Genomic DNA, 60948 nt, shown 5'->3' with positions numbered 1-60948 from the left:
TTCTAATACAGTTTAAAAATAAAATCATTCAAACAAATTTTGTTAGCTCCACAAATGTAAAAATAAAAATCAAAATTTTAGATTATAAAAGTAAAAATTTGTAACTCATTTATCGTGGGTATATTGTAATACTTGTACTGTTTTAGGCTTTTAACTCTTTTTAATGCCAACTTTTCTTTTCATTAATAAAAATTAGTGATAAGTTTCATTTCTCTTTGTTCATAACATGTCCAATCGAATTTTTATCAAAAATATAATAATAACAATAATAGAATTTTCAATCAATTAAAGGGTTTCATTACCCTGTTTTGATTTCCTTCTTTTTCCCTTCACATTTAGTGCACTAAACAAAGCGTTAATTTGAGCTGTATACAAGAATCACTTTCTGTTTTTCAACCTTGGCGGGGGTTTTCAATAATTGGACGCTCAAAACCCGACAATTTCCCATTTTTCAGATTAGAGTTTTACACAGAGACAGTCACACTCAAACTGGCTCATTCTAATGCAATTCATAAAGTTTTACCCTCTTCTTTTCATACCCAATAAAAAACCCTAACCACCATTGCTCCTTTCATTTCCGTTCCCGCCAATTCCACTCCACCGCCCTTCGTTTCTTGGCTGGAGGCTCCGCGGATCCCGCCACAGTAAAGTTAGTGGTACTGAGGTTACAGAAAATATGGTGAGGTCTTGGTTACCGCAGAAGGTTAGCGAGACGCAACCATTGAGGTTGAAAGATGTTAATCAGAGGATGAATCAGTTGAGTTGGAGGATTCCTTTGCAAGTAATTTCTATGTTTTTGTTCAATTAGAAAAATTGAGAATGCTCGAATATATGTGTCATGTGATAAACATTTTCTTAATATGCTTTCTTTTCTTGGAAATTATGATCATATGTATTAATAATTTAATAAATAATTTGTTGGCTGTAGGATTTTGTTCTAGTTAATGAGAATAAGAGGGCCAGTAAATTGGATTGGCAATTCGGAATATCATCTATTTTGAGCAGAATGTGTGCTATAGCTGAGATAGCATCTTATCACTGCCTAGGAGTTTCCCATGATTAGTTTCTTGGGATTTACCAGACAATCTTGCCACTAAATCCCTTTTTTTATTGAGAACTCTTTCGTCTAATTTCATCCATGCATTTAGAAATTATTGCCAGATCATTATATGCTTTGTGGGCCTACATCCATATTTCTTAAGTCTGACAGTAACACTAAGGTGTTTGCCAATAAATGCAGTTTGCTCGTTCATCTCAGCAACTTATTACACAATTTATAGCTGGTCCTATATAGTTGAATTAGAATCCATTGCATGCTTTATTTAGAAGAATATGAATAGATGTTTTGTGTCATGTCATATAAGTTTGTGGATTGTGTTCAGACCTGGACTGTTTGGAAGTGAAGTTGCAAGGGTGCTTGGTGGCGGCGTCGTTCCAGGTTTGTGCAGATTCACTTTTTGATGTTTCTACATGATTCCTGCTTTAAGATATTCCCTTATGGAATGACTTCTTTAGTTTTCTGATTCTTAATCAGCTTGAAATTTTTAGGAATAGTGCATTATAATATTGAAATAGGAACTCTAGGTTTTAGTTTATGCTAATTCATTTTTTTTCTTGTTATATTAACAATCTGAAATTATCTCGTTAACATATGAATGGAGGTTCGCAGCTATGCAAGAAGCAAAATAATTCCACACCTGAAAGTTACAATTCTAGGACAAAAATTTTAGTCTTCATTTTACTAAGCGTGCATTTATTTTATTAAATCTGTACTTTTATTAATTTTAGTAATACAGTAAAACCTCTCTATAATAATACTCTAAATAGGAATAATCTCTACATGGTTATAGAAAACTTTGGTCCCAATTATAGTTTCTTAAGCACTTAGCGTTTGAATAAAAACTACCTTTTTTTATTGATGTTTAGAAAATCTTCTCTAAAAACTAAACACAAAGCTAATGCTTTTTCTTGAGGGATACCACAACTCGGCATCTCCTTATATAGCAAATTCTCATTGAACAAACTCCTATTTCTATACGTAATGGAAAACTACTTTTTTTCTTTTCTTAATAGAAATAGCTATGTTCCTTATTTAGCCTATCGTATCCTTTAACCGACTTGTTACGGATGTCTTGAGCTCGACGTTATTGAAGCTTATCCAACATTCTCCCTCTTAAGCTTCAACTTGGTCTTGGAAATGTCTTGAACTCCTATCAAGCTTCTCATCTCACTAAACTTTATTCGTGCCAAAGCTTTAGTTAAGATATCCGCCTTTTGTTCAACTCCTAGAACATGCTCCACATCTACAAGTTCTCTCTCGATGCACTCCCGTATGAAATGGTAGCGTTTATGAATGTGTTTACTTTTACCATGAAATACGGGGTTCTTAGTGAGTGCTATTGCAGACTTGTTATCAATCTTGATGATGACTTTCTCGGTCTTCCATCCTGTGATCTCACTTAATAAGTCTTGAAGCCAAATGGCTTGTCTTGCTCCCTCTGTTGCTGCTATGAACTCGGCTTCACAAGACGATAGAGCAACTGTGTTTTGTTTTTGAGAACACCAAGTAATTGGTGAAGATCCAAAATAGAATATATGACCTGTGGTGCTTCTTCCATCATCTTGATCAATGTTGTGACTACTATCACTAAACCCAATGATTTTCTTTGATCCTCCACGATCAAACTTCAGCCCGAATGCAACTGTTCCCTTTAGGTACCGTAGGATATGCTTAAGTATATCACCATGTGACTTACGAGGATTTTGCATATATCTGCTAGCAACTCCAACGGAAAATGCCAAGTCTGGTCGTGAGTGTAAGAGATACCTTAAGCATCCTACGTTCCTTCGATACCACGTAGAGTCTATCTCTTCTTCATCTTGTGCCTTTGAAACCTTCAGTCCGAACTCCATGGGAACTTGAGTTGGATTGCATGTTTCTAAGCCAGCTTCTCTCAAGATCTTTCTTGCATAACCTTCTTGTTTTATTTCGATCCCATCTTTGGTTTGCATCACTTCTATTCCGAGATAGTAAGTGAGTTTCCCGAGATCCGACATTTCAAACTTTGTTGACATCCCAATCTTGAATTCTCTTATGACCTTGAGTGTATTGCCGGTCACAAATAGGTCATCTACGTAGATTGCAATTATGAGAAGATTTCCTCCTTCTTCCTTGCGGTACACGGATGTTTCTTTTGGGCATTTGATGAATCCCATTCCCTTTAGGATTTGATCTAACTTTGTGTTCCAAGCTCGAGGAGCTTGTCTCAAGCCGTACAATGCTTTTGTAAGTTTGTACACCTTGTGTTCTTCACCTTTTACTTCAAATCCTTCAGGTTGCTCAACATACACATCTTCTCTTAATTCTCTATGTAGGAACGCTGTTTTCACATCTAAGTGATGAGTTTCCCATCCATGTGATGCTGCTAACCCAACCAACAATCGTATGGTCTCTAAACGTGCAACTGGTGCGAATACTTCATCAAAATCTATGCCGGATTCTTGTACATATCCCTTTGCTACAAGTCGAGCCTTGTACTTGTTGATAGTACCATCTGCATTTTTCTTGATCTTGAAAATCCACTTGAGTCCAATCACTTTTACCCCACTCGGTTTATCAGTTAGATTCCATGTCTTGTTTTTGTTGATTGAACTAATCTCTTCTACGCATGCTTGTCTCCACTTTAATAAATTCTTTGCTTCTTTGTAACACCTTGGCTCATCATTTATTGACAGTAGAAGTTTCTCACATTCTACTGCTGCTTGAAGGACATAATCATTAAGATAACCAGGTTGAGTGACTTGACGCGTTGATCTTCTTAGTGGTTGCTCCTCATTCTCTTGTTGATCATCCATATTGTTGTCACCTCCTTGTTCATGATGATTTTCGTCATCATTGGACTCATTACTTTCGGTTTCATCATGATCTTGATGTTGATTGTTTCCGATTACAGTAGGTCCGTCTCCTGCATCAACAACTTCACCCCATCTGACATAAAACATCCCCGGATCCCTGCTTGGTCCATCTTTTGTTTCATTCCAATTCCAACTAGTCTTCTCATCAAACACCACATTGCGACTTACTATAACCTTTCGTGTTGTTGGATTATAGAGTCTATATGCCTTGGATCCCCGGCTCAATCCCAAGATGCACCAATGGTTTTGATCCTGTCATCTAACTTCTTGAGATTTGCGGGTTCAACCTTTGAGTGAGCTAGACACCCGAAAACTCTTAAATGTGCTAGGTTCGGTTTCTTCTCTCGCGAAGCATTCAAATGCGGGGTCATGTTCTCAAGTGCTCTTGTTGGTACTCATTGATTACGTATGTAGAATGGCGTATTGCTTCTCCCCATAAGTAGTTTGGTACCTTCATTGCCTTGAGAATGCTCCTTGTCATCTCTAACAAGGTCCTATTTCTTCTCTCCACCACACTGTTTTGCTGCGGTGTGTATGATGCTGTGAGATGTCTTCTGATCCCACTTTCTTCACAAAACTCATTGAACTCTCTTGAAGTGAACTCACCTCCTCTATCAGTTCTAAGAGTTATGATTGATTTACCAAGATCTTTCTCTACTAAACCTTTAAACGCCTTGAACCTACCAAATGCTTCACTCTTCTCTTTCATCAAGATAGTCCACATGTATCTTGAAAAATCATCTATGATAACAAATATGTATTTGTTATGCGCACTGGTTGGTGGTGTTATAGGTCCGCACAAGTCTGCGTGGAGTAGTTCTAAAGGTTCAGATGCTCGGAACATGGTTGTCTTGGGAAAAGGTTGACGACTTTGTTTTCCAACCAAACACGACTCGCACAGCCTTTTTTCTTCTCTAATTTTCGGCAGGCCATGAACCATCTCTTGTTTGGACATAGCATTGATTGTTTTAAAGCTTATATGTCCTAACCTTGCATGCCACCTCCATGTATCATCTCCTATTCTCGTGTGTAAGCATATTGGTTCTCCGATCTTCAGACTTGTCTTGTAGAGACGATTTGGTGCTCTTTTAACTTTTACCAGCAGTCTCCCTCTTGAATCATGAAGCGTTAAGTAATCTTCTTTCATCCTTACATCACACCCGACTTCCGTAGCTTGTCCTAAACTTAGGATGTTGCTCTTGAGTGCGGGAATGTAATAGATGTCTGTAACAAGTTTTTGCTCATCGGTTTTGCTTTGAAACAGGATTGATCCCTTCCCTCCTATTTCAACGCACGATCCATCTCCGAACTTTACCTTGCCCTTTATGTTCTCGTTGAGCTCCGAAAAGAACGTCTTGTTACCAGTCATGTGGTTACTAGCTCCATTATCAAGATACCAAACTCCTTCTTCCTTCTTGTTGGTATCGTAGTTCGTTGGTATTATTCTCTCTTCATTCAAAAACACAATTTCATGCATATAAAGTGCTATCTCAGCTTCTTCTGTCTCCACTTTATTTGCTTCTTGCGTCCTTTGTGTCCTCTCCGGACATACGGAGGCGAAGTGGCCAGACTTGTCACAACGATAACAAATTATTTTTGATCTATCCTTCTTTTCTTTCCCTCGGCTTTGATCATTGTGATTTGTTTCTCGTTCTTGTGTGTTGGTCCTTCCTCTGCCTCGTCCCTTGTTTCCTCTTCCTCCTCTTCCACGTCCTCTTCCTCGTGACGACATAGAACTGTGATCTTCGGAGTTTGAGTATAACAGTTTGTTTTGCGTTTCTCCATGGTTCTCCTCATCAACAATACGTTCTTCATAGGCCTTTAGTCTTCCAACAATATCTTCAAATTCCGTAGATTTTAAATCTAGAATCTGTTCGAGGGCTGCTATGATATGAATGTACTTGCTTCTTGGTAGACCATTGAGAAATTTCTTCACAAGTTTGGTTTTCTCAATCGTTTGTCCAAGCGAGGCTGATTTAGATGCAATCTCGGATAACTTTCCCGCAAAGTTATCTATTGTATCCGTGTCGTTCATCTTAACTCTCTCAAACTCTGATATTAGGGTTTGGAGCCTTGCTTCCTTGACACGATCAGCACCTAGATGACGAGATTTAATTGCATCCCATATCTCCTTTGAGGTCTCTCTCTCACCGACTTGTAAGACAAGAGACTCCGGGATTGCTTGAAACAATAATCCAATGGCGATATTATTTTTATCTGCATCTGCCGTTCCAGGTTCGATTGTGTCCCAAACTTTATATATCTTCATCAACACCTTCATTCTCATGGCCCATACCGTATAATTTGTGGCGTTTAGTATAGGACATTGAATTGACGAAGGCGTGAATTCTTTTGGCCGTGTTGCGACGTCGTCTCCCATAGTTCGGTTACGACGAGAATACGTTCGTATGATCTTCGTATTGGTGTTTAACAAGAGGCTGTTAGGATCGACTTATCCTGCAGCTCTGATACCAAATATAGTTTCTTAAGCAATTAGCGTTTGAATAAAAACTACCTTTTTTTATTGATGTTTAGAAAATCTTCTCTAAAAACTAAACACAAAGCTAATGCTTTTTCTTGAGGGATACCACAACTCGGCATCTCCTTATATAGCAAATTCTCATTGAACAAACTCCTATTTCTATACGTAATGGAAAACTACTTTTTTTCTTTTCTTAATAGAAATAGCTATGTTCCTTATTTAGCCTATCGTATCCTTTAACCGACTTGTTACGGATGTCTTGAGCTCGACGTTATTGAAGCTTATCCAACACCAATTTGGGCCAGTATAATAATAAGTTATAAATTTTTTAAGCCTCATCTTAAGAAAAAGTTCTTCTATATAGTAATATTTGTATATATATTCTTAAAAAATATATGTTTTGCTATGTTTTGTTTTATTATATTATGGTTTTGTTGTTTCAATCTTATTTGTATAATATGACAAGATATTAATATATCTTACCTCTGGTTGTTATCATTTTACTAACAAAATTAAGTATAAATCAAAAGAAAAATATTAGTGCTTAAACCTCCATTAAATTATAACCTCCTCATATTTGGTCCCAAGCGTATGACCATAAAGAGGTTTTATTGTATAGATTATGTGGGATGTGAACGATTCTTGTTGAATTGATGATTGATGTTATTTTCAGTTAATGATAAAGCTTTTTTGCAGTTTCATTAAAAAACACCAAAACACCAACTGTTATATTTATTGGAACCTTTACATGTTAAAACTCATAAGAAGTCCTTCTTGTGTTATCTATAAGGACAATAAGATACTCTTATAGATCAAATTAACTTTAATCAATTGGGACAAAAGAAAGCTTGATGCCATTTAAATAGCACATGTTTGCTTGATTTCAAATGAATTAAATTTTATAAGACCGTAAATGACACTTAAGGCTCCATTTGGTCACTAGGAAACAAAGACCAAGAAGGTGTATTAGTGCTTCAGTTCCAATTTTTTGGAGATCCTGTTACACTACAATGAATGTCATTATTTATGATACAAGAGACCAAAAATGAACCGAAGTTTTTATCTGAGAGACTCAGAGTGATATAAAAGACGATTCCATTCCCATTGCCCATCATAACAAGAATGAGGTTAGTCTTTAATGTCTTATTTTTTCCACATGGATATGTAATCTGGATATCAAACCCATTTTCTATCTTGAATGTTAGGTTTTGGTTGATTATATTGTCTTTGCCCCATTTATTTTATCTGGCAAGTGCTTTATTTTTATGTTTTGATCTACACTTGTTTTATAAGAAATGGATGACTTTACCTCATCATATTTTCATATCTTTCTGCATTTTGAAGGTTCTCTAATTTTAATTGGTAGTGATCCTGGAGTTGGCAAGAGTACACTGTTATTGCAGGTATGAATTGCTTTTGATACATCTGGTCTATTGTGCTTTCATTTTGTGGAATATTTTGACTTTATTCCTTTGACATGATTTGCCTCCACACTTAGGTTTGATTTGTAATTGTCTTTTTCTTCACTCTCCTATTCCTCTGTAAATGTTGGGTTCTCATAACTCCTTAACACTTGAAGGTTGCTGCAATAATAGCTGAAGGACAGGATGTTGGTAAACGAGATCCAGTTGTGTATGTCTCCGGCGAAGAGGTTAGCTTTTCTTATTTTCTGATTTTGATATGCCATTTTCTTTCTATTGCTCATCCTTCCTTCCATTCCCATCAAGATCATGAAGAAAAAGGAAATCTTTCATTTACTTTCTTGATTAATCTACATTGTGCTTAATGTCATTACAACCAGGGTTTTAAATAACTCTATCATGAGACATATTGGTATCGGAAATGATGTAACAATATTGGTCTGAATCCGATGGTATCAGACCCAAATGACTGTCGTTACTGTGAATTTTTTAAAAATAATTCCCACTCAAATGGGTATATTGGCTAAAAACTATTTTGCGAAGAGTCTCTTTAGATTTAGGAAGCTAAAAAGAAGGGATGGATTTAGAAAATGTAGGCAGAGTTTGAAAATCAAAAGGAGATTGAGTTGTTCCCGAATCCTTTGTAGCGTATCGCTAAATAACATATCGGGAGGCCAAATTCCTGTTATAAAACATGCGATATTTAATGTACCATTCTTATCTAAAACCATGATTGCAACTTCTCGTGATTTTACTATGACTCTTCTTCTTCTTTTTATATTTTTAATCTTGCCTGGAATGAGGAAATTTTTTAAAATAGTATGAGTTCAACTTCACAATTCTGGGATAAAATGTAGGAAGGATTTTAAATTAGTACTGTGGTTGCATGTGTGACTTTGAGAAGCTATAATTTACTTACTAGCAATCAATGTTGGGCATTATCTCCATCTCTTTCTTCATTGTGGCAGAGTGTTGAGCAAATTGTGAATAGGGCTGACCGTCTAAGTATTGGTGTGGAGGAACTTTTCTTGTATTCAAGTACTGATATTGAGGTAATAGTCTGGAACCATCCTAACTTTTCTTGTTCTTTCCATATCATTTATTCTATGTGTTTGTGAATTCATTATACTACATTTCTATTTTGATATATATCATGCCATTGGCTTAGTTATCATCTGCGCCATGCACCAAATCTATCTTCAGGCCAACATGAATCAATAGAAGGGTATTCTTTGCAGACATCTTGATCTGAAAGGCTTTTGTACAAAACTTAATAACTTATAGTAATAGCTATAATTTACTCTCTTTTAGGACATATTAGCAAAGATTCAGCCTCTATCCCCTTGTGCTCTAATTATTGATTCGATTTAGATAGCTTATATACAAGGAGCTAGTGGAAGTGCTGGAGGAATATCTCAAGTTTGAATGATTAGGCACCATATCCAACCAATAGTTCAACTCACTTGGCACGTGCTTTACTCTTCTCTCTTTTACCATTTTGTATGGAAATATCTGTTACCCATAATAGCATTTTGTTTTTCGAAGTAAATATTGCATGTAACCATCAACCTCTCAGATGAAGCTATGGTTAGACCATAAAGATCAGTATGCGTTGCTGAAATATAATAGTAGTGTCTGGATGTGTGTGTAACAGGTTAATGAATGCACATCAGCTTTGCTGCGTTTTGCCAAGAAGACAAATATACCAGTTCTTTTGGTGAGCTTAAATTGTTTCAAATGCGTTAACTATATCTCCATATTTATTAATGTCTTAGAAATTGGAAGTAGGAATGTAAGAAAAATGATTATCTTTAGTTGAAGTGGTTCAATGTGGCTCCAGACTGATATATTGGAGTAGAGATCAAATTTCTATTCATATCAATTTCTTGCTTAGATTCTGGTATTTTAATACATGTATATACAATGCTCCCTCATAGATTGTAGGTCAAATGAATGTAAATTAATGCATTATTTTATATTCTTGTATTTGGTGCTTTGGACTTTAATCTCTTTAGTGGAGAAAGTTAGAAAATGACTACTGATTAAATATGATTACACCAAGCATCATCACGCCTTTTAGGTTTTAAACAACGGTTGTTACAAGTTTTTATTTTGGATCATTGCTATGTTAGAGCCTATTTTGCCATAGATATTTGAGAATCGTACATGAAATTGTCTGTTACAACTTTGACACCCTGTAATGGCCATACACTTTATGCACCCCTTTCTTTTCAAACTTATTTTTAATTAAGTGCTCCGTAGAAATATCTTCAAGATTCTCATATTCCACGTGGTTCCAATAATCATATTCGAAACTTCATGTGCGATTTCTTCTTTTAGTTAGATATGTCACTCTTACGTATCACCTTTATTTATGAGGAGTCTATAGATCATTTGCTTTGTCATCTTTAGTTTATTTTACCTTTTTTCTTTGCTTTTTCACGATACTTTCTTGCTTATTCATAGCTGGTATTATCATGATAACTATTGTTGAATATTGTCCAGTGTTTAACTTACATGGAAAATATTTAATGCTTATGTGATCTTTTGATTATTTTGTTCCCAATATTTCAAAGGTTGGACATGTGACCAAGTCTGGTGATATAGCAGGGCCTCGGGTTTTGGAGCACATTGTTGATGTTGTTTTATATTTGGAAGTTGGTACCTTCTCACATTTTCTTTTACTGGATTGTTGGTTAAGCTAACATTTGGTTGCATTGGGTTTCTTTTTAGGGATAACTACAAAAATGGTGTTTGAACTTGTTAAGATTTGACAATTAAATGTTTAAACTTTTAAAAATAACAATTTAGTGTATGAACCCAATAAATATTTACGATTGAGTGTATATAGCAGGTCAATAACATGTTACAGGTTATCCATATATAATTATATAATGGTGTGCCAACTTATTCAAATTTAATAATCAAGTGTTGACACTTTTAAAAGTAATAATTTAATGGGTTAAATTAAAAATTATTAAAATCTGGGTATGTAAAACCAATCATTATATATATAAAGAAAAATATAAAGTAGACAGATCAAACTATTATATTTTCATAATGAAAGATAATATTTATATGGAGGGAAAATCTTTAATGTAAATAATAAAAATTAAAAAAATAGATAAAAATATATAAATAAAATACTACACATTTCATAAGGAGATATATTAATAATTAACATTATAGTCAAGATTATCATCCTCAATAATAACCAATTTTGTTTTAGATGTTTGTAATGATAGGTTGAATAAAACAATGTGTTGCTCAAAATTAGATAGAGATTTCTTTAAAAAAATTGATGAAAATATAATAGTGTAATGATGGTGATAATGAGAGTGATATATTAATATATAAAGAATAGATACCTTTTAAAGATTTTCTCGTCATATTATTTATTGTTAATCTACTTAAGCTCATAATATGTATTTTAAGGTTATAAGTCTGTAATTGCTATGACTTGCTAAATATACTTAATTGTAAGAATTTTACTAAGTTCACGTACCAAATTGTAACTTTTTGAGTTTAAATATTTAATTTTCAATTTTTAATAAGTTCAAATACCATTTTTGTAATTATCCAATTTCTTCTATATAGGTTACTGGTTCTATACACTTAAATGTTAATTATTTCCAGTTTTACGCACTAAATTATAACCTTTAAAAGTTTAAACACTTAATTGTCAAATTTTAACAAATTTACACATTATTTTTGTACTTATTCCTTTCTTTTTACTCTTTTCCAATTAGGCACATTTGTTGTTGGTTGTTGACCATTTCTTTTCGTCTGAAGATGTATGTTACTTTATGATTTGCTTCGACCAATTTCACCAGGTTTCTTGAATACCTTTTATAGCATCAAAACTGTTTAATGTTGGTATTTCTATTTATTTTAGTGGGGTTTCAAAGGTTTTTCTTTTTACTTTTATTTTGATTTAAATATTTATGCTGGTTTCTGAAGCTCACTGATCATAGCTATGTTACTGTCTATCAGGGAGAGAAGCACTCAACTCATCGATTACTTTGTCCTGTGAAGAATCGGTTTGGATGCACAGATGAGGTGGGCATAATAATGGTGCTATAGCTTGTTTTTATTTGTAGTTTGTAGTCAGTCACATGAGTATCTCCCGGCTCACTTGGGAGCTTTTTGATTAGCTTCCTCATGTTAGTTATCTAACCTTGCACTTCTAATTTCTTGCTGCAACCTATGCATAATAGGCATGGTCTCATTCCTTTACCAGCTTAGGCAATGTTTGCATGAGAAACATTGTCATTTGGTGACATTTGAATATTATTGCACTTGTTCTTAACCTGAAAACTTGCTTTTAAAGTCTTTCTTTTTGATAAGCCAATCTATTCAAGATACTCTATAACACATTGAGAGCATGGTTACTGAAATTTTACTTTTTTTTTGTACGATCTGTGCAATCCAAATTGGTGCTAAGCCTTTTTCCTATGCTTCATGCTAAGTTTCTTCTCTGGGTTGAGAAAATCTTCTTGCTCCTTCGTTCAAGCAGTTATTCATGTTGATCACTACCTCATATTGATTTAGAACTGAGGTTAATCTTTGTGAAGAGAATTCATTGCAAAAATAATGGACTGGATGAACGATTATGTGATATTATTATTTGCAGTTTGTGTAGGCCTTGATAGATGTAATGATTTAGATAAGTGTTTCTCTTGGGCTCCATAACGATTTAGATCAATGTTTCTCTTGGGCTGCATAATTATTTAGATCAGTGTTTCTGTTGGGCTCCAATGATAATGTTCCTGATTTCAGCTTGGAGTATTTAAAATGTCCCAATCTGGTCTGCAATCTGTTTCAAATCCAAGTGAGATATTTCTAAGTGAGCAGTACTTAGGTTCAGAGGTTTTAGTCGGACTGGCTATTGCCGTAATCATGGATGGATCTCAAAGTTTCCTTATTGAAATTCAGGTTATCTTCTTTATATCATGTCTTCTCTTTACTTTTTTTTCCAGTTTTGCAACCTGATTTGATTATCATGCGGATAACATTGATGATGATTGTACTTTTTCTTATTCCCCTTGTCACGACCCCACCCGTGGGCCCGTGACCGACATATTTATTTACAAAAATACCAAACTCACAAATTTTCATTAAAACCCCATAAAAATAACATTATACTTTCAATCCTTATTCCAAAATAAATTTCCAATTTAGTCCTAACACACAATTAAATTAAATAATCAATTTCCAGCTTAAAATTTAATACTACTAATCAATTATAATACCAATTTTCCCAAAATTCTTTTATAAACATCCTTTACAATTCTACCATAATTTTCCAATATATAATTTTACTTATATAAATATGCATTTGGAAAAAAATTTGAATAACCAAAATATAATCATTTCTCAAATAGTTTACTTAATTACTCCTTAAAAATCAAACTAATTGGGTATAGAAAATAACTCATTTATTTATCTAACATGAACATTCAAAATTTGTATTTAAATCGTTCCAATTAAACCGAATAAAAATAAAGCTAAAATTTACTTAAATAAAAACTCATTATTAAATATATAAAAAAATTCGGGGTATTACACCCCTATTCTGTCCATCTGAATGATCCTTTAATTACATTATTACTTCCTGAATTTTACTAGGCATTGTGTGCCACTGGTTCATCAGTTTCAAGGCATGTTAATGGGATTCAAGCGAGCAGAGCTGACATGATTATTTCAGTAAGTGATTTAAGGTTTAGAAAGATTTAGGTGCATGCCATGCCATCTCTGCCATGTGGTTTATTGCTGTTCTTTTTTGGATTACAAAATTTCTTGGTCATGGTATTAAAATTGTATTTACAAATGATAATCTCTTTATGTGCGTGTCTATGTGTACACACGCGTTCATGCATGGAAGTTGACTTTTATCATTTGAAACAGTACTACTTATTGTCTTGTTTGTTTATTTGTAATAATTATTGTTGAAGATGTAGGGATTCAAGATTGTGGTTAAGATGTACTTCATGTTAGATGTAGTTATTGCCAATTTAATTTTGATATCACATCTTCATATGCAGGTCCTTAAGAAGCAAGCTGGTCTAATGCTCCAAGATAATGTAAGTTGACATTTACATTTTCATGTTCATTTGATTTTTTCTTTCATCCGCTTTTCCATTTCTTCTTTTCAAAGCTTGTCTTGGCTTCCGTTTTTTCAGTTTTCGTCAAACTTTAGAGATTCCAAATAGTGAGGGCTAATCAGAGAAATATATAACAGTATTGAATACATTGTGCTAGTTATATAAAATGGCTTTGTTTTTATTAACTTTTCAAACTTATGCTGCTGAGATCAAAGAATTTGACACATGTTGAGGAGGCATAAGTCGAGGAATGTGAATAATAACAATAGAGATTGTACAGTCATTTTAAAGTTTAGGCTCAAACATGCTTAGCATAGAATTCTGTATAATGAGATAACTTAAAACGAAGGTTTTCATGAAATCCTACAACATTTACCTTATCTTTATTTATCTTCTCAAGAAAAAGAAAATCTTTGTTTCTTATGCATGTTAGAAAATTGGTTTTGGATGAAGTATGTTGGGATCTTTGCAATTTTATGCTTTAGGAGCATTAAATTTTTAGCAATATTTGAAAATAGGGAAAATAACAAAAAGAAATCCTAAAATTTGTTGGCATTTTAGTTTCTTATATCCTCTTAGTTTCATCAATTGTGGTTGTAAATTGCAATGTTTGTGGCAACATTTTCTGGGAGTATGGTAATGCACAAATGAAGCTTATGTAGAAGCTCAGATCGCAAGGAGGAACTTTTAATTTATTTTTTCTTTTGCAATGTAAATGATAGAAAAATTAGTTTTTAAAAATTTTAATCCAAAAAGGTATGTATGTTTAGTTTTCAAAAGAATTAAACCAAAATCATATCCTGTATTACCAATAATGCAAAGAAGTTAAAATTATGTTCTTTCACCAGTTTTATTTTGCCATATAGGCTCACCTGTACATTGTCATTGTCAGCTACCACAATCCATCATTAGATTACCTACATCTATTATCATATTAAAATTAAAGTTTAATTACTATTTAGCTCTTGAGGTTAGGCCTATTACACTAATCAAGATGTGTATTTGCTTTATATATGGAAACCCCTTAGAGTTTTTATGTTACTTGCTGCTATCCCCCTCCATCTAAAATCAATGCAACCAAAGGACTAACTTGGTAAAAGAATTGCAATGTGATCCTTCAACTTATTATGAAGTATCAAGCTCGTCTGAAATTTATTTTTTGAAATGTTATTCTTAGTACAAGTTAATTTTAGTATTTAGAAAAAATATTTAATTACTTGCTCTAATTTTTTTAGCACAAGTTAATCCTATCAAGATTTAAACATTTTAAAAACACTTAGTTCTAGAGCAACATTATTAATTTGCTATATGATTTAATTTTTAAATTATTAAAATAAATAAGTACTTCTACATGGAGTTTTTTTAATTTTTATTTTTGTCAAATACTAGGATTAAAGTTTCAAAAAAGAAAAGATACCAGAGTGCTAAAAGTGAAAATCTTACTCTAATAAAAAAATTGGACGAGTTTGATACTTGATAATAAATTAAAGAATCAAATTGCAATTCTGTTATCAATTTAGTCCAAAGGCCGGCAAAGGGACGGTATAATAATCTAAAAACTGAAGGGGAATTTAATCTAATAAAAAAGTTGAGATAGCCAGTGCAATAGGCATAATCTCAAGGGGTAAATAGTAACTAATTCTAGAACTTTATAACCACAATGGATAGAATTAAATGATTGGAAAAAAATGCCTAATTAAATGATTGGAAAAGAGTGCCTAAAGGTCATGATGGTTTTGGGCATTTGACCTTGGAAATATCATATACAATATTTGCAATTTAATTGTTTTGCAAGTATTGTTACTCGAGGACCATTGGGATTGACTCTTTTTGTTTTCCCTTTGAATCAGGATATCTTTTTGAATGTTGTTAGCGGGGTGACACTAACTGAGACTGCTGGGGATCTTGCAATAGCAGCTGCAATTTGCAGTAGGCAAGTCTTTTCTTATCAGTTCTTTTCATTCTCTTTTTGTCTTTGTGAGGCTCGTTATGATTAAACTTTAAATTGAAGATGACTTCTTTGTTTTTTCCAATGCAATGACTAAAGAGGGAATTAAGGCTTCAGGATTAGAACTTCTTATTTGAGGAGCCTTTCTAAGTTATAGTAGTTTCTCCCAAGTTTAGAAACTTTTATTCCTTATAATTGTAAAATTGTGTCAGACCACTTAAAGATTCTTGCTGGATGTTCAGAAAAAGTAAGCCAGCCTCTTGCAAGTTTATTAACAAGACGTAATGAAGCTAAATATTTTAAGATATTAATTCACTTACTATAGAAACCCAGAGAACATAGTTGATAAAACACACAAGTATCCTACTTTAAGAGAAACTACCCGTTAATTAAAGAGGTTATTGAAATGAATTTGGAGTTCTAGTCCTCAAATTTTTTACTCTCTTCTTGTATCAAAATTTATATGTTAATTTATATATTTTAAGTAACATAAAACAAACATTTATTTAATAACGTGAATAATGCTTTAGCAGCTGTAAGAAATATTATCTGCATTTTTCCATCCTTTCTGTCTCTGTTCCCTCGCATTTGTACTTGCTGCTTGTAAATGTTGAATGGTTGATGTTTGTTGTTCTTTGACACCTCAGTTTCTTGGAGTTTCCTATTCCCAATAATGTGGCATTCATTGGAGAAATTGGCCTTGGTGGGGAACTTTGCACGTTAATTATCTGTGTTATTTTAATACACAATACTTAAAAAACACTATTGAACATAATGAATTGCCTCTTTTGTGAGATTTTATCTTTTTCTACTTCTAAAAACTCATGTTTATGTCATTGATACCATTTCTGTATTTTCAAACCAATTGCATATGAAGAGCATTCTCTTTCTAAGATTCTCTGAATTTTTTCTTCTCACATCCAACTTAAAAGATACATTTTGAAATGGAACAAAGACATGCTGAGAAATTCTAATACTGCCGATTCTCCTTAGTTAGCTAAATGGAAATAATGTTACTAGAGCCATTTTTATCTATATCTATCATGATAGAAATTCCAATACTCCTGATTCTCCTTAGTTAGCTAAATGGAAATAATGTTACTGGAGCCATTTTTACCTATATCTATCATGATACGACAATTATTATTATTATTTTGATTATAAAATCAAGTTGATAGATACATTTTAATAAAAATTTCAATATTCAACATTAATTTATAAAATTTTAAAAATAATAGCAAACTAATTATTTTTAAATTAAAAATATAATTTACGCGGCTATCTCATTTCTAACTCTTTCAATATTTCTATTTCCATCTTCTCAAAAAGCTTTTTTATTTTTCTTTTTTCACGTTAGCTAAACACTATACTCTCATCCTTTTTCTTCCATTTACCTATTAATATTACTTTCTATAATGACTTTAAAATGAAAGTCAATCATTAAATGGAAAATAATCAGATCTGAAATTTCTTTTTTCATTGAAATATAGATTGAGTAACAACAATCTCAGTTTTTTTAGATAGATCTTTGATTGTTTTGGTTGAAATTGAGTTTTAATTGATAAATTAATGTCATTTTAGGATGTTGGTGGTAGTTAAAGGGTTTTGAGTTGAATTTTGAAGATTATACCTAAACATTTAAAACGAAATTGAAGATTATACTATTTTATGCATTTTTGCAGAAAACAATACCATTTTATCATATTTCTTTTTAAAACGAAATTGACTTATATATAAAATATAATCTAAATTATATTCTTAATAAATTCAAGCATACTATATGTATTTCCATAAAAAAAAACATATGTTAAGTAATTTTTAATTAAAATTTCAATTTATTTAACATATTTTCATTTCGAAATATTTTTCTTTCAGTAGGAATAGATATAATATCAATGTTCATTCAATGTGATGGAACACTTTTAATTTATGTTAATATATGTTTCTTATATACAGTACATTTACTATGTTTATATCTTTACAAAAACATAAGTAAAAGTTACATTAAATAGTATACATCTCATAGATTGTGGTATATATTTCATATATATTTGGTATACGAATAATCTATAAATGGTATCTAAAACTATTATTTCGTTTATGTTTTATATCTGTGGTATCTATACAATTATAAGTTGGACCACTATTTAAAAGTTTAGCCAATTTTTTAGAATATATATATTATCAAACATCATCAGTGTATAACAGAATTATATTTAATCCAATTTATTGGCAAACTCAAACGGTCATTTCATTGCTTGTCCATACATGGACAACACAATTACAAGGAAAAACAAAAGCAAATTAAACTAAATAACTAGCCAACATGTTTTGAATTAATGTCTCATGTCATCTCATTTCTTTGCTAGTTGTATTATGATCTACTTACTCTTTCTTTGATTATTCTATAAATTTATTCTTTTCCCGCTCATTTTTCACTATGTATTTCTAAACATAGGAAAAAAAGAGATAATAATGTATGCACAATATATATAAAAGTTTCTAGCATATCAAAATAGTATTTTTATATATTTTTGTATTTATTCATATATATATATATAGAGAGAGAGTATATGTATACTATTGAGTATAATATCAAATCCATGAGCATCACAACCATTAAAACCATCACTAAGAGCAAAATAAAATTCATTCAGAAGATTCATCAAACATCTTAGGTGCATGTTCAAAATATCAGTTCTAATCATCTTTTTTTTTTTTCTTTTTTACTACAAATCAGCAAATCAGAAACTCACAATTTTTTTTTTTAAATCAATATATGTAACAAAGATTTATTCAAATAAACTTAGTTTCTCAAATACTCATAAATAAGAGATTCATATCACTCGCTATTTTCTTGAAAGATAATAAAGAAAATCTATAGCCAACTATAAGAAAGCAAAAATTTTGATAAAAAAATCGTAAAAGAATATTTTTTTAGTTCTTCTAAAAAGATACATAGGCTACAAAAACAGCCCATAATTTATGTTAATCTATATATGCATTTTTAACTTCTAAAAAAATTGTTTCAAAAAAATATTTTAACATCTTCCATATGTGGAGCTTTTACTATAAATTAGATTAACAACATACATTTTTTTATTATTTTATAGTTGATAATTCATGATTGAGATTTTTTCTAGCTTGATCTTGCAAGACAATAATCGATGAGATGGGAGCGTCAACGGAAAGATCAACGACCCACTCTAACTATCAAGTCAGATAGAGAAAGAGAAAGAGAAATAATAAGATTAGAGTTAAAATGAGTAACTTCATATTCTACCTTATCCATCATGGTCTTTATATATAAGACAATCAGAGTTTTAAGGTCTCTTTTACCCTATTGGTCTATTCATTTCCTTTACTCTTATTGTTTGCTTCCTTCTTGTGTTGTAGCTTTTCTATTGGCCGGCAATATTATTATCTTTAGATGATGCCACCTATCATGTGCCTACTTCTTTTCTCCATTAGATCTCTTAAGTCAGGTCTATCTTAATGGCTCTTTCTAAGTAATGCAATGGTGGCAACATATGCAACATAGGGCTTTTGTATTAAAGAATTTCATCCTATTAATTGTAGGATATTAATTTTAGGTACATAAATAATAAAAGTCAATTTTCAATGTGATTAGGTCTTTCAAGACGGTTAGATAATTGTGAAAAAACCAAAAAAGAAAATTTATCTCATATTTTCTTATTAATGAATATTTTTTATATATTTCTTATTTTATAATGTAGCATTAACAGAACATGTGTAACTTTATCATTTCTGATGCTCTATATATACTTTAAAATGAGCAGGAAGAGTAATACATAATTTAATTAATATATACACTTAAGTTTTAGTCTAAATCAAAAAATATTTGTTTGTAATTTAATTAATACTTATTAGTTCTTAAGGAACAAAATAAAGCTTGTAGACATTTATATAAATGAGGAAATACTCTTTTACACATAAAGAAAATTAAAAATAAAGCTACTTTTGACTTTTATGATATGTATAGATTTTCTCTACATTATATTTAGACACTAAATTTTGAATAAATTATTTCGTTGATATTAAATTTTTATCTAATTGATATTAATATTTTAATTTTTTATACTAGTATTTCTATTTTTATTTTAATTTTAAAATATTTACATATTTATAACTTGTACGATCTATTTAATTATTAGAAATGAAATATTCTTAATTAATTCCGTACAATGGCAATGCTAATCTACTAATAACTTTTATCCTAGTAAGATCCACTTTCGATAGTCATACCAATAAAAATAGACCAAAAGATAATAGATACTCTATTGATTCAAAAATAAAAATATTAAAATATAAGCACAAACCGATGGACAATTTTTTCCAAACCTCTTAGCCCGAAAATTATTTTGATACAACTTTTCTAAGTAGGGATTCTGATTCTCTTTCTTTTTCTTTTTCTTTTTTGCAATTTCTAAAAATTGATTTTATAAAACTTTTAAGAAATAAAAATAAAGTCATAAGAAAATTAAAAGAAAAATCAAAAAATGGATTGGGAAGATATATATTGCAACCACTTCACTATGCTACCTGATCAGCATAAAAAATATATGTTGCAATTGTAGTCTAAGATGATGGTGAGCCTCTAAATGCAGAGTCAAAAGGATGATCAAGAGCTACAAGAAATTTTCCTTTTTTTCTCTTGGAAAACAAAAAATGATAATTCAGCACACCAAACCCAAATACAACCAGGCGCAAAGTGATTAGAAAGAAGCATGCTCATCCAAAAACAAAAGAAACAAAAGCAACTCAAACCATTAATTGTATAAACAATTTATAGCAAATGCTGATTGATACAAAAAAAAAGGGAAGTCATATCTATTGGCTATTATTAGAAAAAGGTTCCCCTAATCAGTCAACAAGAATGAGAGGAGCCATCAACTGAAAGACAGATTCACCCCTTAAAAGTCTTTTAAACAGATTATCATAAATACACCCCAACGATGATAAAAGTGATTAGAGAGAAGCTTCTTGCTAAGTTCTAAGAAAGAGTAGCTAAAGAAAGGAATAACATACTGTACAACTGTACAAGAAGAGATTTCTTTGATACTTAAATGCCCAGAAACACGCAGAGGTCTTTTGAGACTTTCAAAACAAACAATTTTATGCAGTCCCAAGACCTTCAAAAATATATTGCTGGCCCAGGAAAGACATTTGGCCTGCAAATAGTCTTTTGACAGCAACAACTTCCAACTACTATTCATCATCCAATTCAACAAGTTGTGCTCGCCTTTCAGTTGCTTTGTTCCTGATAAAGAACCCCAATCTCATTGCCGCCTTGATCTTCAGCCAACCAACAACAGCTTTATTAGGACGCACGCCGTTCTCGTCATAGTTTGGCATTGGTGACGCTGCCATGTAAGGTGGGAATGAGAATCCATCTTCATGTATATTTACAGCGCCATGCCCCACCATGCTAAAGAGTCGAAGCAACTGTTGCATATCTTCATTCTCAAGCATCTCATGACTTCATATGCGAATCTCTTCCTCAGTAAAGTATTCATCAACTCCTTTGTCTCGGTTGTTGGTCCAGTCATCAAAAGGATTGAGACTAGATGGCTGCATGGAAGAGCCAAGAGCTTGAAACCCTGAGCTAGACCAACACTGTTATCATTTCTCATCCCTTGAGCATGGTGAGAGTTGCTGATCAAAGGTTCATGTACTCTGAATGAGGTACTGTCAAACCGGGTACTTGAATTTGGATTCACAAGCTGGGATTGAGCCGAGAATCCTGCTCCCATACTATCATTATACCCTGACACAAGATAAGAAAACCCAAATAAGATGAGAATATTAAAACTAATGTACCCCTATTAACTACTTACTGAATATCTATAAGGACTTACCTCCAACTTGGAGGCCTGAATACACAGAAGCCTACTCAGTAGTAACTGAAGCTGGAAGCCTCGACAATTGCATTTGGTGGTCTGAAGCACTAGGGTAACCTATTTGGCCTATCTGTAGTTCATCTTGGTAAGTGTTTGACCTCTTACTTTGCTTAAAGTTCAGAAGAGACTTGCCGTCATACTCTATAACCTCATTCCAATTGTCATATGCTTTCTTTTCACCAATGTATCCATATATACCTACAAAACAAATTTTAATGAGTAAAGTCATGTCCAAGAAAAGAAAATTAAGCAGGACCAACCAAGTTTGTTAGTTAAAAATTAAGTAAGCTCCTTTGGACAAAGATTTAGTTTTAAAAACCATGCAAAATGAGTACATTGCATCAGATATAGTCTCATCATTGAGATCGTAGACTCATTTGATTTTATATGTACTCAAAGCAATGCCCAGCACAAGCAATAGTTTATGTTTCTGCAACATGTTGTAACATGAGTAATTAAAATAAATCTAAAAAAAAACCCATGGATATCACTGCTGTTGCTGATATCACTGAGAGGACACAGCTCTGGAAGGTCTTTAAAACTCACTTTTATAACAAATTGCCGTTGGATATCCATAAATTCAGGAAACTAATATATAAGACTCTCAAACTATATAATATTTTTTCCAACATGTAGTTATACATGTAAAATGCTTCTATATGTTTCGTGATATTTAAAAAATCCATAAAAACTCTCAATACTGGAACTACAAGTGTACATTTTATCTAATTATCATACTTCAATAGGGAATAAGATATATAATTAGTACATCAAGATTCACACATCAGTCTATACTCACCATAAAGAAAACAATAAATAACTACCATAAAGACATTGACACATTCATTCTTGCAATATACAAGTAGTGTTACAGATAATAGTTTAAGATCACTTAAGTTTATAATTTGACATTTAGAGTTGAGCTTGAAAAAGGGGAAGAAAAGAAAGGAAAATAAAAATCAGAGAAATAGTGTCAAATTAAACAAGCAGCAAACATTTGTATGCATAGAAAAATGATGGCGCATATTGCAAAAAACTCAAACAGACCAATCAGATCGTTCTATGATTTAACAGATGAAACACAAATTCAGCACAATTTTACTCACTCTCAAGTTTGTATATGATTCAAATTGTTCACGGTAAAACCATGCAAAACAGAAACCATAGAGTGCTGAGACATTAAAACCCCTAAGAAGGATAAAATAATGAAAGAATATTCAAAATATACATATATAGAAGAATGCAAGACCAACCTTTTGATCATCAGAAAGAGAACTAGCTGAATAATATTGTTCCTCAGAGATAAGGCCATTTAGTTCATAGATATTATTACAAACGACACCAACGGGAATCTTCAGGATAATAAACATAAAGCTTTCCACTGAGGCCAGAAGTCTTTGCATGCTCTACAAGAGCATACCACATTTTGTTAATGCCAGACCCTAGTATCTACATCCAAATAAAGGCAAATCAGAATATATGAATACAGCAGGAACTGAATCAAAAATCCAAACCTCCACTTACATTTCGTAATCTTTGAGCATCCCAGACCAGAAGTCTTTAGAAGTCTTCAATTGTGAATATTTCTTGATTATTTAGCTTCTTATGAAAGGATCCATCCTTGCCAATTTTCTCCAATCTCCATACATCGTCATTTAATGCAGGTGGGTAGTGTTTCTTGTATATTGTCAATGGAATAGAAAATTAATTTCACATATTCCATAGGAAATATAAACAAAAAAAATAAAAGGCAAGGAATGAACTTACGCTCTCCTCTGTGATCTTTAACAGTAAAAGCTTTTGTCTTCACCTCGCGAATGCATATGGCCTCACAGCATCTAGAGGCAACCTTCAAGCCCAGCCTAAACTGCTAAGAAATCACTGCCAATAAAAACAGGCACTACTGATATTTGTGTTATGTAATTCTACTCCTAATAAACAGCATAATCACAAGGCCTTAGCTTGTATAATTACTCAATGACAAAATGCATACTAGAATACAAGTAGGTGCGGCCAAATGGGCTATCTATGGCCGTCAGAGTACCAGAGAATTAGATATTCCAATAAAACCATGATTCTATAATCAAACAACAGTAACGTTCTTCCTGGAAATACCTCGGTTATTGCTTTCCCACTCACCCTCCTAGAAAGGTAAAAATTTATCAACCAAATTCTTTTAAGTAAGCCAAAATTATACTATATGTCATCATTATAAGCACTGGTATCAATTGTCTTAATAGCATTTCTTCTAATATCTAGTACTTAGTATAACACAAAATAAATTACTCAGTATTCCAATCAAGCACTTATCTAAATAGTGTGTAACGACCTATGGAAATCTTCTTTAATCCCTTCTAATACTTTTGGTTATTTTGGAAGTCTCCTGTTGTAAATGGCTAGCTTAAAATTCCTCACATTCGGTAATGCTTTTACAGGTAATTTAAATATCCTACCCTGTAAATAATTATAGTTTTGTAGATTGCACCACTTTAGTGAACTTCCATTTTTTTCAGTTCATTGGGCATAGGCCACAAGCAAGGGAGTAGCGTATCACCTTTCCTAGTCCCTACCACATCTGAATTCAACTACAACTATCCTTATCCATAAAGAAACCAGAGGCCTAAGGTACAATCCATAAGGATATCCTCAACCTAGAAAAATACGCATAGGAATTGCTGTCTTGCGATAATAAGGATATCCTTAATCATAAATGTCTTTTTTTTTTTTATGGGAAAAATAAAGCTTCTTTTGACTTTCATGATTTGTATGGATTTTCTCTACATTAGATTTAGACACCAAATTTTGAATAAATTATTTCGTTGATATTAAAATTTTGAAATTCTTATCTAATTTTTTTTATACCAGTATTTCTATTTCTATTTTTAATTTAAAATATTTACATATCTATAACTTGTACAATCTATTTAATTATCAGAAATGAAATATTCTTAATTAATTCCGTACAACGGCAATGTCAATCTACTAATAACTTTTATCCTAGGAAGATCCATTTTCAAAAGTCATACTAATAAAAATAGACCAAAAAATAATAGATACTCTACATTAATTCAAAAATAAAAATATTAAAATATAAGCACAAACCGATGGATAATTTCCCCCAAACCTCTTACCCCGAAAACTGTTTTAATATAACTTTTCTAAGTAGGGATTCTGATTCTCTTTCTTTTTCTTTTTCTTTTTTGCAATTTCTAAAACTTGATTTTAAAAAACTTTTAAGAAATAAAAACAAAGTCATAAGAAAATTAAAAGAAAAATCAGAAGATGGATTGGAAAGATATATATTGCACCCACTTCACTGGTGCTACCTGATCAGCACAAAAAATATATGTTACAATTGTAGTCTAAGATGATGGTGAGCCTCTAAATGCAGAGTCAAAAGGATGATCAAGAGCTGCAAGAAATTTCCCCTTTTTTCTCCTGGAAAACAAAAAATGATAATTCAGCACACCAATCCCAAATGCAGCCAGGGGCAAAATGATCAATAAGAAGCATGCTCATCCAAAAACCAAAGAAACAAAAGCAACTCAAACCATTAATGGTACAAACAACTTATAGCAAATGCTAATTGATACAAAACCCACTTAGTTCTTCTAACTCTGAAACTCAACACCAACCTTACTGGTATGAACTATCCAAAATTCAATGTGAGGTTCCATGAACTATTCAAGCTAACAATTCAAGATTGAAAGACTTTCCTCGCATATTCACAATAATTATTAACTAGTGAACATTGAGACTTCACACATACATTATATCAAACTAGGAAAAGAAATAATGAGGGAAAATTACAGTAAAGGTAATTGCAAGTAAATGAACATGTATCAACAATTTCTAGTGCAATGGTTGAACCATATAAGCAACAATATAGCTACAGCAGGGGCAAGAATATCCATTGTTAACCAATTCCCAATCTTTTTCTTAATCCAAATGTTAGATCAGCACATAAACTGTCTTATTCTTAACTCGTCTCTATACATGAACATCACATGGTGGCATAAATGAAAATTCACATACAAAGGCTATTCATCGATCAAAATAATGTACACTAATTTTAAAATTACAAAGAAAAATTTTAAGACATAAATAGTAAAGAGAGTGAAGATAAGTACCAATAATATCTGTATGTTCTTGTACAAACACGGGATTTTTTCACAGGCCACCACATGCAAGCAACATGTCAATCTGCCAGGAATAAAGATATAAAAGAAAGGACAGAAAGTGTGAAAACAAATTACATTTCGTGATATAGTCATCATTCCATTAACTAAGAAAGACATAACTGAAAAGATAAACAATTACAATATAAAATAAATCTCTTAATAAAACTAGTCAACTAAAAATATGAGGTCCAGTTATATGTTTATACATAATATAACATGTAACTGCAAAAAAAAGTGCATGAAGATTGAAAGGGATGCTGTCTTACTGTGTGACCATGAGCATTGCAATGCTCCATAATATGGCATGTACCATATGCAATACCCTGAATGGCAGCAAGGTATAGAAGAGCCAACTGTCTATCACTTGTGTCAAGGGTCATGCCACAAATAATTCCCTTTTTGCTTTTGGATCTGCACCAGGAGACCTGTAGCATGAAGAATTTAACAGCTCAAAGATGTATAACAAAACTTAGGCACTATAACCTGAAAAGCCTTATCATCACTAGTCACATACCTGTTTCCATGGAAGTCGGCAAGAACATCTACATCTTATGAAAAGCCCTATCATGTACAGATTACTCGTAATCACCATACAGTTTACTCTGACATTTCGAGCACCAAACGTCATCCATACAGAGAACTTTGATCCATCGAGTCTTGTTCGAACCGCTCAATATACTTTAGTAATTCTGAGTAAAATCTATTTTCATATACTTTTCATTTTCGCTTTATTTAAAACTTGTAGCATTATGTCCGAGACCGACCGACCGATATGCTATTTGATGTATTTGACATGAAAATTATATGATGCATGAGTGAACACGTGCGACTCAATGCATGTGAAGTGTACTGAAAGGCCATCGGACAAAATGCTCAAGTTTAAAACTTTGAGAAAATGATAAAACCATTTCAAAAATAGTTTCTATCTTCTTAAAAATGCTTATAATACTTTTTAAAATTATAAGTATATTTCAAAGTTTCGTGGATCATAATTCTTTGAACATCTAACTTTTGAGCCCTCTAGATCCACTAAGAATATGATCCTCCAATGAACTGAGAGGGTCCCCACTTTTGCTATCTAATCAATCAATTTCAATAGTGGCAGCATTTTTTCTGACGACTGATTAACATCATAATAAAGATACAAACACAGAAAATCACATCAACATCAACAAACAGCAAGCAACACTAATCAAAATAAAAAGCACATGTAGAATAATATTACTTGTCAAGTATGCGCTTATGTCCGATGATTACCCCATCGTCTAAGAGGTTCTAACTCAATCCCGTTATGTAGTTATAATCTATTTTTTCACATAATGCATGCGCGCATATCATCTTAATCACTAAGTCTCATGAATTTCATTCGCATTTAGCCGCATGCTTAATCACTAAGTCTCATCAATCTCATTCGCATCTGACTTGTGAGCACTCTAGATCCACTAAGAATATGATCCTCAAGTAAATTTGAGCGTTGTGTCCAATGGTCTTTCAGCATACTTCACATGCATCGAGTCGCACGTGTTCACTCATGCATCATATAAGTTTCATGTCAAATACGTCGAGTAGCACATCGATCGGTCGGTTCGGACATAATGCTGCAAGTTTTAAACAAAGCGAAAATGAAAAGTATACTGAAATATATTTTATTGAGAATTATTAAAGTATATTGAATGGTTCGAATAAGACTCGATGGATCAAAGTTCTTTGTATGGATGACATTTGGCACTCGAGACGTCACAATAAACTGTTTGGCGATTGTGAGTGCATAATAACATGATTGCTTATCGATGAATCGTATGTGATTGGTAAGGGTGGCCTTAAATAATAATTAATGTGTGAAGATGCTCAAAGAGGTTTTAGATAACGTGGTGTTAGGGATATTGATGGGTCTAGAGTGTATTCATAGGAGAAATTTATAATAACTTAAATTTTATCATTTAATAATTTCGTGGTGTTTTCATTATTTTGTTGATAGTTATTTTAAATAATTATTTTACGAGAAAATTATTAAATAACTCTTAGTTTAATTGCAGTAGGCTATACTTTAATATTTTAGAGTTTTAGATAAGTTAAGTCTTTAAAAATAATAAAATTTGGAAGACGAATATATTATATGAATTAAATTCTTTTTCAATAATAAATGGTTGTTAGTGGATTTATGTTTCCCAATTAGGATGGATGGACTAAGTAAACAGTAATGGATTGACAGTGGGATGTTACTTGAGGTGGCAACATATGTAGAGGACACACTTTCTTTTACTGTATCGAAGATATATTTTATTATACAATTATTAGGATAATAGTTTTCATTTAATAAGAGGATAAAAGCGAAATATGGCATAGATACGCATGTACTCTTGCGTGAGTAAGTTAGAATATAACAATTTAGTTTTACATTTTGTTTGTAAATTTAATATCTCAAGTAATCATTTATATCATAATTTTTCTTTCTCCCTACATATTTCTTACAATTTTTACTAATCACCATTATCTTCCTCTAATTATTATCTCTTTGCATGTTTATAGGAAATACTTTTTTGTTCAAGTCCAACTCACTTGGTCTGCTAGCCACCTTTTAAACTAGCTTAAAGCACTAACTTTTTGTTCATTGGCTATTATGACTGGATTGTAAGTTGGAACAGACATGGTCTGTGCTTGAAGATTGGAGCTCGAAGCACATAAGGTTTGCCTCGGCACAAGTGATGAGGCTCTTTGTTTAGAGTTTCAGTTGAAGAACTGATCATGAGTTGGAAGCTGTCAACTTGAAGAGTTAAGTTGCTCTCCTAGCCACTGTTTAAACTAGCTTAAGATACTAATTTTTTGTTCATTGGTTATTATAACTGGATTGGAAGTTGAAACTTGTTAAAAATGGTATGTGCTTGAAGATTAGAGCTCGAAGAACATAAGGTTTGCGTCGGCACAAATTAAATTGAAGAACTGATGATTAATTAGACGCTGATACTTGAAAAGTTAAGTTGTTTATTCTTGAGCTAAATACAACTTTTTAATTTTCTTATTTTGTTAACTATCATTTGTATTTCTAAGGTTAGTACCTCTACCTCATCTCTAAATAATTCCATGATAAGGTTAGTAGCTAATCTTTACTTTTATTAAGTTACATGGTGGAGTTACTTCAAAAGTCATGTTGGGTAGAGATGAGATAGAGGTACTAACCTTAAAAATAGAAATTGACATAGTGAACAAAATAAGAAAATTAAAAAATTATATTTAGCTCAAGAATAAACAACTTAACTTTTCAGGTATGAGCTTTTAACTAATCATCACTTCTTCAACTTAACTTGTGCCGACGCAAACCTTAGGTTCTTCGAGCTCCAACCTTTAAGCACATACCATTTTTAACAAGCTTCAACTTCTAGTCCAGTTATAATAACCAATGAACAAAAAGTTAGTATCTTAAGCTAGTGTAAACAGTGGCTAGGAGAGCAACTTAACTCTTCAAGTTGACAGCTTCCAACTCATGATCAGTTCTTTAACTAAAACTCTAAACAAAGAGCCTCATCATTTGTGCCGACGCAAACCTTCTTTGCTTTGAGCTCCAATCTTCAAGCACAGACCATGTCTAACAAGTTTCAATTTACAATCCAGTCATATTAGCCAATGAATAAAAAATTAGTGCTTTAAACTAGTTTAAAAAGTGGCTAGAAGACCAAGTGAGTTGGACTTGAACAAAAAAGTATTTCTTATAATACATGCAAAGAGATAATAATTAGAGGAAGATAATGGTGATTAGTAAAAATTGTAAGAAATATGTAGAGAGAAAGAAAAATTAGGATATAAATGATTACTTGATATATTAAATTTACAAACAAAAGGTAAAACTAAACTATTATATTCTAACTTACTCACGTAAGAGTATATGCGTATCCATGCCATATTTCGCTTTTATCCTCCTATTAAATGAAAACTATTATCCTAATAATTGTATAATAAAATATATTTTCGATATAGTAAAAGGAAGTGCGTCCTCTACATATGTTGCCACCTCAAGTAATATCCCACCGTCAATCCATTACTGTTTACTTAGTCCATCCATCCTAATTGGGAAATATAAATCCACTAACAACGATTTATAATTGAAAAAGAATTTAATTCATATAATATCTTCATTTTCCAAATTTTATTATTATAAAAAAATATCAATTTAATTTTTTGAGTATAAAAAAATGATATTTAAAGACTTAACTTATCTAAAATTCTAAAATATTAAAGTACAGCCTACCGCAATTAAACTCGAGTTATTTAATATTTTTCTCGTAAAACAATCGTTTAAAATAACTATCAACAAAATAATAAAAAAACTACGAAATTATTAAATGATAAAACTTAAGTTATTATAAATTTCTCCTATGAATACACCCTAGACCCATCAATATCCCTAACACCATGTTATTTAAAACCTCTTTGAGCATTCACACACATTAATTATTATTTAAGACCTCCCTAACCAATCACATACGATTCACCAATAAGCAATCATATTATTATGCACTCGCAATCTCCATACAGTTTACTGTAACGTCTCGAGTGCCAAACGTCATCCATACAAAGAACTTTGATCCATCGAGTCTTATTCGACTCGTTCAATATACTTTAATAATTCTGAGTAAAATATATTTCAATATACTTTTTATTTTCGCTTTGTTTAAAACTTGCAGCATTATATTCGAGACCGACCAATCGATGTGCTACTCGACGTATTTGAAATGAAACTTTTATGATGCATGAGTGAACACCTGCGACTTGATGCATGTGAAGTGTACTGAAAGACCATCGGACAAAATGCTCAAGTTTAAAACTTTGCGAAAATGATAAAACCATTTCGACAAAAGTTTTAATTTCTTTTAAAATGCTTATAATACTTTTCAAAATTTATAGGTTCATTTCCAAGTCTTGTGGATTATAATTCTCTGAACATCTGACTTTTGAGCCTTCTAGATCCACTAAGAATATGATCTTCCAGTAAACTGAGAGGGTCCCCACTTTCACTGTCCAATCAGTCTATTTGGATAGTAGCGGCATTTCTTTCTAACGACTGATTAAAATTATAATAAAGATGCAAACACAGAAAATCACGTCAACATCAATAAACACCAAGCAGCACTAATTAAAATAACAATAACAAAGCACTTGTAGCCTAATATTACTTGTCAAGCATGCGCCTATGTCCGATAATTACCCCATCGTCTAGGAGGTTCTAACTCAATCTAGTTATGCAGTTAAAATATACTTTTTCACATAATACATGCGTGAATATCATCTTAATGACTAAGCCTGGTCATTCTCATTCGCATTTAAATACATGCTTATTGCAAAGGGGAGAGGAGAAAAAGTATATACATACATATATGTTTAATATACTCTCACAGTAAGGCGCTCTAAAACTAACCTCCATCCGTCGCACTTAATGACTCCGGGTTATCTAGTCACAAATATACAAATTAGAGTTTATAAAATTTCAATTTCTAATTAATAATCATCAGAGTATATTTTGTTAACTATCTCAATTTGTATTTCTAAGGTTAGTACATCTACCCCATCTCTAAATAATTCCATTATAGGGTTAGTAGCTAATCTTTAATTTTATTAAGTTGCATGGTGGAGTTACTTCAAAAGTAATGTTTGGTAGAGATGAGGTAGAAGTACTAACCTTAGAAATAGAAATTGAGATAGTGAACAAAATAAGAAAATTAAAAAAGTTATATTTAGCTCAAGAATAAACAACTTAACTTTTCAAGTATCAGCTTCTAATTAATCATCAGTTCTTCAACTTAACTTGTGCCGATGCAAACTTTATGTTCTTCGAGCTCCAATCTTCAAGCACATACCATTTTTAACAAATTAGAGGCAGGCTATTAATTCACTTGAAGGAACCCTCACCACCCACCTAACACTATGTGATTTTAGCTACGTTTTAAAAACATCACTTCACTTGTCGTCATGGTTTGTTCTATTTTTTGTTCCTTCCTAAGGAAAATGGGGTATAAAACAAATCTCCTAATAACACTAGTCAACTAAAAATATGAGAGTCAACTAAAATTATGAGGTCCAGTTATATGTTTATACATAATATAAAACATGTATCTGCAGAAAAGAAAAAAGGTGCATGAAGATTGAAAGGGATGCTTTCTTACTGTGTGACCATGAGCATTGCAATGCTCCACAATATGGCGTGTACCATATGCAATACCCTGCAGGCAGCAAGATATAGAACAATCAATTGTCTATCACTTTTTGTCAAGGGTCTTGCCACAAATAATTCCCTTTATTTTTGGATCTGCAGCCGGAGACCTATAGCATGAAGAAGTTAACAGTTAAAAAATCTATAACAAAACTTAGGCACTATAACCTGAAAAGGCCTTTCATCACTAATCATATACTTGTTTCCATGGAAGTTGGGAAGGACATGTACATCTAGTGTTAAAGCAGTAAGTAATGGAGCCTTTATTTCATCGATTATTGTCCTCAATTTATTGTTCAGTAGTTCAAATAGCAATATGTCTGGAAGACAAGGAAAAGTGATACAGGATCAACCATAGTTATTAAAGGCGGGGGCTCAGGGGTGTGCCTGAGAGACGTGAAGTGCAACAACGAAGAAAATAAAGAATTAAACTTCTAAAAGAAATTAAAACTTACACACACATGTACATATTAATACAATCAACAATCTCTTATTCGTAACAAACATTTGACAAAAACTGAGTAAATAAAAACTTAATGCTAGATACATGGCATAATTAACAATTGAACTTGGCATAAAGATAATGGTAGCATCAATAATTTAACATGGCATAACTAAAAATTAACATGAAAAAAGAAAAGTTATTTTGCTACTTGTAAATGTAAGATGTGAGGTTTCCAAAAAAGTAGAGAGAAGAGGAAAGAAAAAAAAAAAGGTTGTGAGAGCCAAAGGACAGAAAACTGAGGGGCAGCAGAGACAGAATTAAAAGGTCAAGAAACATCGTTTTATGGATTGAGCCAATGAAAGAGTTTAACAAATGAAAAGCAAGAAAAGAAGGAGGAACTATTTGGGTTTAAAAAAAATAAAGGTAAAATTGGAGTGAAGAATAAAGAAGGTAGAGTAAAAAAAAAACACATAAAAGAAAGAGTTTAACAAATGAAAAGCAAGCACATACCAATTTTAACAAATTAGAGTTTATAAATTTTCTATTTCTTATTAACAATCATCAGACCATATTACAAACAATTCAATTCAAACGTCAAACAAAAAAATTAAAATAACCCAACATGACTTTTAAAGGAACTCCACCATGCAACTTAATAAAATCAAAGATTAGCTACTAACCCTATCATGAAATTATTTAGAGACGAGATAACGATACTAACTTTAGAAATAGAAACTGAGATAGTGAACAAAATAAGAAAATTAAAAAGTTATATTTAGCTTAAGAAGGAAGAACTTAACCTTTCAAGTATAAGCTTCTAACTCATCATCAGTTCTTCAACTTAACTTGTGCGGACGCAAACCTTATGTTTTTCGAGCTTCAGTCTTCAAGCACATAACATTTGTAACAAATTAGAGTTTTTAAATTTTCTATTTCTAATTAATAATCATCAGACTATATAACAAACAAATTCAATTCAAACATAAAATAAAAAAAGTCATTCAAACAAAAAAATTAAAATAACCCAACATGACTTTTGGAGTAACTCCATCATGCAACTTAATAAAATTAAAGATTAGCTACTAACCCTATCATGAAATTATTTAGAGATGAGGTAGAGGTACTAACCTTAGAAATGGAAATTGAGATAGTGAATATAATAAGGAAATTAAAAAATTATATTTAGCTAAATAATAAATAACTAAACTTTTCAAGTATCAGCTTCTAACTAATCATCAGTTCTTCAACTTATCTTGTGCCTACACAAACCTTATATTCTTCGGGCTCCAATCTTCAAGCACATAACATTTTTAACAAATTAGAGTTTATAAATTTTCTATTTCTAATTATACAATCATCATACTATATTACAAACAATTCAATTCAAACATCAAACAAAATAAGTCATTCAAACAAAAAAATTAAAATAACTCCACCATGCATCTTAATAAAATTAAAGATTAGCTACTAACCTTATTATCGAATTATTTAGAGATGAGATAGAGGTACTAACCTTAGAAATATAAATTAAAATATTGAACAAAAACAGAAAATTAAAGAGTTAAATTTAGCTCAAGAATAAACGACTTAACTTTTCAAGTATCAGCTTCTAACTAATCATTAGTTTTTCAACTTAACTTGTGCCGACGCAAACCTTATGTTCTTCGAGCTCTAACCTTCAAACGCATGCCATTTTTAATAAATTAAAGTTTATAAATTTTCTATTTCTAATTAACAATCATCAGACTGTATTGCAAACAATTCAATTCAAAAATCAAACAAAAGAAGTAAAATAACCCAACATGACTTTTGAAGGAACTCCAGCATGCAACTTAATAAAATTAAAAATTAGCTACTAACCCTATCATGGAATTATTTAAAGACGAGGTGGAGGTACTAACCTTAGAAATAGAAATTGAAATAGTAAAAAAAATAAGAAAATTAAAAAGTCATATTTAGCTAAAGAATAAAGAACTTAACCTTTAAAGTATCAGCTTCTAACTGATCATAAGTTTTTCAACTTAACTTGTGCCGACGCAAACCTTATGTTCTTCGAGCTTCAAGCTTCAAGCACATAACATTTTAACAAATTAGAGTTTATAAATTTTCTATTTCTAATTAACAATCATCACACTATATTACAAACAATTCAATTCAAACATCAAACAAAAGAAGTCATTCAAACAAAAATACTAAAAAAACCCAACATGACTTTTGGAGTGACTCCACCATACAACTTAATAAAATTAAAGATTAGCTACTAAACCTATCATGAAATTATTTAGAGATGAGGTACAGGTACTAACCTCAGAAATAGAAATTGAGATAGTGAACATAATAAGAAAATTAAAAAATTATATTTAGCTAAAGAATAAATAACTTAACTTTTCAAGTATCAGCTTCTAACTAATCATCAGTTCTTCAACTTAACTTGTGCCGATACAAACCTAATATTTTTCGAGCTACAACCTTCAAGTGCATGTCATTTTAAACAAATTAGAGTTTATAAATATTCTATTTCTAATTAACAATCATCAGACTATATTGCAAACAATTCAATTCAAAAGTCAAACAAAAGAAGTAAAATAACCCAACATGACTTTTGAAGGAACTCCACCATGCAACTTAATAAAATTAAAAATTAGCTACTAACCCTATCATAGAATTATTTAAAGACGAGGTAGAGGTACTAACCTTAAAATAGAAATTGAAATAGTAAACAAAATAAGAAAATTAAAAAGTCATATTTAGCTAAAGAATAAAAAACTTAACTTTTAAAGTGAGCTTCTAACTGATCATAAGTTTTTCAACTTAATTTGTGCCGACGCAAACCTTATGTTATTCGAGCTCCAAGTTTCAAGCACATAACATTTTAACAAATTAGAGTTTATAAATTTTCTATTTCTAATTAACAATCATCACACTGTATTACAAACAATTCAATTCAAATATCAAACAAAAGAAGTCATTCAAACAAAAATAGTAAAAAACCCAACATGACTTTTGGAGTGACTCCACCATGCAACTTAATAAAATTAAAGATTAGCTAGTAACTCTATCATGAAATTATTTAGAGATGAGGAAGAGCTACTAACCTTAGAAATAGAAATTGAGATAGCGAACATAATAAGGAAATTAAAAAGTTATATTTAGCTAAAGAATAAATAACTTAACTTTTCAAGTATCAGCTTCTAGCTAATCATCAGTTCTTCAACTCAACTTGTGCCGACGCAAACCTTATGTTCTTCGAGCTCCAACCTTCAAGTGCATGCCATTTTTAACAAATTAGAGTTTATAAATTTTTTATTTCTAATTAGCAAACAAAAGAAGTAAAATAACCCAACATGACTTTTGAAGGAACTCCACCATGCAACTTAATAAAATTAAAAATTAGCCACTAACTCAATCATGAAATTATTTAAAGACGAGGTAGAGGTACTAACCTTAGAAATAGAAATTGAAATAGTAAACAAAATAAGAAAATTAAAAAGCCATATTTAGCTAAAGAATAAAGAACTTAACCTTTCAAGTATCAACTTCTAACTGATAATAAATTTTTCAATTTAACTTGTGCCGACGCAAACCTTATGTTCTTCGAGCTCCAACCTTCAAGCACATAACATTTTAACAAATTAGAGTTTCTAAATTTTCTATTTCTAATTAACAATCATCACACTATATTACAAAAAATTCAATTCAAACATCAAACAAGAGAAGTCATTCAAAGAAAAATATTAAAAAAACCCAACATGGCTTTTAGAGTGACTCCTCCATGCAACTTAATAAAATTAAAGATTAGCTACTAACCCTATCATGAAATTATTTAGAGATGAGGTAGAAGTACTAATCTTAGAAATAAAAATTGATATAGTGAATAAAATAAAAAAATTAAAAAAGTTATATTTAGCTCAAGAATAAATAACTTAACTTTTCAAGTATCAACTTCTAACTAATTATCAGTTTTTCAACTTAACTTGTGCCGACGCAAACCTTATATTCTTCGAGCACCAATCTTCAAGCACATAACATTTTTAACAAATTAGAGTTTATGAATTTTCTATTTCTAATTATACAATTATCATACTATATTACATACAAATCAATTCAAACATAAAAATAATAAGTCATTCAAACAAAAAAATTAAAATAACGCAACATGACTTTTGAAGTAACTTCACCATGCAACTTAATAAAATTAAAGATTAGCTACTAACCTTATTATCGAATTATTTAAAGATGAGGTAGAGGTACTAACCTTAGAAATAGAAATTGAAATATTGAACAAAATAAGAAAATTAAAGAGTGATATTTCGCTCAAGAATAAACGACTTAACTTATCAAGTATCAGCTTCTAACTAATTTTCAGTTTTTCAACTTAACTTGTACCGACGCAAACCTTTTGTTGTTCGAGCTCCAGACTTCAAGCACATAACATTTTAACAAATTAGAGTTTATAAATTTTCTATTTCTAATTAACAATCATCACACTATATTACAAACAATTGAATTCAAACATTAAACAAAAGAAGTCATTCAAACAAAAATATTAAAAAAACCCAACATGACTTTTGGAGTAACTCCATCATGCAACTTAATAAAATTAAAGATTAGCTACTAACCCTATCATGAAATTATTTAGAGATGAGGTAGAGGTACTAACCTTAGAAATAGAAATTGAGATTGTGAACATAATAAGAAAATTAAAAAGTTATATTTAGCTAAAGAATAAACAACTTAACTTTTCAAGTATCAACTTCTAACTAATCGTCAGTTCTTCAACTTAACTTGTGCCGACGCAAACCTTATATTCTTCGAGCTCCAATCTTCAAGCACATAATATTTTTAACAAATTAGAGTTTATAAATTTTCTATTTCTAATTATACAGTCATCATACTGTATTCCAAACAATTCAATTCAAACATAAAAGAAAGAAATCATTCAAACAAAAATATTAAAATAATGCAACATGACTTTTGAAGTAAGTTCATCATGCAACTTAATAAAATTAAAGATTAGCTACTAACCTTATTATCGAATTATTTAGAAATGAGGTAGAGATACTAACCTTAAAAATAGAAATTGAAATATTGAACAAAATAAGAAAATTGAAGAGTTATATTTAGCATAAGAATAAACGACTTAACTTTTCAAGTATCAGCTTTTAAGTAATCATCAGTTTTTCAACTTAACTTGTGCTGACGCAAACCTTATGTTATTCGAGCTCGAAGCTTCAAGCACATAACATTTTAACAAATTAAAGTTTATAAATTTTCTATTTCTAATTAACAATCGTCACACTATATTACAAACAATTCAATTCAAACATCAAACAAAAGAAGTCGTTCAAACAAAAATATTAAAAAAACCCAACATGACTTTTGGAGTAACTCCATCATGCAACTTAATAAAATTAAAGATTAGCTACTAACCCTATCATGAAATTATTTAGAGATGAGGTAGAGGTACTAACCTTAGAAATAGAAATTGAGATTGTGAACATAATAAGAAAATTAAAAAGTTATATTTAGCTAAAGAATAAATAACTTAACTTTTCAAGTATCAGCTTCTAACTAATCGTCAGCTCTTCAGCTTAACTTGTGCCGACGCAAACCTTATATTCTTCGAGCTCCAATCTTCAAGCACATAATATTTTTAACAAAGTAGAGTTTATAAATTTTCTATTTCTAATTATACAATCATCATACTATATTACAAACAATTCAATTCAAACATCAAACAAAATAAGTCATTCAAACAAAAAAATTAAAATAACCCAACATGACTTTTGAAGTAACTCCACCATGCAACTTAATAAAATTAAAGATTAGCTACTAACTTTATTATCGAATTATTTAAAGATGAGGTAGAGGTACTAACGTTAGAAATATAAATTGAAATATTGAACAAAATAAGAAAATTAAATAGTTATATTTAGCTCAAGAATAAACGACTTAACATTTCAAATATCAGCTTCTAACTAATCATCAGTTTTTCAACTTAACTTATGCCGACGCAAACCTTATGTTCTTCTAGCTCCAACCTTCAAGCGCATGCCATTTTTAACAAATTAGAGTTTATAAATTTTTTATTTCTAATTAGCAAACAAAAGAAGTAAAATAACCCAACATGATTTTTGAAGGAACTCCACCATGCAACTTAATAAAATTAAAAATTAGCTACTAACCCTATCATGGAATTATTTAAAGACGAGGTAGAGGTACTAACCTTAGAAATATAAATTGAAATAGTAAATAAAATTAGAAAATTAAAAAGTCATATTTAGCTAAAGAATAAAGAACTAACCTTTCAAGTATCAGTTTCTAACTGATCTTAAGTTTTTCAACTGAACTTTTGCCGACGCAAACTTTATGTTCTTCGAGCTCAAAGTTTCAAGCACATAACATTTTTAACAAATTAGATTTTATAAATTTTCTATTTATAATTAACAATCATCAAACTATATTACATACAATGCAATCCAAACATCAAAGAATAAAAGTAATTGAAACAAAAAAACTAAAATAACCCAACAAGAACTTTGAAGTAACTTCGCCATCCAACTTGACAAAATTAAGTATTAGCTACTAACCAAATCAGTCTATTTGGTTAGTGGCGGCATTTCTTTCTGACGGTTGATTAAAATCATAATAAAGATGCAAACACAGACAATCACATCAACATCAATAAACACCTAGCAATACAAATAAAAATAAAAATAACAAAGCACTTGTAGCCTAATATTACTTGTCAAGCATATGCGCCTATGTCCGATGATTACCCCATCGTCTAGGACGTACTTACAGCCTAATATTACTTGTCAAGCATATGCGCCTATGTTCGATGATTACCCCATCGTCTAGGACGTTCTAACTCAATCTAGTTATGCAGTTAAAATCTACTTTTTCACATAATGCATGCGGGCATATCATCTTAATCACTAAGTTTGATCATTCTTATTCGCATTTAAACGCATGCTTATTGCAAAGGGGAGAGGAGAAAAAGCATATATATACATATATGTGTAATATACTACTCACAGTAAGACGCTCCAAAACTAACCTCCATCTGTCGCACTTAATAATTTCGGGTTATCTAGTCACAAATATACAAATCAGAGTTTATAAATTTTCTATTTCTAATTAACAATCATCAAACTATATTTTGTTCACTGTCTCAATTTCTATTTCCTAAGTTCGTACCTCTACCTCAACTCTAAATAATTTCATAATAGGATTAGTAGTTAATCTTTAATTTTATTAAGTTGCATGGTGGAGTTACTTCAAAAGTAATGTTTGGTAGAGATGAGGTAGAAGTACTAACATAGAAATAGAAATTGAGATAGTTAATAAAATAAGAAAATTAAAAAAGTTATATTTAGCACAAGAATAGAAAACTTAGCTTTTCAAGTATCAGCTTGTAACTAATGATCAGTTCTTCAACTTAACATGTGCTGAGGCAAATCTTATGTTCTTTGACCTCCAATCTTCAAGCACATACCATTTTTAACAAATTAGAGTTTATAAATTTTATATTTCTAATTAACAATCATCATACTATATTGCAAACAATTCAATTTAAAAATCAAATAAAAGAAGTAAAATAACCCAACATGACTTTTGAAGGAAGTCCACCATGCAACTTAATAAAATTAAAAATTAGCTACTAACCCTATCATGGAATTATTTAAAGACGAGGTAGTGGTACTAATCTTAGAAATAGAAGTTGAGATAGTAAACAAAATAAGAAAATTAAAAAGTTATATTTAGCTCAAGACAAGAACTTAACCTTTCAAGTATCAGCTTCTAACTAATCATTAGTTTTTCAACTTAACTTGTGCCGACGCAAACCTTATGTTCTTCGAGCTCCAACCTTCAAGCAAAAACTATTTTTAACAAATTAGATCTTATAAATTTTCTATTTATAATTAACAATCATCAGACTATATTACAAAAAATGCAATTCAAACATCAAACAAAAAAAGTAATTAAACAAAAAAACTAAAATAATGTAAAAAGAACTTTGAATTAACTCCGCCATGAAACTTAACAAAATTAAGTATTAGCTACTAACCCAATCAGTCTATTTGGATAGTGGTGGCATTTCTTTCTGATGGCTGATTAAGATCATTATAAAAATGCAAATACACACAATCACATCAATATCAATAAACACCTAGCAATACTAATCAAAATAACAATAACAAAGCACTTGTAGCCTAATATTACTTGTCAAGCATATGCGCCTATGTCCGATGATTACCCCATCGTCTAGGAGGTTCTAACTCAATCTAGTTATGCAGTTAAAATCTACTTTTTCACATAATGCATCGCATATCATCTTAATCACTAAGTTTGGTCATTCTCATTCGCATTAAACGCATGCTTTTTGCAAAGGGGAGAGGAGAAAAAGCATATACACACATATATGTATAATATACTACTCAGAGTAAAATGCTCCAAAGCTAACCTCCATCCGTCGCACTTAATGACTCCGGGTTATCTAGTCACAAATATACAAATTAGAGTTTATAAATTTTCTATTTCTAATTAACAATCATCAAACTATATTTTGTTCATTGTCTCAATATCTATTTCCTAGGTTCGTACTTCTACCTCGTCTTTAAATAATCTCATGATAGGGTTAGTAGCTAATCTTTAATTTTATTAAGTTGCATGGTGGAGTTACTTCAAAAGTAATGTTTGGTAGAGATGAGGTAGAAGTACTGACATAGAAATAGAAATTGGGATAGTTAACAAATTAAGAAAATTAAAAAAGTTATATTTAGCTCAAGAATAAACAACTTAGCTTTTCAAGTATTAGCTTCTAACTAATCATCAGTTCTTCAACTTAACTTGTGCCGAGGCAAACCTTATATTCTTCAAGCTCCAATCTTCAAGCACATACCATTTTTAACAAATTAGATTTTATAAATTTTCTATTTATAATTAACAATCATCAGACTATATTACAAACAATGCAATTCAAACATCCAACAAAAGAAGTAATTCAAACAAAAAAACTAAAATAACCCAACAAGAACTTTGAAGTAACTCCGCCATGCAACTTAACAAAATTAAGTATTAGCTACTAACTCAATCAGTCTATTTGGATAATGGCGGCATTTCTTTCTGACGGCTGATTAAGATCATAATAAAGATGCAAATACAGACAATCACATCAAGATCAATAAACACCTACCAATACTGACTAAAATAACAATAACAAAGCACTTGTAGCCTAATATTACTTGTCAAGCATATGCGCCTATGTCCGATGATTACCCCATCGTCTAGGGCGTTCTAACTCAATCTAGTTATGCAGTTAAAATCTACTTTTTCACATAATGCCTGCGGGCATATTATCTTAATCACTAAGTTTGGTCATTCTCATTCGCATTTAAATGCATGCATATTGCAAAGGAGAGAGGAGAAAAAGTATATACATGCATATATGTATAATATACTACTCACAGTAAGACGCTCCAAAACTAACCTCCATCCGTCGCACTTAATGACTCCTGGTTATCGAGTCACAAATATACAAATTAGAGTTTATAAATTTTCTATTTCTAATTAACAATCATCAAACTATATTTTGTTCACCATCTCAATTTCTATAACATAGGTTCGTACCTCTACCTCAACTCGACGTATTTGACATGTGAATTGTATGATGCATGAATGAACATGTGCAACTCAAAATATATGCGGACTACTGAAAGACCATCGGACACAAGGCTCAAGTTCAAAACTTAGAGAAAATGACAATGCTATTTTGAAAACATTTTTAATGATTTTTTTCAATGCTTAAAATATTTTTGAAGCTATATAGAAACATCTTTATATATAGGTTCATTTCAAACTCTAATGGACCATGATTCCTTGAATATTGGACTTTTGAATCCTCTAGTCATCCATCAAGAACCTCTTGGACACCTAGAGGTCCCTACTTTCCCTATCCAATTAGCATTAAAATAATATAAGCACAAACAATCACATCAATATTGTTAAACAGCAATCAACAATAGTCGGGGTAACAAAGCACTTCTAGACTAATATTATCCCTCAAGCTTGCATCCTCAATATAGATGGTCTGATGAGTGCCCCATCATCTAAGAGATTCAACTCAATCCCGCTAAGCAATTAAAATCAATTTTTCACACAATGCATGCACACATATCATATTGATCACTTAGTGGCATCAATCTCATTCGCATTTAAAGGCATGCTTAATGCAAATGGGAGGGGATAACGCATATACATACATATATGTATAGTATACTACTCACAGTATGACGCTCCATGCACCATGCTTGGCGACTTCAGGTTATCTAATCACAAATAGACAAATTAGGGTTATCTATTGCCCATCCCCACACAATAAACACAACAATCATCATCATACTATATCGCAACCAATTCAATTCAATCATCAAACTAGAAATCAATTCAAAGAAACAAGGAGGATCTCTAATTCTAGTTTACAAAAATTTATTAGGCAGTCCTTAGAAAAAATAGCCATAAGTCAACCATTGGATCAAAGTGCCATTTTAACTAATCGAATTTTTTATTTTATTCAACCTTATAGAAATATAATATAAATACAATTCGAATTGATTCTTTTTTTTAAGAGTTTGTCATTTTTGTTTTATCAATAGATAGAATGTAAAGACAATTCAAGTAAGGGTTTATTATTTTTTGTCTAGAAATGTCCAAATTTTTATGCCTAACACCCCATATATGCTTAATTTATTTAAAACTCTTAAATAAAAAGTAGAACTACTACAATTAAATTCCAATTATTTAATCATTTTCTCATAAAAAAATGTTTAAAAAAACAACTATCATCAAAATAATCCAAACATAACACCATGAAATTACTAAACGATAAAATTTAAATTACTATAAAGTTTTCCTATAAGTACCCATAGACCCATCGGACCAGCATTGATTTTGAGGTCTAGGACATCCAGATTTCGTTGGTGTTACAATCTTCCACCCTTATAAAAGTTCGTCCTCGGAAATTCTAAGATAAAGTAGCACTTTCTAGGTTCTAAGTAAGCACGAACGAGCTACACATAAAGAGTAAGCTCAAGAGCAAGTTATCACAGTCTTACGGTACTGAATTTAGAACATTTTTTTGTTAAAATACATGTTTTAAAAGACAAATTCTTTTTCACAACAAATCCGCACAGTTCTCCTAAATCTGAAACTCACTACCTACCTGATGTAGGAGAAGGAAAATATCAAGAAAAGGGGAAATCGTACCTCTCAGTCAGATGGCTAGACTGTTCAAATTTAGCCGCAAATGGTCTGAATGAATCATACTCAGCACTCCAGCTTTCTTTTCCTTCTCACATCTCAAATGGAATCATGCAGCTAAGTGAAAATTGATAAACCAGTCATAAAAGTTTTATTGTGTCCCCAAAGTTATGAATATTTACAACCTCATCTACTCGTCTACTCATTCAAAATTTCCATCTGAATCAGAGTAGAAAAGGAGAAATCATCACAACCATGACAAGAATGCATTAAAAAAATATGATTCATAAACTGCATCATTGCGTAGCAATAATATTTAACAAAGCTGGCAAGTGTCAACTCTTCATATAAAAATTTATTGCTTACTTCCATATGTTCCTCGAGTAAAACAGAGAGAAGGAAAGTAATTTCTAAGTAGAATAAAAAGAATGAAAGCCTAAAGGTTCAATCCTCGGAGTAAAGGATCACTTATGCTTGTTGTAAAATGTCAAAGTTATTACAGAAGACTCTGACATAAACAATATGATAAAAATTATAAAAATAAAACATGCAGTTTTTCTATCAATAAATGACCAAGATAACAGTAGAAACTTCTATTAGTCACCTGACAGACATAGCTTTCTACGAATGAAAGCACAATAAAAAGCTAAATATTTGTTGTGCTGGATTTATGTATTCCGTGAAACGTGTAATATGATTTGCACTGTAAATTTGACAAGAAGATTAATTTACTGGCATTTGTTTTGCTTTTATAAAATAATTACATCTCCCAAAGGACATATAGATAATCGAGAAGCAGCCAATGATATGGAAGAAAAGAACAATTGGCAAGAAAGGATTCATGCAAGTTGTATGTCTGAATCTTACTAGCATACATGGAAAAATTACGAGGGGTAGTAGCCTTACAACCAGTGAAAATTAAGCTACTCTCTCCTAGTTTGTATCGCAGAGCATTTTAGACGAAAGTTCAAGATATAATACAAGTAGAATCATGAAAGTATTGATATCAAGAATCAAATAAGTCATTGTTTTAAGCAACTATTAAAAACAAAGAGATCTGACTGTTGCTTAATATAATTATTATATCAACATATTTAGTTACATTATGTACAATTTTCATCCAACATCCAAATTCCAGTAAAATCTCATCCTAGCAAACCTATTAGCATAAAAATGCACAAGTCTCATGCATTGGCAGGAAAATATATGGTTTCTGTTTTTTTGTATTGTGATAAACATTAAATTTAAGCAGTTGCCATTTATAATTGCTACCATCATATCATTTCAGAAATTCAAACATGTGCAAGTTTAGTATCACAACTTTAATTAGAGAGACAAAGAAGAAATAATGTTAAAATCACACATTGTTTTCATAGAAACAAAACGTACAAAAGATACTATTTACTAACTTTTACATTTCAAGCATCACAAATTTTATTTATTTAATGACAAAAGCAGGCAACAAGCAATTGATATAACATTTCAACAACTTATGAGGAAAATGAAACTATAATCTTATTAATTATTATTTTGTTCTATTAATTTAATAATTTAAATTAAGAATATCAAGAGGAGTAGATGTAGTCTTGCTCTCAGTCAATCCAGCCCGAGATAGGAGATCAGAAGCATCTTTGGCCTGAGAAAGAAAAGCCTTTAAACAAAAACAAGGGAAACTAAAATAAAGTGTGCAGATTACCTCCTTAGGAAATTTCAAGCTGTAGCAGGAGCGGAGCCACTCGACTGTAAAGGAGAGGAGCGGAACCCTTGAAAAGAATTTACAGATCTAGAAATTCATTTCGGACAATTGAACCTTCTCCTTCTTGCTTGGCGGTACAAAGAAAAAACTTATCATTTTAAAAATATATATGCATGCATATATTCAAACACAATGGCAAATAAAAATCAGTTAAAACATAAATAAACCTCGTCTTCCTTTTCTAATATTTGATTAAATAAATGCGATGCTTCCTCTAGAAAAGAAACTAGAAATCTGAAATATTAAAACTAAAATTTAAAGAAAATCAAACAAGTTTTAATGCAATTGAATTGACAGACTAATAATAAAAGATAATTTTTGGTCTCGCCATAGTTATGTGTTGTGTGATTAAATAGCACTTCTTTTTTATGCCGAGATCGCCGCATAGTTTTGACTGTGGAAGTAAATATATTTAGTTTGAAAACAAAGAAAGAAAACTAAATATTAAAATTTAAATTATGATTCTTAGTACCGAGGAAAATGGTACCATAAGAAGGAATTAGAGATGCAAGAAAGCGGTTAGAATCGTCATTGTTAAATTAGAAACGACGCCATTGGAGTGCATTAGCATGTTGTATTTGCCTCTTCCAGCTTCATCAGTTTATCATATTGCCTTTTGAACAATTCTTTTTTAAATTTATTTTTTCATGAAATTGAAGCAACATGTAGTACTGGTTAAGAAAGGGAGAATAGGGTAGTCTCCTGTTTTCTTGTCAAGAATAATACATGAAAAACTCCAGCACTTGGAAAAGTAAAATAAAAGAGAAAATATCTTTTTATCTTGCCAACAGAGAGTCAAAATAGTAGAACAACAAAAGCTATCAAGACTTCAATAAAACAACAAAATAACCAAAACCCATTAAAGAAAAGGCACTAAAAACTATCAAACGACGTGCTACTTTTTGGGATATTGCTCAATATTTACAAGTCAAGAGTTGTTTTTTCTTCTCTTGTTTCTAGTACTGCTACAATATGCAACAGGTTTATGTTAAATATATAGAGAGAAAATGTTAAAAATATATATTTATCTTGAACAGTTCTCATTAATTTTCCATTTCTGAAATAAATTCTTGTTTTCTTCTTCTCTTGAGACCAATCATTATTTAGCGGCTATGTAGCTTTCACTAATAAAGAATGAAGATTAGTTATATGCTTACTGAAAATACAAAATATAGTAATCCAGGAAAAGTATAATTCCTACTCCTGTAAAATATTTTCATACTGACCAAATGAACTTTTACCCAAGTGTATGTAGTAGTACTATTAAAGAGTATAGGAAATAGAAACAACAGATGCAAAAATTACAAGAACTGAGTATTATCATAAGCAACCTGCTATGGTTTATGAAGTCCTCGAACCAACTTCTGCAAATTAGAACAAACAAAACGGTATCAGCATAAAATCAAACCAAAGAACCATATTTTCATGTCCATCAACACAATTATCAAAAATCAGGTAGCATCACAGAAACAAGAGCTTTTAATTGAAATGATCAAGAAAAAGAACAGACGACAGGGTATTGTGATTACTACTGAAATTGAGGATTTTCACTCCTATGTTGCAGCGGATGAAATATGGAGACAACCTGACAGTTGGGCTTTTTTGCTCTGCTTGAATCAAAGGATTACTTTTTTAAAAATTCAAAAATTCTACTAGTGGAAGAAAGGGAGATTATTATTTTTCTTCGGCACAAAACCCCAACCAAACAGGCATTCACCTGTTTTCTTTTCTTTTAAGAATAACAAATGAAGCTCTAACAATTGGAAAAATAAATAATTTTCTTTTATTTTGCTAATAGAAATCGGAAATTAAAGAAACTGATCGCACACGAAAACTTCATTAAACCCATTTGAAGAATAAGAACTAAGAAATATGAAACGACATGCTAGATTTCTGACATGTTCTTGCCAGAAATCTTGATATCAAGTGTCATCTTTGAGATCCCTTCTCTTCTGCTGTTAAGTGCATTGGCATTTAGAGCTCCATAGCAGTAAAAAGCCATAGTACAAAACACAAGTATCGGCTTGCAATTTAGTATCTTACATAGTTTCCTCTATCGGAAAATTGGAATTCATTTTTGGTTTCTTGTTCTAGTGCTTGGAAAAATTAAGAAACCAATATATTAGCTACAGTTTGCACAACTAACAAATAATACCATTAAACTAGAAAGAAGATAAAAGATCTAAGGCCAGGGCATCAAAAAGTTGCAAAGCAGATACAGGAATGTAACCCACTTTTTCCATACTCCTACCCATCCATTTGAAAATCCCTATTGTCCACCAAAAAAGGAACTAAAAATTTCAACTTAACTTAGGGATAAATCCCATAATTCCTGATATTGAATGTCTATCAGATATTCATTGAATTAATTAAAGAAACAATAAACATTCTTTAAAGTCTCAAGCTATTAAAATCCATCTCACAGTTCCCGATATAAGAATAGGCCTTATAAAAATTAGATGCACACTAAAGCCTTAACAAGAATACTGAGTTTCTAGAACTTAAGCATAGTATCATGACAAATTAGATATTGAACTGACAGGTATAACAAACTTAATAAGTCCACAGGCAGCTATACATTCCCTGTATTTTAAGTTTAAATTTTGGTTATCACAAGCCTAGCATCACATGGAAGACAAAGTATGTCAATGATAAACTATCATAAAAATAAAATGCACAGAACTCCTTATCGTGTAAGCATACCAATCTTAGCATGATGACCATCTATAAGATCACCCAAGCCAATCTCTTCCCAAAAGTCATCATCCCATCCACAAGCTTCCATATCTCAAGAATCTTTTTCATTCATTTCCTGCATATGTGCATGCCCAAGATATGTCCATTTGCATACTGTGGTACATAGACTACGAGTATCATCTCCCGTTGCTCTAAATATCAAGAAAAAATAAAGAGATCAGCACAGTAGCATCAAATATGCAAGTATTTGACTAGTCTAGGAGAATCATGTACGAGTATGAACGTTAAGAATGTTTGAAGATAAAATAATTACCTGTATAACAACCAATCACTCAAATACATCCATCTAAACACCATGGACCATGACTCTTGCAAATTTTCTTTCATCCATAGAAGCTGTAATATTTTCAATACTAACACAAACAAATACAACACCAAAAAGAAAGGCAGAAGAAGAACTTATTTTCTCATCAATCTCAATATTTAAAACTCAGAATCAATCAAAGCACTTATCATTCTTAAAATTTTAAAATAAATGCACTGTAGATTAGGTCTGATATAGGGATAGGAAGGCCATCTTAGAACAACACATTATCATTGTTCATAATAAATCATTTGCAAGAATTCAATTGAATTACATTCTTAGAAAATCATGTCACTTGTAGTATTATGATTTCATTTCTTCAAAATGCCATGTTCTTTTTAAGTTGAAAGAATCAAATTCTAGCAACTATGATCTTTCCAAATAAAAACTGTCTAAAATCGAGAACTCAATAATATTGAATTCTTGCAATTTCGAGAGTTTACAAACACAACATGAATAAGTACCTTTGGAGGCTGCATTTCCGGAGAAAGGGCCCACCAGTCTTGTATCGGTGCATTAGAAAAATTAATCTTCTCGACATTTACCTATGATCCATCCAAACTATAACATTTCTTCTTGAATCCCCACTCCATGAAACTGATACTGGTGCTCCATTAGCATCAATAGCCACTAAAAAGTTTTTTTTCAAAAAGAAAAAGCAACCTTGTTTAAAACAAAATAAAAATTGAATATACAAAAGGCAGTATAGCCACAATTTCTACCAAAAAGGCAATTGAGGAATTTAATGTAGAACAAATGAGATCAATTCTTGTACAATCATGTCAATTTTTGGCATGATTTCGTTACTTCCAGAATACCTTATTTTTATTTTATTAAATTGAAAGAATTGAATTCTATCAACTATGAGGTTACCAAACATGAAAATATCACTAAAACAGAATTCCACTACCCAAACAAGGTAAAATAAATATGACAAACCAAGAGAACAAGTAGCAGCAAAACCAATGCCAGTAACTTCTTGACCAGAAACATTTGCAAGTGAACATGCTGACTTCACAGCTGCACATATTGCATGCCATATATCTGTTGACGATTGCTGCCATAATTTAAAAAACAAAAATAAACTATAATCTTTTATCAAATGAAGCTAAATTTAATTTATTTTGTATGAATAATTAAATAAATAATATAAATCGATAACCTCAACAGTCACGTTCTTTCCAAATTTGAATTGGACTACTAGACGTTCCTAAGAGTTTCCCGTTCTCATCGAATAAACCAGAGCATGCGCTTCCTGTACCGACGTCGACTCTGAGAAAAACGGACCGACGAGGAACGGCTGTGAGGGTGGCAGTGGACATCTCGACGGAGTTATCTTTTTCAATTTATATACGAGTTATCTTTTTTCTCAAAGTTACAACTGTATTTTATCAACCCAAACAATAATCTTTCTTTTTTAATTTAGAAAATTCTGTGAAAATTGACTTATGCATCATGATTTTGGTATATATAACACAATAATAGCAAGAGGAACTAATTTAAGGTCTGATGTGAATGCTAGATAGATGGAGTAATTTTAAATCTAACTAGAGAGCAAAAGGGACAGAAAAATTTATGATGATTTGTTAATGTAAAAGCTTCACCATAAATCATGTAGTCATTGTTTTTAAATGCTTATCCAGAGGATATAATGATAGGAAATCATCATTTTAGCAACCATACACTCCAATAACTAATGAGTTATGATACATATGGAATGCAAGAATACACCATCCAATCAAGATAATTCCAAAACCCAAGGATCTCCTCAAGTGAAGTTAGGAAAAACTAGTTCCAACAATGAAACTAGCACTTGAATTCAACTCCAAACGCCACAAACCAAGTATGATTTGATAAGTTAAGAATCAAACACAAGATTTTGGTTAGAGAACGCCACAAACTAAAAATAGTTTGATAAGTTCAAAGTTCATGCAAGAACTTAAGCAAAAACACTCACAAAGAGCAAACAAAGATTATCATTCATCAATTCTATTCTTTACAAATGAATTTGGCTTTGATATTTATAGCCAAAACAAGACAAAGAAACCTAAAAAGATGTATTTTGAGCTTTTCCACGTTTTTCCTTTAATTCCCCTTAAAACTCATTAAGAATGGCTGTTTTTTACATTAATGGCCCTCATTTTGTAACTCCCAAATGATAACTAAACATGTGCACTCATTTATAACTCCACAGAACACACATATAACTCACACCTAATAAAATAATCCTTAATTAAATAAAAATAAACTAAAACTATTACTTAAGCTAAAACCCAAAAGATAAGAACCCATATAAATATGAATTAAGCCCAAAGGCTTAATCATAGCCGAATGGCTTTTATTCTTCAAAATGGACTGAATGCTTCATTATAAGGTTGGACTTTTATTTTCATGCATGAGTTGCATTTCCATTTTGGACTTTTTGGTTCATGCCTTTACAATGTAATCTCATGGCAGCCTTGATTCATATTATTCTCCTTTTCTTGAAATAAAATTCGTCCTCGAATTTTGCCCAAATATTGCGAAAGAAATAAACATATAATCTCAAACGATAATGGACTGTCATCATCAGCCTGCAATTCCTTCACAATAGTGATTAGAGGAACTTTAGAACAAATAATATTTTTAGTACCAATAAATTCAACATGCTCAAAAGTCTCGGTTTTATCAAGCAAAACTCTTTCATTCTTCACTAACTGAACCATTGCCTCTCCATCAGCGACAAACTCTTCATTATTGAATTCATTCAAAGGTAACAAGTCATTGTCTTTCTTGCCATCTCCAATTATCAAGTCTTCAAAATCTACATTGACTTCAGTAGAGCAATTTACCTCCTTTACATCATCGATGTTAGTCTTCAATGATGGCTTAGAATCGGCTTTATCTTTAAGATGCTTAAAAAAGCTATTAGTCAACATCTTGAACTCTTCAAGCTCATGCTTAAATGCTTCAAGATCGATTCTTAAAGCTTTGTTCTCCTTGGACAATTCATCAACAAAAACTAGACTTAGTTGTCTATCTAACCTCTTAGGTTTAGATTTAGAAGAATAAAAATTTTATCTACAGTCTTTATAACAATCATTTCTTTGAACCCACATCTTATCATAAGATTGATAACGAAGATTTCAACACTAAAAAAAAGTAGAGAAGAAAAATTTTAATAACACAAAAAAATACAAAGATAAGTAAACCTCAACTTGAAGCAAGCTCTGATACCAAATGATAGGAATGCAAGAATAGGAATGAAACTAGCACTTGAATTCAACTCCAAACGCCACAAACCAAGTATGATTTGATAAGTTAAGAGTCAAACACAAGATTTTGGTTAGAGAACGCCACAAACTAAAAATAGTTTGATAAGTTCAAAGTTCATGCAAGAACTTAAGCAAAAACACTTACAAAGAGCAAACAAAGATTATCATTCATCAATTCTATTCTTTACAAATGAATTTGGCTTTGATATTTATAGCCAAAACAAGACAAAGAAACCTAAAGAGATGTATTTTGAGCTTTCCCACGTTTTTCCTTTAATTTCTCTTAAAACTCATTAAGAATGGCTGTTTTTTACATTGATGGCCCTCATTTTGTAACTCCCAAATGACAACTAAACATGTGCACTCATTTATAACTCCACACAACACACATATAACTCACACCTAATAAAATAATCCTTAATTAAATAAAAATAAACTAAAACAATTACTTAAGCTAAAACCCAAAATATAAGAACCCATATAAATATGAATTAAGCCCAAAGGCCTAATCATAACCGAATGACTTTTATTCTTCAAAATTGACTGAGTGCTTCATTATAAGGTTGGACTCTTGTTTTTATGCATGAGTTGCATTTCCATTTTGGACCTTTTGGTTCATGCCTTTGCAATGTAATCTCATGGCAGCCTTAATTCATATCATATAATTTGGTATAACTTTTCATAATTATATGTGATTTATCTTCTTTAAAAAAACGTACACTCGTCTTAAAAGAGATTTAAAATTGATTATTTTGATGAATTAATGAATTAATGCTCTCTTAGATTTAATTTTATCTAAAAAATGAATTAATGCTCTCTTAGATTTAATTTTATGTAATATTTAATTCTTTTCATTAGATTCTTTTATCAGTCAATCTAGTCAAAAGACACAATTTATAAATAAAAAAATAATTTAATCTTCAAATTTCATAATAAATATGAAAGAACACATTATTTTTGGTAACTCAATTTCAACTAGGTATTAATTTTAGCTTGGTGAATGAGCCACTTAAAATCTTTTAAAATTAAGAGAGTGCTTGACACTGTTATTGAAAAATAACTAATAATTTTTCAGAAAAACAGTCGATAGCTACAGCTTCAATTCACAACAACTCAAATTTGAAACTTCTCACAAACCCTTAATTTTAAAATGAATAGAATAAATTAACTTTCCATTATTTAGTTAATCTTATTTACTATTCTTTTAATTTTAATTTAAAATAGCTTAATTTGAATTTCTTTTACAAATAATTAAATAACAGTTTAAATTTTTTATTAAGTCCCTTAAAAATATTAATTTAATATTAAAAAATATTTGTTATTTCCTTTATAAATAATTTTTTTTAGAAGAATAAGTAATGCTGCACTTTAATAAAAAGGAGAAAAAATAATTAAATTAATATTTACGTCATTAAAAATATAAACGACAACAATTCATCGATAAACAATCATATTACTAAAGCCTCCTTGATCAATAATTCACACAACCGTGATACAACTGATCAATCACTAATAGAAATTCCAGCAAAGGTGACAGAGAGCAACAGTTTCGTCTTTGGTTCGACCCAACTCTGGATTTCCATAACTATTACATCCTCTGAATTCCCTCACTGTTGTGTAAGTGTTAAGCCTCAAGTTAGTCCATTTTGATTTTCTTAATTTGGGTACATAATATTTTTTAATATAAAATATTCATAATATTTATCAATGATTACTTGAGATATTAAATTTATAAACAAAAGGTAAAACTAAATTGTTATATTTTAACTTACTCACGCAAGAGTACATGCATATCCATACCATATTTCACTTTTATCCTCATATTAAATGAAAACTATTATCTTAATAATTGTATAATAAAATATACCTTCGATATAATAAAAAGAAGTGCGTTCTCTACATATGTTGCCACCTCAAATAATATCCCACTATCAATCTATTATTATTTGTTTAGTCAATCCATCCTAATTGAGAAATACAAATCCACTAACAACCGTTTATTATTAAAAAGTTTCATTCATTTTTATCATCATAACTATTTTGGCTTTATATATGAACTTCTAGTTCCATCCTAACAGATTCTATACTAATACTACAAATGAAACCATTGGCCGAAATAATTGTTTCTTTTATATTTCATTTTATCATTTGTTTTGATTTGCTAGCTTTTCTCATCCAGCCCTAGTTAATGTGAATTTAAATGATCTTTATAAGAACTTAAGATAGAAAGTAAAATATTAACAATTTCATATCAGATTCTTAGATGCCATTTCTAAGTCGAATATCAATTTTAACTAATTTTTAAGTCATCAAGAATTTATTCAATGATGCCTTATGACTAGTTTTTCAACGAATCAATTTGAAAAATCATATTTTATTTACAATTCTTTCAGGATCTTAAAAGTTCTTCCAAACCTCCATTATGAGTACTTAATTGTTAAGGGTGAATTTGAGAGATTGAGCAACTTTAGCCTTTTCTTGAATAATCTTTAAATTTTAAAAATTATTCTTACAAAAAGCAGATAAATGTATGTTTTTCCTATAAATAATTTTGAAAAAAGCAGTAGTGTATAAAAAATTAAAAAAATTAATATATTAAATTAAAAAAATTCAAATCTGTTTCTTGAACACCTAAGCGCAATCCCAAATACACTGTAAATGGTAAGCAAAAGATGATTCTAGTGGTTTTAGCAGCTAGAAGCTTATGCTATGATCGTCATTTTAATTATTGATAGACCTAAATTTTATAAACTCAATCCTTCTCATATTATTAATAAGCATTACAACATATTTACTTTAGTTTCTCACATTTTAAAATTTAATTTAATTTTGATTTTTAATATAATATTATGATAAGGTTGATCCGATTTCATTCGGTAAATCTAGCCTTTTATTTCATAAGTTATCGGATTAAATTTTAAACAACCAACTTAAAAACCAAATTTATCTAAATAAAATATTAAAAAATATATAAATAATGAGAATCAACCGCCTAATTTATTAGTTGTAATTGTTTTAATTATAATTAGACCCAAATCTAATAAAGTTAACCCAATTTTATAACCTAAACTTTAAAATATTAAGATACAATTTTATAAAAAATGTTATATACCATTAAATATTAAAATAAATAAAATTGAAATTTTCAACATTGCTTATAGCTCTTAATTGCAAATCAATTACCAAGTCCATGATTCAGTCAATAACATTTTATCATTCACAAGACAACGTGTAATCTAAACAAGGTCAGGCTTTGTCACTTGTGTGAAATGCACATCTCTCACCTTCACCGCTGTATTTTTGCACTGCCATCTATAGCCAATTGCCCATCTCGTGCTCTCACCCCTACAACTTGCCATAGTCCTTGTCTCTCCCCTCTACATTCTTACTCAAACTTTTCACTTTACACAAGTAATGCTGCACTTTAATAAAAAAGAGAAAAAAATAATTAAATTAATGTTTACGTCATTAAAAATATAAATGATAACAATTCACCGATAAACAATCATATTATTAAAGTCTTTTTGATCAACAATTCATGCAACCATAACACGATAATTATTATCTAAAGCCTTCTTGATCAATCACTAATAGAAATTCCAGCACAGGTGACAGAGAGCAACAGTTTCGTCTTTAGTTTGACCCCAACTCTGGATTTCTACAACTATTCCATTCTCTGGAATCCTCTCACTGCTATGTAAGTGTTAAGCCTCAAATTAATCTATTTTAATTTCCTTAATTTGGGTATATAATATTTTTCAATATAAGATATTCAGAATATTTTTCAATGGTTCAATATTGAAATGTAAAATACTATAAAAAAATTTATCAATTATCCAATTTCACAAAATATCTAAAATTTCTTAATTTTTTATTTTACTAAAATTAGCCTTGAAAATTATCAAGACTTTAGAACATTTCATGACCTTTTACACTATTGATCCAATAGTGTACAACCCATATTTAACACATTTAATAATTTATTTTTTCTTGTCTTGTGTATAATTTTCAGGCTCTCTGTCGATGGGTCACCAATAAAACAATTCAAGAACTTGAACTCCAGTACCATTCCATTCCCAAAGAATCAACCAATGAGGTTGCACTCAAGTATATGGAATAGTGATGACTGGACTACAAGAGGTGGGCTCATAAAAATAGACTGGACAAGAACTCCATTTGTGTGTGGTCTTCCAGTGGATCTTCTTGCGATATAAAGTCTTCATCTGCAAGAACAAGAACCATAGATTATAAATGGCTGAAAAAGGGCCTTCATGTGACAAGTCTTGAAAAGCTAAAGTGGATGCAGAAAAATTACATGATATATAACTACTGCACAGACATTATGCATTTTTGCAGGGCCTTCCCCTAGGATGTGCAGTTACTGCTACCACTTAGAGATGGCTGCCATCATAATTAACATTACAATAATATATAAGAATCTCCCTTATATACCATTACTAATGTTCTTATATGTCAGAGGAAAATTTGTGAGGGGGCCAAAGATAAGTTTAAATTAAGAGGAGTTGAATGGAAACAGAAAATTAAAAATAAAGATTTAAATATTTCAAAATTGGGGGCCCAATAAAAGGAAAAGAAATCTAAAATATTTAATAAATTTTTATACATATATACAGAAATATAAATTTATATATTCTTAAAATATACATATCTTTTAAAATATTTTAGCTGCTATATATAAAAAATATTTTTTAATTATGAATACTAAATAAAAAATTAAAAATAAAATCTAAATTAGATGATTTATTAATGATGTATTATTTTAAAAATTAAATGATATTTTTATATATATTACAAATATTCTTTTAGCTATTTAAGATGCTAATCATATAGAGGCAGTATCAATATATATATTTTTTAAAAGATTATTCTATATTAAAAAATTATTTCTTCTATTTTAATTGAATTTGAGTTGGGACGGATTTTTTTATTTCTGTGGGTGCAAATGTTATTATTTTTCTATATTGAAAAACCACAAAATTAGTACTTACTATGAGATCAAAACTACAGTTTTAAGAATTTAATTTATTATATATTAGTCATAGGAGTGTAAATTAATATACAATAATTTGAGTTTGATTTACTTTTCAATTTTTTTTAAATATATGCAAAGATTATATATTCGAATTTAATGTTATGCGTAAGCTTCTTAAAACTTGAGTCGAATTTAAAAAAATAAATGTACTCTCCAACTTAGTATAGTCGTAAGCTTTTAAATTTGTTATAAAATAAAAAATATATAATATTTTAGAATAATTTTTATTTATAATTAACAAGGATTACTATTTTTTTATTTTTTTATGCTTAAAAATATAATAGCTTCCAACTTTTTTTAAATAGATATTGAAATCTTTTATTTAATTTTCACTAGAATGAATATTTTTAGCTAATTTCTTAGTATTTTTTTTAACTTTAAACTTGCTATTTTTTGTAATTTTTCTAAATTAATTACATTATTTATAAATTTTATTTACTTTGGCTTATTCGTATTTAAATAACAAGGGCAAAAATAAAAAAATAAAATTTCCACATTACATGTTCGAACGTATGCTTTTTTTCTCCCACTCCCTGAATTAACCAAGTTAATATTAGAATCTTCTAAAACCTATGGCCATATTTTGTTCATAAACGTTAGATTGGTAGAATTGAATATAACTAAAAGTATCACCGACTCCACAGAAGAGGCGGTGGTGGGTTTAAATGAAGCAAAGAAAGTGGCAAAGAAAAAGACCCACACACCAACCTCCATGTTTGGTGAACGTATGCTTTTTCTTCTTTTAGATTTTTTTAATTTAATTTATATAGATTTCACTTAGTTGAATATTTAATTATGAATTAAAAAGTAGTGAATTGACTTGATTCAATATTTTGGGTCTCATAAAATTAATATTCATCTAATTAGTTAATGTTTTTAAAAATAATATTAAAATAATGTGTTTTAGGTTAATTTTTATTAAAATTATACAACTAATTTAATATCTTATCAATTTTATTATCTAATCAATCATAGTAAAACATAAATTAAAAATAAATGATATGCTGATTATAAACTTTTGAATTTATCTATAGATTAGATTTATTATAAAAAGAAAACTCATTATATATTTATTATAGTGCTTTGTAAACTTCTTTATTACTTTTTATTAAGTAAATAATAAATACTTAAATAATGGAAAAATAATATATTTTAAATTCCTCAATCATTTTAAACGTGTTGCTAATCCAACAATAGGGCATAATATCACCTTGAACAGCCAACAAAAATCTATCTATTTGTCTAGTTTTGGAAGTTAAATGAGTTAAATTGAGGGCCTCATCTTTATATTTTGCATGCCATAATGATCAGCTTATGTTTTCATGTTTAGGGTATATTATAAGATTAAACCGGTCCATGTAGGTATGTATGTGTATTAGATGCTGATGTAATATGTGTTAAATGTCGAATATTGATGTGCATTTAAAAAAATTATATTCATTAAATTTATATTAAATATTTATTAACTTATGTTCATTAAACATATGTCAAATATTTATTGTTTAGACGTTAAATGTTTATTATTTGTTAACTTAATTTTATTGAGAAAATATATGTACTATAATATAAAAATTTATTGTATAACTTTAGCTTGTCGTTTTTTTTGTTTACTAACTGTAACATGATTTATGTTATGTTTATGTTATGACTGGATTTAATCGTGAGATTTCACAAACTACAATTCCATTGTCACTGGGAAAAAGGTTACCAATAATTTCATATGATCTTTTAAGTTTTAACCACATTAGCTATTTAATCTTTCACAAAAAAGAGAGAAAACAAAAACAACAGTGAGATATTGCTCAACTGTAGTTTGCATCATAAAATGCAAAAGAAGAAGAAGAACAAAGCAAATATATATAAGCTTGACTTAAGGACATTATAACAGTATCCATTTGAATTACCATCACTTTATTCCAGATTGTAGACTTTGTGCATCTACTCTTCACCAGAAATGGGGATTCCGCGATCAAGATGCTCGACTCACGTTATGTCACCCTAAAAGAACCAAAAACATGCAGACTAGGGAAGTTAGATTCAACAACCAAATAACAAGAACATCAATGCAAAGCTGGAAGAAACTGAAGGGGGAACAATTCAGCCAAAAATATTTTGTTACCCAATGGATAACATTGTGATGAAAGTGTACTATCATGGCTGAAGCTTGACTTAGTACTACAACACAGTTTAGTCAAGAAATAAAAGAAAGATGTTACCTGGCACAAAATGCATCTCATTCAAAACCAAGTTGAAAGGCATCGGCAAGTTCTCATTTCCCTAGATTTCTGAGAAAGATTTTTGCCGAAGTTGAAGAATTAATTTTTGAGAATCAAATTTTAAGAAATTATGTATGAATTAAATTTGATCGAGATCCCAGTCCTGCATAGTACGGATAAACCTATCTGCATACAGTTTCCTACATGTACTGCAACAACACATTATACTTTAAATATAAGATTCTCGAGTTATCATTGTACATCCTCAAATCTTTTAAAGTTGTTTGCTGAGTGAAGTACCCATTATTTTGATCATATTTTCTGATTTAGAAGCAAAGATATATTGCATTCAAGTCAAGATATTACTAACTAGAGTAGCATTTTTTCAGGAAAAAAAGAACTTAAAGATAACTGACAGCGGCGAAACAGGACATCATTTGTAAGTTTTGAACATAACAAGCTTATTACTATTGTAAAAAGTCCCCTGCAAATTAAATCTAGAGAAATGCAGCTAACAAATGGAAGTTGAATTAAATAATTCTGGTTGTGGGGGCATATAGTACAACAGCTCTCGCCATCCAACAGCCAAAAATGGTGTTAGTGCTTGCTAAATGCGAGGCTGATCAATAAGGTGGAAAGCAGCTTTTTGAACCCTGAAGAAAATAAATAATATTTTGTGAGCTCAATTCTGTCTCAAAATTATTTGAACAAATTAGCTAATTTAATCGGTCTTTCAAATTATATTGGACTTCAAAAGTAAATTAATTAATTAAGAAAGGTAAGCATAAGAAAGTACATTTAAGAACATCAAATGCGAACATGTTGGATGTTGGGATTGTGCCAATTTTATCCACTCTCTTGCTGTTCCAGAATGGGGCACTCATAGATTGATAGTTTCTCTAATGTTGTCATTTGGAGAAGATAGTTTGGCAATGCATTCAGTTTTGGGCAATGCAGTATGGTGGCCAAATTGCTCATCGCCACGCTATCCCAGTCTTCCAAATTACTCATCCCATTAAAAATGAGATGCTTCAACTTCGGGAATCCAACAACGGGTGATGACGATTGAGTCTCCATTCCAACAAACTCAACACCCAACCTTTTAACACCTTCCATGTCTTCCAAAATAAGCTTCTCAAGGGATGGCAACTTCCACACGGGAGGTAGATACTCACAGCTGCTATGGCAATTTCCTCCCTTGAAGCTTGTTCAAGTTGTTGAGATCTCCAAGAGAACAAAATCTAGTTTTATCAACAAACCGACTTTGAATTTCTTTAATGTCCTATGACTAGTTAATCTCGCAACTGCTTTGGGCAAGAGACAAGAAGTATCATCATTGTATAGATGCCTCAGGTTGATTAGTTTTTCCATTCTCTCTGGCAGTCCCGTATGAGAATAAGTAATATCTAATGTTTGCAAATTATATAATTCGCATACATTTTCCGGCAACTTTTCCATTTCAAGATTACCAAACAAGTCAAGTTGCCTCAGATGTATTAACTTACTTATGGAGGATGGGATTTCTGTAATACCACAACGACACAGTATCAAAGATCTTAAACAAGTCAACTCATTGAACAAATTTGATAGAGATGCTCCAATACTTGTCTTCCAATGGCACTGAACCTAAAGGGTACGCAGATTATTTAATGTGCAAATGGAGTTAGGGACTGCAGCCTCTCCGTCGAGTACTATCCTTAAATGACGTGCTTCGCTGCATAAAGACT

General features: G+C 30.8%; 2 protein-coding genes, 2 long non-coding RNA genes and 1 pseudogene across 11 annotated transcripts in view; 1 reads left to right on the top strand and 4 right to left on the bottom strand.

Annotated features, from left to right (window-relative positions):
• The first annotated feature begins 285 nt into the window (after positions 1–285).
• On the top strand, positions 286–16767 carry LOC107262551 (DNA repair protein RadA-like). 8 transcript variants are annotated; one of them, XM_048371489.1, is made up of 14 exons: positions 292–756; positions 1383–1438; positions 7742–7800; positions 7977–8048; positions 8787–8870; positions 9473–9535; positions 10395–10475; positions 11568–11651; positions 11812–11877; positions 12598–12753; positions 13447–13524; positions 13863–13901; positions 15773–15855; positions 16518–16767. In XM_048371489.1, the coding sequence occupies exons 1-14, from the start codon at positions 677–679 to the stop codon at positions 16624–16626; spliced, it is 1110 nt and encodes a 369-aa protein (XP_048227446.1). In that variant the 5' UTR covers positions 292–676; the 3' UTR covers positions 16627–16767. The 8 variants fall into 8 exon arrangements, with proteins under 8 accessions (XP_048227462.1, XP_048227463.1, XP_048227448.1 ...); XM_048371505.1 differs by lacking the exon at positions 15773–15855 and having other exon boundaries at positions 286–756; XM_048371491.1 differs by lacking the exon at positions 9473–9535 and having other exon boundaries at positions 291–756.
• Positions 16768–21062: 4295 nt separating this feature from the next.
• Positions 21063–25705, bottom strand: LOC8289688 (annotated as a pseudogene).
• A 17211-nt stretch (positions 25706–42916) lies between these two features.
• On the bottom strand, positions 42917–47003 carry LOC112536772. The gene is made up of 4 exons (XR_007214930.1): positions 46969–47003; positions 44486–44584; positions 43888–43979; positions 42917–42950 (listed from the first exon to the last, which is right to left on the bottom strand). It is a non-coding gene; the product is annotated as an uncharacterized LOC112536772 (long non-coding RNA).
• Positions 47004–47572: 569 nt separating this feature from the next.
• LOC125369374 lies at positions 47573–49180 on the bottom strand. Its single transcript, XR_007214932.1, has 4 exons — positions 49163–49180; positions 48341–48525; positions 47681–47727; positions 47573–47592 (listed from the first exon to the last, which is right to left on the bottom strand). It is a non-coding gene; the product is annotated as an uncharacterized LOC125369374 (long non-coding RNA).
• Positions 49181–60067: 10887 nt separating this feature from the next.
• The window catches only part of LOC112536771 (putative disease resistance protein RGA3), a 1738-nt gene continuing 857 nt past the window's right edge, over positions 60068–60948 (bottom strand). Inside the window, exons 5-6 of the mRNA XM_025159631.2 lie at positions 60659–60744; positions 60068–60418 (exon numbers count right to left, since the gene is read on the bottom strand). Of these exons, the coding sequence (XP_025015399.2) occupies positions 60068–60418; positions 60659–60744 (437 nt within the window). The remainder of the gene's footprint in view (positions 60419–60658; positions 60745–60948) is intronic.

This window comes from Ricinus communis, chromosome 1, assembly GCF_019578655.1.
Source record: "Ricinus communis isolate WT05 ecotype wild-type chromosome 1, ASM1957865v1, whole genome shotgun sequence".
In the NCBI taxonomy this organism is placed as follows: Eukaryota; Viridiplantae; Streptophyta; class Magnoliopsida; order Malpighiales; family Euphorbiaceae; genus Ricinus; species Ricinus communis.
This window is presented reverse-complemented; position numbering and strand designations above follow the sequence as displayed.

Bases quoted from the DNA above. Each gene is read 5' to 3' on its own strand.
- LOC107262551 (XM_048371489.1), top strand. From the start codon at position 677: ATGGTGAGGTCTTGGTTACCGCAGAAGGTTAGCGAGACGCAACCATTG. The intron at 9,536-10,394 runs GTGAGCTTAAAT...AATATTTCAAAG, and splicing joins CAAATATACCAGTTCTTTTG to GTTGGACATGTGACCAAGTC. The intron at 10,476-11,567 runs GTTGGTACCTTC...TTTTCCAATTAG, and splicing joins ATGTTGTTTTATATTTGGAA to GCACATTTGTTGTTGGTTGT.